The sequence below is a fragment of the Pezoporus wallicus genome, unplaced genomic scaffold (genome assembly GCF_028554395.1).
Source record: "Pezoporus wallicus isolate ANWC-B61680 ecotype Strahan unplaced genomic scaffold, APGP_CSIRO_Pwel_v1 contig_8372, whole genome shotgun sequence".
Taxonomy (NCBI): Eukaryota; Metazoa; Chordata; class Aves; order Psittaciformes; family Psittacidae; genus Pezoporus; species Pezoporus wallicus.
In genome coordinates this window covers 584,695-641,084 of record NW_026640907.1, presented here as the reverse complement: position 1 = coordinate 641,084, position 56,390 = coordinate 584,695, and the positions used below count along the sequence as shown (strand labels likewise).

Here is a 56,390-nt window from a genome sequence, read left to right as displayed (position 1 = left end):
CTTGTACCCCCTATACCCCCCCATATCCCCTGTACCCCCCCATGTCCCCTGTATCCTACATACCCTTCCCATATCCCCTGTACCCCCTATACCCCTCTATGTCCCCCGTACCCCCCCATGTCCCCTGTACCCCCCCAGTCCCCTGTACCCCCCCATGCCCCCTGTATCCCCCATGTACCCTGTACCCCCCCATGCCCCCTGTACCTCCCCATGTCCCCTGTACCCCCGGTACCCCCCCATGTCCCCTGTACCCCCCTCCCCATGTCCCCTATACCCCTCTATGTCCCCCGTACCCCCCCATGTCCCCCCGCTCCTCACCAGCCGCAGCCTCCGCTCCGCCGTGGCCGCTCCGCCCCGTCCCGCCCCTTCCTGCCCGGTGCCGGGGGGGTGGATGCTGGCTTTGGAGCCGCTTCACGGGGCTCCCCCCCCGGCTTGAGCCGCGGAACGCTCCGGGGATGCTCCGGGACACGTCCAGCGCCCCTGGGGCCGTTTATTGACTAAAAGCACCCAAACCCACCCCAAACCCGTGTCCTTCGGCAAGGGCCCGGTTACAGGAGGCGGGGATGCGGACGGGAGGCGGCGATGGGACAAACGGGCAGAGCAGCGGCCGCACTGGGGTTGTATGGGGAAGCTCCGGGGTCGAGCAGAGACAAGGAGCGGCTTCATCACCCCCCATCGCATAGAAGGGGTTTATACAAACCAAGCCTCTGTTCCCAGCTGGATACAGGAACCGTGTTTGGCCTCAATTCCTAATGGGAAAGGGAAGCGGGAACATTCCGCACACAGCGAGGTTAAAACGGGAGGGAGATGCCTCCTGGTGGAGAAGTCTTCACGCACTGCCCGCGGGAAGGGCGTTGAGGTTGAGGGGATGCTTTGATATCAGCATCCGAATAATCTGGGATTCAAGGCCAAAAATCCTGCACTCAAGATTGAAAACAGGGATTAAAAATCCAGGATTTGAGATGGATAAAGCTGGATTTGAGATTAAAAGCCCTGGGATTTGAGATCAAAACCCTTGGCATTCAGGAGTATGGGATTTGAGACTGATAATCTTGGATTAGAGATTAAAAATCTTGGAATTCTAGACTGAAAAAAAAAAGTCAAGAATATGAGATGAAAAATCTGAGATTTAAGATTACCCTGGATTTGAGATTAAACATGCTGAATTTGATATTAAAAAATCTGGGATTTGAGATTAATAACCCTGCACTTTAAGATGGAAAAATTCAGGCTTCAAGAAGAAAGATCCTGAGCTCAGGATTAAAAAATCTGGGATCTGATAATAAAAATACTGGATACAAGAATGAGATCTGATAATCCTGGATTCAAGGTTAAAAAAAATCTGGGATTCAGGGTGAAAAATCCAGGAGTCAAGACTGAAAAATCCTGGATTTGAGAATATAAATCCTGAATTCAGGATGAAAACCATCCAGGATTTGGTTTTAAAAAGCCTGGCTTTGAGATTATAATCACGGATTCCAATCCAAGAGAGATAACTCTGGCTATGATATAAAGGCTCCGAACTGATGCAGAACAGTTCAGGGGTTCAGGACAAACACGATTCCCTCTGGCCATGTTGCTTTATTGGTGTTCACTGAGCACATTCCCAGCAGCATCCCGGTCACTTGATTTTCCTCTCCATGGCCAGGCTGTCGTGCAGCTTGGATACCTCGGGCTCGTAGGCCTCCATCACCAACGTGCCATTGGTATCGAAGAATTTGGCAATGGATTTGGTGAACTCGGCTTCCCTCTGCTGCTTGGTTCTGCCGCTGATGAACGTCACCTTCAGGGTGTATTTGTCATCAAACCTGCAGCGCCAGGGAAAGCACAGCTTGAGCCTGGCTTCGCTGAGACAACAGCAAGAAGATGAGGTTTAGGTGGAGCTGAGGAACAATTCCTGCCCCAGAGGGTGCTCAGGCATTGGAACAGGCTGCCCAGGGCAGCGCTGCAGGCACCGGCCCTGCAAGGGTTCACACCCCGTGGAGATGAGGCCTCAGTGCCATGGGGCAGTGGTGGCCTTGGCAGTGCTGGGAATGGTTGGACTGGGTGAGCTGAAAGGGCTTTTCCAACCTCATTGATTCCATGATTCTGTGAGGAGAAATCCTCATCTTTACTAAGGGGGAAGCTCCCAGGGTGGAGGTTCCCACATGGGCACTAAGAGCTGCAGCATGTGGGTGTTAATGGTAACACAATTAAAGGTTAAATACTCCTCACAGTTATCTCCTCCACACGCACATTTGGTGCTTCCCTGTGATAATATCCTCTGGTGAATATTAATCACTAATCCAGCCTTGCGGTAACTGAAGGGGGCTACAAGGATGCTGGGGAGGGACTCTTCATCAGGGACTGCAGTGATAGGACAAGGGGTGATGGGTTCAAACTGAAACAGGGGAAGTTCAGGTTGGAGATAAGGCAGAAGCTCTTCCCTGTGACGGTGCTGAGGCGCTGGCACAGGGTGCCCAGAGAAGCTGTGGCTGCCCCATCCCTGGCAGTGTTCAAGGCCAGGTTGGACACAGGGGCTTGGAGCAAGCTGCTCCAGTGGAAGGGGTCCCTGCCTCTGGCAGGGGTTGGAGCTGGATGATCTTTAAGGTTCCTTGAACCCAAACCAGTCCAGGATCCTATGAAACTGCCTGGAAAGCCACCAAAGATCATGACTTGGTCACCATTCCTTTGTGGAAAGCCTACATCCCCACTCCACAAACACCAATATTTTCCCTTCATTTTCCCTTCATTCCCTTCCCAAAACACAGCTTTGCTGCCCATGGAAGCACAGGCAACCCCAAAGCCATGCTGGTACCTCATTCCCACTAATCCCAAGATACCGTTTGAGACTGGAGGAGAGCTGCCAAACGTCGTCAGGATCCATCCCCGCGGGGTCTTTCCTGTGAGCTACAAGGAAAATGCTCTTTTCTTTATATGAGGTATAGATGGTGAGGATTCCCATCATCACAAAGTATGTGCAAAGGTAACTTAAGGAAACTAAGGAGCTGCAATTGGAAGCAGAAATATGGCAGAGAAATTGGTTGGATCCCCTCAGACACCAGCATTTAACCACCTCCCATGATACCATCGCTCCAAACATGCCAGTTCCTCATGAACATGAGAAATTAAATACTCACTGGGAGATTTTCATCCATCTTTGCCATTGCCCCCAACACAAGAGGGACGTGGAGCTGTTGGAGCGAGGCCAGAGGAGGCCATGGAGCTGCTGCGAGGGCTGGAGCAGCTCTGCTCTGGAGCCAGGCTGAGAGAGCTGGGCTGGGGCAGCCTGGAGAAGAGAAGGCTCCTGAAGGGGAGACCTGAGAGCAGCTCCAGTGCCTGAAGGGGCTGCAGGAAAGCTGGAGAGGGGCTTGGGACAAGGGCCTGTAGGGCCAGGCCAAGGGGAATGGCTTGAACCTGCCCGAGGGGAGACCGAGACGAGCTCTTAGGCAGAAGCTCTTCCCTGTGAGGGTGCTGAGGCACTGGCACAGGGCACCCAGAGAAGCTTCACTTTGCACGCTCATACCTGATGTGTTGCATAGGTAAAGAGCAGATATCCCCCCTGTAACCAGACTACGGACAGAATAAATACAAAATCAACCCCAAAACGACCCCCTGAAGCTTTCAATAGCTGATCTTCATTTTGGGATTAACACATCAAAGTGGAGCAGTCTCCACACGGTCTGTGTCTGAGGTCCGGAGAGCCGATCAGCTGCCCAGGAGCTGTGACCTCTCTGATGTGAGCCATGCTGCAAGGCTGGACCCACATTATCTCCCAGATTTCACTGTGTCACACCCAGACAGGCAGGAATTTTGCCATCACATGGAAGCTATTTGATTATCAGCTGATCTCCACACCATGCAAAGTAAAATCCCCCCAGGCTTGAAACTGGGAATACAGAGAAAAAAGGTTTTTGTGCTTTGTGGGGAAAAGAAACCCTTTTTTGGTATAAATGCGAACATCTGTAAAGGATATGATACAACACAAAAGGCAAGAACAGGTTTGGATTCAGGAAAGGGGTGCAGGTAGTCCCAAATCAAAGCTACAATGGCAAAGAGACATGAGATTGTGCAGATGATGAGGCGGCCGTCGATCAGGCGGAAGTTTTCGACGTACTTGTACTTCTCGAGGAGAACCTGAGGGAGAAACACGGAGCTGAGATTGTTTTGTGCTTCTCAGAAATGGGATAAACTGCTTCTGGAATGGATTTAGGTAAACCAGACTCAATTACATGGATAAAATGAGCAGCAGCTTGATGCAAAATTAGTATCAGCATCAAGCGTGGTCAAAGGAGGTGATCCTGCCTCTCTGCTCTGCTCTGGTGAGACCCCACTTGCAGCACTGGGTGCAGTTCTGGGGTCCCCAACATCAGAAGGACATGGAGCTGTTGGAGCAAGTCCAGAGGAGGCCACGAGGATGAGCAGGGGCTGGAGCAGCTCCTGTATGGAGCCAGGCTGAGAACATTGAGGCTGTTGAGCCTGGAAAAGAGAAGCTGCGTGGAGACCTCAGAGCAGCTTCCAGTGTGTGAAGGGGGGCTATAGGGATGCTGGGGAGGGACTCTTCATTAGGGATTGGAGTGATAGGACAAGGGGTAACGGGTTCAGACTGAAACAGGGGAAGTTCAGGTTGGAGATAAGGCAGAAGCTCTTCCCTGTGAGGGTGCTGAGGCGCTGGCACAGGGTGCCCAGAGAAGCTGTGGCTGCCCCATCCCTGGCAGTGCTCAAGGCCAGGTTGGACACAGGGGCTTGGAGCAAGCTGCTCTAGTGGAAGAGGTCCCTGCCCGTGGTATAGGGCTGGAGCTGGATGATCTTATGGTCCTTTCCAACCCAACCCATTCCATGATTCAATGATCAGGGGTTACAGGCATTACCTTTTTGGCAGAATCATCCAAGGAATTTTTCACAGCTGAACCGTCCCATTTGTCAATTTTCACTGGCTTGTCATCTATCTTCCACTGCAACAGCAACAAAAGGAAGTTAAAAACAGAAGTGGCTTTTCATTTCAATCCTGTGTCATGAGCACAAAGATGGGAGACAACCCAGACAACAGCTGCCTGGTTGGGAAACCTGGACCAGAGATGGGAAGGATCCATTGGATCACACAGTCGCGGCGCAGCCACCACCACCTCAGCACCATCCTACCCATTACCTTTATGGATTTAAGCTTTTAAACCTTATCACAGATAACCCAAAAGTGACTTTTTACATCAGGTTTACTCTAGTTTGCTGCAGAAAGCATCTGTTAGGACTTAACTCTTGCCTTTGAATGCATTCCTGCTCTCCAGCCAAGCTGTGGCAAACACTCTTTGGGGGTTGATGACAGAAGGAAGACTTTCAAGGTTCCTTTAACAATCCAGTACAAGGGGAGAATCCAAATGCACCACAAGAAATGAAGTTTCAGTCCAACCATCCTCCAGAATGAAACCAAAAGTCTCTGCTGCTTTTCTATATCCAGGTTTTCCACAGAAACAGGTCCTTTCTCAGTCATGAAAGTCAGATGCAACAGCTCAGTTCCTCAAAAGGGCTCTTTTTCCCTGGAATGGTATTATTTTTGGTGGCATTACTCATTTTAGCCCCAGTTGGACACACAAGTTTGAGCCCTGTGTGTTATTTCTACCAGTTGAGTGACTGGAGCTCGAATTTTAGCTGCTGTTAGAAGCAATCCTCAACTCCACTCGTGGTATTTCCTGCTCCTGAAGCTCCCATGTTGGATTTATTAACTACCAAAAGAGTTCATTTCCCTTCCCTGGCAAGAGACAGACTGGGAAAGAGCTCTCAGGTCAGGAACTTACAAAGTATTTTATGTGGATCCAGAGCAGGAATTCTTGCTGGATTCTTGCTCCTTGCTCTCTGTCCCACACCACCTGACACTGGAATGGCTGGATAACATCGGTGGTATTTAACTGACCCAGATCTCTCACAGAGAACCAGCACTTTAAGGGTAGATGTAAAGCCCACATGACACATGTTTTGACATAAAGCTGTTACTGGGGGACAAAAAGGATCTAATCTTAGGCTATCTGAAACAACGAGCTGAACCAGCAGTTCTTCAGTTCTTATGCAGGCTCCTCGTAACTGAGGCTGTGCTGGTTCAAGACAGAAACAGCTCGACAATCCCAGGGGATTCATGTCAAAGGAACTTGTAACAGGGACACAGTCTGGGACTTCAGCCAGAAGCTTTAGCTCTCCCTTTGCCTTGGTTGAGATGTTCCCCTGAGATTACTTCTCCTTACATGCTGCAGCACTGCAGGGCGGCTGCTCCTGCTTCTCTGGTTCTTCCAGGCTGATCTGCAGGACCAAAGAGCCGGGAGAGGCTGGGATGCTGCACTGGCAGAGATTTGGCTGCTACCACCATGTGCTCACCCTCAGACAGAGGAATCAGAACCCCAGGTTGGAAGGGACCTCAAAGATCATCTGCTTCAACCTTTCCAGGCACAGCATGACCTACACTAGATGCCCAGCACCCTGTGCAGCCCAATCTTAACAGTGTTCATCGTTGGGGAGTCACCACTGCCCCAGGGAGATTATTCCAATGGCTTGTTTTTCTCAGTGGAAAATGTTCTCCTTTTTTGTCCAACTGGAATCTCCCCAGCAGTAACTTGTGCCCATCACCCCTGGGCTTTCCCATGGGACTCCTTGTCCAAAGGGAGCCTCCATCTTCCCTGCACCCCCCCTTTACCTCCTGGCACATGGATCAGGTCTCCCTGCGCCTTCTCTTCTCCAGCTGAGCAGTCCCAGCTCTCTCAGCCTTTCCTCACTGCTGCCCAGCCCTTGGACCATCTTTGTGGCCCTTCCTGGGACCCTCTCCAGCCTCCATCACCTCTTGGGGCTGCAGAACAGCCCTGCCTGGCTGTGGAGGGAAGGTGAAGCTGCACCCATGTCCCATGGAGCCTGGCAGATGCAAACACACCTGGCTCCTCTGGCTGGTGTTTTCCAACCAGCTGTTCATTCTGAGCACTTCCAAAGGCTTCAAAACAACACCTCAGGTTTTCATTCCAGCCTGATGGAGGGCAAACCCCCACAACCAGTTCTAAACAGCTTTTCAGTTTGGCTGTTTGGACTCCTTCGGTTTAAAAACCAAGTGGAAGGTTATTACACTTGTCCTGAGCATATCCTGTACTGGATGGGAAGCAGATATGAGGTTCTACAGCTAGAAAGCGGATTTAGCACCCATGTAAGAACAAGGCTTGAAAGGAAAAGCTGAAGTCCAGCCAGTGGTGACCTTACTTCAAACTAAAAAGTGAAATCAGAAATGCAATTTCAGAAAGCCACAAACCCAATCTGGCACCAGGAGTAACGGTGTGAGTACAGAAGCTGCCTGCAGCAGGCGAGATTCTCCTCTTATCTCCAAAAGCAGGGACAGCAGAACAGCTTTTGCAGCAGACCCTGCAGGCTTGGAGCCACCACCTTCATTTAAATCCCTTTCCAAAGCTCCCTCATAAGCAGGAGGAGGGAAAAATCCTACAGGAGAAATTCCAAGACGCTCACATCATAAAGACATAGCACAAACTTCACTTTATTTTCCCCTCCTACCGCTGCTGTCAGCCTCACTTATGTCAAGTGTAGCCTGCAACATCTTCTGGGGAGCTAGCTTGTCTCTTCAAATGTTGCTCTCAAGTTTATGGTGCACTTTGGGTATTACAATCATAAATAAATCATACAGTAAAAAAAAAGGTTTGCTGTTACTGCAAGAGGAACATCATTGCAGGCTACATAAACTCTTCGAGGGGAATAATGTTTCTGCCTCTGATCTGTGCTTTTTATTACAAGGATGGTGAAGAAGGAACCTCCCTTCCTAAAACTTAAGAGTCAGAAACGATTCTAAGCAGGACACACAACTCTGCGGCTGAGGGAGGATGAAAGAGCCTCAGCACATGATGCACACCACCTCCCTCGAGGCTCCCAGCTGAGTCCCAACCCACAGGTCTCCTATAAATTCCAAGCTAACAGTGACGTGGCACACCATGAGCCTGGCATAAATAAATGTGGAAGTGGCAGAGGCCAGTGACACCTCACTGCAGGTCCGTTCCCTCCTCGTCCTCCTGAAGGAAGAGCTGTAGCAGACTCCAGTGAGTCAGTGTGGCTGTTCTCAGCTCCAGGTGGCTCAGCCTCTGTCTTGGAGGAAGAAATTCTGGCCCTCACTCTTCCCAGGTTACCACTGCTGCCTGGCTGCACTCACACACAACATCCTCCAGCACTAGAGAGCAGCTCCTGCGGCACAGGAGCAGAGGGAAGTCACAGAGCTGGCAGTCAGCAAGTGGTTTTAGTCCTGGGGCTTGCAAAACCTTCCAAGGTTTTACTGTAGTAGCAGCAATGTGGTTGGTAACTCGGTGTGTGCCCCATGGGTGAAATCTCCAGCTGTTTGGGAGGACTGGGGTCACTGCTGCATTGGGTGGTCCTGGTTCCTAGAGGCTGGGAGGAGCTACCTGACTACCACAAAACACTTAAAGAACACGAGAAGGACAAAAATTAGGTTAGTTAAATCACAGAGCTCCCTCTGATTTAGCTTACTAGTGAAGTACAAGAAGATACCCTAAACAAGCAACCTGTCCATAGACTTCAAAGCCTTGCCAATAACCCATCATTTCTCTGTCTGAGAAAAGCGTGAACAAGTTATGGACCTAAGGCCACAGTTCTCCAGATAAAACCTCAGCAATATATACACCAGCTCACAGAAATGACTGGAGTTCATTGAAGTCATCCAGGGAGAGGAAATAAAGGCATATAGATCAGTGTGGCGACAGAGGGAAAAGAAGTCAGGACGTCACTGAGTGTGTGTACGTATTTCAGGGAGAAGCCCTGCAGAAACTATTCATGTTTCTCACTGAAGGCTTCAGCTCCTGCACCAAAACTGTGTTTCCTTTACCTACAACTCCTCCTCATCCTGAAATAACCTGAGAATCCATGGAACACGGCAGCAGAATGCCTCCACTGCACGATACTCCCCAGAGTTCTTCAAGTTGAACCACAAAGCGCTTGTCATTTCAAAACCCAACGCTGAGCACATTGCAGAAGAGAGAGCACTATTTCATAAGCACATCTTCCCCTAAAGCATCCTCTCAACAACTTCAACTGCTGCTTTAAAGAAAAACCACCAAGCGCTTAGGGACAGGAAGGATAACGTCACCTTAAACTGAGGCAAGAAAACTGTAGCCTTTAGAAATTACGGATATACACGTACTGACGAAAAGCAAAGTGTTTTCAATTGCAGGTTTGAAGTTCAATGAAAGATGGCAAATAAACTGCCCCGAATCCTAGACTGGTGTGGTCTGGAAGGGTCCTCAAAGCTCATCCAGTCCCAACTCCCTCCTATGGGCAGGGACCCCTTCCACTGGAGCAGCTTGCTCCAAGCCCTTGTGTCCAACCTGGCCTTGAACACTGCCAGGGATGGGGCAGCCACAGCTTCTCTGGGCACCCTGTGCCAGCACCTCAGCACCCTCCCAGGGAAGAGCTTCTGCCTTATCTCCAACCTGAACTTCCCCTGTTTCAGTTTGAACCCATCACCCCTTGTCCTATCACTGCAGTCCCTGATGCAGAGTCCTTCCCCAGCATCCTTGTGGCCCCCTTCAGACACTGGAAGCTGCTCTGAGCTTCTCCAGGCTCAACAGCCCCAATGTTCTCAGCCTACCGTAACAATACTAATAACAACAATAATAATACCAATAGCAGCCTCCAGGTCCTCAGTTTCAGCTATCAGACTGCCAACCATCACAAAGAACCACAACCAACACCTGACCACTTCAAACCGAGCCGCGCTCAAACCCCCCCCCCCCCGACAATCACGCTCCTTTAAAGCCCTGATCGCACACCGGGCTTACCAGCAGGCTCTGCTCTGCCCTGCCTGCCGCGATCAGCACGGCAAGCACCCGGAGCACAGCACGGCAAGCACCCGGAGCACAGCACGGCAAGCACCCGGAGCACAGCACGGCAAGCACCCGGAGCACAGCACGGCAAGCACCCGGAGCACAGCACGGCTCTCCCTGGAGCCGGCCGCTTGTCAGGCCTCAACCCAGCCACGCTGCCAGGGCAAAGGCAGACCCAAGCCCCCCCCGCCCCTTCCCCAAGGGGCTGCCCGGACGTGCTCGCCCGCAGACCGCTTCCTCCCTCCCTATTTCCCCTCTTCTGCCCTTCACTGCCCGGCTCCTACGAGGAGGCGGCGGCGGCGGCGGAGCTCCCCCCTCACAGCCCCGCGGCTGAGGCCGGGGATGCCCCTCAGCACTGAGGGGTGGCCCCATTGAGGCCCGAGAGGGGAGGCGGCACCGCCGGGTGGGCTCCGAGCGCACAGCAGGGAGCGGGGGGTGTCAGGGCCGGCTGCCGGTGGGAGCGGGAGGGAAGGAGCGGGGCCGGGGCCGCCGCGCGGTACCTTGTCGAGCAGCCCGGTCCTGCCGCCTTTGGCCGCCATCTTGTCTCCGCCCTGACGTGCGCGCTCCTGAGTGGCTGCGCGCGGGGGGCGACGGGAGCGCGCGGGAGGAGCCGTCCCGGGGGCGCGGAAGGGCTTGGGGGGCGGTGTGGGGCCTGGTGCTGAGCGCCATGGGGACCTGCCCGGTCCGGTGCGTGTGGGGCAGGAACTGCGCCTCAGCTCCATCTAAACCTGCCCTGGGGCAGCTTGAGGCCGGTTCCTCTTGTCCCATCCCTTGTTCCTTGGGAGCAGAGCCCAGCCCCTCCTGGCTCCATCCTCCTCTCAGGCACTTGTAGGCAGCCATCAGGTCCCCCCTGAGCCTTCTCCACACTGAACCCCCCAGGTCCCTCAGCCCTTCCCCATCACACTTGGGCTCCAGGCCCTGCACCAGCTCCACTGCCCTTCTCTGCCCCCCTCCAGCACCTCAAGGTCTCTCTGGTTGTGAGTGGCCCAGAACTGAGCACAGGATCCGAGGTGCAGCCTCACCAGTGCCCAGTGCAGGGGCACAATCCCTGCCCTGGCCCTGCTGCCGCCCTGGTGCTGATCCAGGCCAGGATGCTGGGGGCTCCCTGGGCACAAGCTGCTCACGTTCAGCTCCATCCATCAGCACCCCCAGCTCCTTTTCCATCCCCAATTCCCCAAGCCTGGAGCGCTCCATGGGGCTGTTGTGCCCCAAGTGCAGGACCCTTCACTTTGCCTTGTTGAACCTCATCCCATTGGCCGCAGCCCATGGATCCATCCTGTTCAGGTCCTTCAATGGTCCCACCCAACACGGGGTCATCTGCAGACTCACTGAGGGCACACTCGATCCCCTCATCCAGATCACAGAATCATGGAAGGGTTTGGGTTGGAACGGACATTAAAGCTCCAACAGCTCCACGTCCCTCTTGTGCTGCTGCCCCAGAGCTGGATCAGGGCTGCAGGGGGGTCTCCCCTTCACACAGCAGAGGGGCAGGATCCCCTCCCTGAGCTGCTGCTCACGCTCTGGGGGTGCAGCCCAGCACACGGGGGGGTTCTGGGCTCAAGCGCTCACTGAAGCCGGGTCATGGGGAGCTCCTCCTCACCCAACACCCCAAGTCCATAACCGGTCACCGCCTCCGTGTGCCACCATTCACCAGCGCTCTCTGGGCCTGGCCATCCGGCCTGGTCTCACACACGAGGAAGCCCCTGTCAGGCCGTGAGCAGCCCGAACAGACCGTGCCCCCTTCCCCGCCCCACGCCGCCATCGCTCCGCTGCGCCTCGGTACCCACTGGGAGCTGCGGTCCCCGCATCCCGCATCCACTGTTGCTATGGCGACCGCGCGGCGTGCGGGGCGGTGTGGGGCCCGCTCCGGGAGCGGGGAGAGGCGAGCGGCTGCGGGACCGAGAGAGGGTGCGGGGATGGGGCCGGGCAGTGAAGGTGTGGGCAGGAGGGGGAATGGTGCTGATGGATGGAGCGGAACGGGAGCAGGGAGCCCAGGGAGCCCCCAGCATCCTGGCCTGGATCAGCACCAGGGCGGCAGCAGGGCCAGGGCAGGGATTGTGCCCCTGCACTGGGCACTGGTGAGGCTGCACCTCGGATCCTGTGTTCAGCTCTGGGCCCCTCACTGCAAGAGAGACATTGAGGTGCTGGAGGGGGTTTTAGGAGGTGATGCTCCTCATGTGTGACTGATGTGTGCTCTCATTTGAGCAACCGTATCCTGGGCTGCATCCAAAGGAGCGTGACCAGCAGGGCGAAGGAGTTAATTTGGTATTGAAGACACAATCCAGATGTTTGTGGGATGAATCAGAGAATCATAGAATGGTTTGGGTTGGAAAGCACCTTAAAGTCATCCAGTTCCAACCCCCTGCCATGGGCAGGGACACCTCACACTGAACCATGGCACCCAAGGTTCTGTCCAACCTGGCCTTGAACACTGCCAGGGATGGAGCATTCACAACCTCCCTGGGCAACCCATTCCAGTGCCTCAGCACCCTCACAGTAAAGAACTTCTTCCTTATCTCCAACCTGAACTTCCCCTGTTTCAGTTTGAACCCATCACCCCTTGTCCTATCACTGCAGTCCCTGATGAAGAGTCCCTCCCCAGCATCCCTGTAGGCCCCCTTCACACACTGGAAGCTGCTCTGAGGTCTTCACACAGTTTCTCTTCTCCAGGCTCAACAGCCCCAATGTTCTCAGCCTGGCTCCATACAGGAGCTGCTCCAGCCCCTGCTCATCCTCGTGGCCTCCTCTGGACTTGCTCCAACAGCTCCATGTCCTTCTTGTGTTGAGGACCCCAGAACTGCACCCAGTGCTGCAAGTGGGGCCTCACGAGAGCAGAGCAGAGGGGCAGCATCACCTCCTTCACCCTGCTGGTCACGCTCCTTTTCATTGTCAGAGCAAAGGTCTAGAGCTTCACAAAGAGGTTTCAGATGCCCACTTCTTCACAGAATTGCTTCTTTCCAGCTACTGAGCTGAAATCCTTGTGCCAGTTCCCTTTATTGTAAGGATAATTGTGCCACTGGGGTGTCCTTTAGAAAACAAAGCTCTTTACAAAGAGAATCTCCATTTAATATAACGAAATGGCTTGTCCCACAGGCTCAGAAGGTTAATGGTAGAGCTGGGAGGTGGATCCAAAGCCAGTGTCACGGGCTCAGTTAATATGAGGAAGAAAAAAGGAAATCTGTTTATAACTGGCAAAGCCTAGAAGCTAAATGTGGCCTCAGTGGCTTCAAGCAATAATTCTGGGGTGGGAGCAAATCATAGAGCCACAGCCTGCTTTGGGTTGAAGGGAACTTAAAGCTCCTCCAGCTCCAACCCCTGCCACGGGCAGGGACCCCTTCCATAGAGCAGCTTGCTCCAAGCCCCTGTGTCCAACCTGGCCTTGAACACTGCCAGGGATGGGGCAGCCACAGCTTCTCTGGGCACCCTGTGCCAGCGCCTCAGCACCCTCCCAGGGAAGAGCTTCTGCCTAAGAGCTCAGCTCAGCCTCCCCTCGAGCAGGTTGAAGCCATTCCCCTTGGCCTGGCCCTACAGGCCCTTGTCCCAAGCCCCTCTCCAGCTTTCCTGCAGCCCCTTCAGGCACTGGAGCTGCTCTCAGGTCTCCCCTTCAGGAGCCTTCTCTTCTCCAGGCTGCCCCAGCCCAGCTCTCTCAGCCTGGCTCCAGAGCAGAGCTGCTCCAGCCCTCGCAGCAGCTCCATGGCCTCCTCTGGCCTCGCTCCAACGGCAGCAGAAGCAGCAGAGGTTTCTGTTATCCCGTTTTCCCTCTGGTTCACAGGGATCCAGAGGAACGCGCAGGCTCTGCACCAGGTCCTGAACCACCCCCTGGGTTACCGGGATGCCGGAGCACAGCTGGATTGTGTGCAGAAGCCCTGCGTGCCTCGGAAGAAGGTGAAGAGCTGGAGCTCCAAAGGGAGGCCGGTTCTGTGTGGGTCTGGATCAACCCACGTGTGTGGACGGATGCTGAGAGCCTGAGCACGGGCTTGGCCCCACTTCCCAATTCCATCTCCTTGCTGTTCCCTCTCCCTCGTGTGTGGGGAGCCAGCCCTGTCCCAAGGGATGTGGAGGAAACAGCCTCCAAGATGGGTCTGTGGGCAGCCCCTGCATCCGCTGTGGGGAGCTGATCCCGTGCTCCTCCATCAGCTGAAGTTGGTGTCTAACCCACACCGCCCCGGTCCAAAAGAGCCCCCCAGAGACCCTCTCACCCCCCATGCAGCAGCACGGGCCCACGTTGGTTTGGAGATGGGGCAGAAGGGAGACGCTGCAGCCTCCTGGTCTTCCTGGCAGCACGGGGGGATGCTCGGCCCTCCGGCCTGGAAAACAAAAGCCGAGATCCTGGAAGGAATCCTGCTGGCCATGAGGAACACCGGGACCTTCACTGAGGTGCCCTTGGGTATGCTCCTGCTGTCCCAGTATCTCCTGTTGGTGGCACCACAGAGGCAGGAGAAGGACGGGAACGCAACCGTGTCCTTGAGCCCTGGAGTATGGCTGATGGGCATGGAAGGTTCCCCGTTGTAGCATCCTTTCAGCCCACCACAAGCAGGGACCCCAATGCTCCAGCTACTGCGTAACGGGGTAAACACAACACAAGACACTGCTGGGGTCCCTTAGATCCAGATCTGGATGAACCCCATCCCAAACCCAGCTGGCGGGAGAGCAGCCTTGGGGCTAAAGTGGGTTTGCCCCGGAGACGAAGCAGGACCTGGATGCCCAAGCACTGCCCATGTCTTATCCCCATCCTCTTTGCGGTGGTGCAATCCTGAACTGCTGCTGCGAGCAGGACCTGGCTGCTCCCTAGTGCTGTCCCTTTGCCCTGCAATGGAAGAGAAGAGGAAAGAGGCAAAGAAACCACGGCAGTGCCCAGGCTCGAGCTCAGCATTTGGGTGGCTCAAGACCTCCAGGGCCTTTGCTTTTGGGGGTCCTGCATTTCCCATGGGCACCAGGATAGAGCAGGATCCCAGCAGCCACCTCCGTATCCCTGCCATGGTGACATTGCCCACGCCTGGGGACGGGAGGGAGCTGGGGTGCAGGAGGGGAGATGAGATCCTGCAGCCAAGGGGTTGTCCCATTGCCCTGCTCGCAGCCCTGGCCTCTTCCAGCCACCGATTTGCAGGGGAGGAAATCCAAGGCCAGGGAATACCGGGAGGTGCTGAGGCTGATGGAGGAATTCCAGGAGGTGTTTGGGATCCCTCTCCTTGTCCAGGAGGTGCCCAAGCCATCGGATCAGGCACAGATGCCAAAAGCCCTTCCCGCACAGGCTGCATCCAACCAGCTACAGCCAGCAAGGAGGGTGCCCAAGGTTCAGTGGAGCCAGTGCAGGCAGGGCTTGAATAAAGCTTCCCACACCTTGGGCCTCTGGGGTAAATCCCTTCTTTTCCATCGTATTTGGAGCCAGTTTTCCCTTCCTGAGGCTGGAAAACCCAACGTGGTGCCAAGATTCACCCCAGCTTTTCACCTCGGAAAACACGGATACAGCCCCAACAATGCTAATACAGCACATGGAAACCACATCTGCTCAGGGCTGTGCTCTGCAGTACCTGGAAAACCAGGTGGGTGCTCACCCCATCCCTCATGGTGTGGAAGGAAAGCTCCAGCTCCCTCTGAGTGTTCCATGGAGTTCTGACCAGCAGCGATGGTCCACGCCGAGCACAGCTCCTGGTGGGGCTCTGCCTGTGCTGGTTAATGGGTTGTACAAGGACCTGGGAGCCCCACCACTGCCGTGAACGGAGCCAATACGAGCTCCCTGGTTCTCCCACCTCTTTCCCACTGTCCCAGCATCCATCTGTCCCATGGGGAAACCCCATTCCGCCCTGGGGCAGTGGATGGCACCTGAGAGCACGGAGCCCCAGTGCCCCAGGGATCTGAGCTGGGCACAAACCCCTTCTTAACCCCCAGTGTCAGACCCCATAACCAGCAGCACCAGAGGGGCTGGGACAAGCCATGGAGGATGCTCCCTGCCCGCTCACCTACATGAAACCCACATCATTCTCCTCTCCAACCTCATCCAGCCAGAGGCAAGCATCAACCCAGCGGGGGCAGGCAGCAGGCTCCTGCCTGTTGCCAAGAGCAGCGACGTGATCAGAAACAGGTCAGAGGCACTGTCAGAACCTGGGTTTATTCTGTTTTACCCTCGGCCTTTGCCCTGCACTTCAACACCCTCGCTGCTCTGAGGATGCGCCCGGTACCCGCACGCAGTTGGCACGGTTCTGGTTTGTGACAAGCTCTGTATTCCACGAGCAGGCTTTACTCCCCTGCAGCACTGCGCCGGGCGCCCGCATGTCACCGTCACCCACACATGTAACACATGCAAGTCCACAAGTCCCTTCAGGAACCTCCCTCTGGAAAACGCTCCCAGGAAGCTGAAACCCAAAAGGAGCACTGAAAAGTCTTGGTGCTGAGGAGGACCCGAAAGCACGACGATTGAAAGCAGCACTGGGGGGAAAAGGGAGGAGAAACATCCAGATTTGAGCAGTTTTACAGGAAATACCAAGGAAACGAAGCAAACACCCCCCCCCATCACCAGCTGAAGGCTTTCCTGTTGCATAGTGAAGAGCTAATTCTGGAGCTGATGCTCTGGGGGGGGGTTAGACACAAGGAAGGTTTGTGTTGGATGCGGCGCGTTGGGAGCATCCCAGCTTCGCACCGGTGGCAGGGCCCAGTTCCAGCCACGGGGACATCCCCCAGGGCTCCACGGTGGTGCCACACAGGAGCACGCATCCAACGGCGGTTGGGTGTCATCTTCGGTCCCCTCAATGGGTTGAGAGGGACCAGGTTTTCATGCATGGCTTCCAGGACGAGCTCCTCGTCAACCTTTCCCTGGATCCCGGGAGACAGCAGGGGGGCTGTCGGAGGGTCCAGGCAGAGCATTGCTAAAGGCTTGGGTTTAAATCAGGGATAGTCTTTAAGGCTTCGACCCTTTGCTTTCATTGAGGACACAGAAAGAAGCGCTTGGTCAAGCTCCACATCGTGACGACTGCACGTTACAACAGCAGCTGAGTAAATACTGACACTAGAGAACACCACGATACAATCAGCTGGTACAATCCCCCCTTTTTTTTGGCACTTTTCCTTCATTCCTCTCCCCTCACTGACTCCAAACATGGACCTTTCCCTATGGCTCTTCCCAGGCAAAGAGCTCCAGAAGAAACCTTCCAGAGTCGGTGGCATCTTTGGCAGACCCGCTCCTCCTGTCACCAAACCAACCCCAGTTCCTCCGGTGCTTCCAGCAGGGCAAGCTCTTGACCTGCTTCTTACTTCCCACGAGAGAAGAGAGCTTCACATTCCAGGAGGATGCTCCCCCTGTCCCACTGCCCTCATCCCAGAGAGAAGGTGGCTGCAGAAAGGAGAAGGGTTAGAAATGACTTCCATAGCATCATGGAATGGTTTGGGTTGGAAAGGACCTTAAAGCTCCTCCAGTTCCAACCCCTGCCACGGGCAGGGACCCCTTCCACTAGAGCAGCTTGCTCCAAGCCCCTGTGTCCAACCTGGCCTTGAACACATGTGGTTTCATCTTAGAACCTTTGCAGCTCTTATGCTGCATCCACCGTTCAGGAAGAGGTGTTTTCCTTCTCAGCTGGCATCACCTGTGGCAAAGGCAGAGTCATACCTGACCTTTACAGGAGAGAAGAAGGAATTCCTGCTCTTTCAAGTGGAATTACACACAATTAACTTGGTTTTGTGCAAGCTTAAACAGAACATTAAATTGATAACACATTCATCCTAACTTCAAACCACCGCAGGTGTGATCCCAACACTGCCTTGGGTGGATTTCAGCCAAGGGCAGTCGTGCTCCTGATACAGCTCAGAAGAAGGGGAGAGGGTTTAGGTGATCCACATGGGAACATCCCATGTTCTCCCCACTCCTTCAGCAACCAGATGGAGAAATGGATGTAGAAACGCAGCCAGCAGCTTCATCAGGCTAAAAACCTCACGAGATCCTGCTCTGATGCTTTCCTGAAAGCTTCCATGATGGGATTGTGATACCACATCCAAAGGTCTTCAACGTGGATGCAATGTATGATGCTTGGGGAGCCAAGGAGCGCTCTCTTGCTCTGGAGCCCAGTGAAGATGAGGTTAAACCAGAGGCACGAGGGGTTCCATGAAGCTTTTCTTGGTTCCAAGCTCAGGCATCACCTCCTGCCCTTCCACCAGCTTGGATTTAGAAAGAGGGAATGAAGACACAAACCCCCATAATACTGATGTCATCTGAAGAAGGGATCTAAGACAATTGGACTGTGAAATCCACGTGGAGAGGGGCAAGAAAGGACACATTCCATGTGAAAAGCTGGGCTTTGTGCTGTGGGCTTGCTCAGAGCAGCCCAAGCCTGGATGAATCCCTCAAGCACGGCGAGACCGGAGGAAGCTGTTTCGGGAAGTCTGCTTTGGGCTCAAGGGATCAGCCATGGGGAAGGGACCTGTAAAAGTACTTACAACTCAAAACACACTTGGGAAGTGCAGGGTTTAGCTCAAAATGTTGGGAAAAATCAGCATGAATCCTGAGGAACAATCTGTGGGCTCCCTCGGAGCTTATTTCACTGCGAAGGGCAGATCCAGGCCGATGCTACGTGGAATCACGGAATGGGTTGGGTTGGAAGGGACCTTCAAAGCTCATCCAGTTCCAACCCCTGCAATGAGCAGGGACATCTTCAACTAGAGCAGATTGCCCAGAACCACAGCCACCGGCCCTGGATCAGGGATGGGGCAGCCGCAGCTTCACTGGGCATCCCGTGCCAGTGTTTTCCACCCTCTTCTCTCTGTGCTGCTCTTCTAGAGGAGGTCCAAGGCTCCAATCACTTAAATTCCTTCCAGTTCACAGCTGGATACAGGAGCAGGATTCGGTTTGGGTCTCAAGTGCCTGCTTCAACCAGCACCTACGGAAGCTGTGGCATGTTAGAGGGCATGGAAAGCCATCACCCATGAGCTGCAGCAGGTCAGGCATAGCCAAGCCAGGCCTAGCAAGCCCTAGGTGTGACTTAAACCATCCAGTAGTTGGTGTGTTAAGGAGATACAGAGATAGATATAGAGAGAGATATATATTACGGAATCATTGCTATAAGATTTCTCAAAACCAAAGTGTCAATCTGTTGAAATATAGTATTTAAAATATATAAATTTTATCCATTAAAATATAAGATTTCTTTTTTTAAAATAAAAAAAGGAATCCAGTTCAATTTGGGGAGGAAAAAAGGAGCCAGGGTCCTCACAGGAGAGAAAATCATGGAATGGGTTGGGTTGGAAAGGACCTTAAAGCTCATTCAGCTCCAAGCCCTGCCACGGGCAGGGACCCCTTCCACTGGAGCAGCTTGCTCCAAGCCCCTGTGTCCAACCTGGCCTTGAGCACTGCCAGGGATGGGACATGCACTTCCTTGAGCATCCTGTCCCAGTGCCAACCAGTTCCTGTTTGCTCTCTTTAACCATTTAAGGTGGAAGGAGATATTAAACCATTATTTTTAGCTAAAGAAAACTGGGCAATGACCATTCTCTTGGATCAGATCCATCTGCTGGAACACACTTGGGTCTCCTCCCTTCACACCATGGGATCATGGTGAGTTTTCCCCAGCACTGTGCTTCAGCTCCATCCCCCAAACACCCCTTGTCATCCAGCCCATGGGTCAGCAAGATGGTGAACACTGCAACCTCTGCCCTGCACAAGGTCCCTGTGGGCACTGAGGGTCCCCAGTGAATACTCTGCAAGTACTGAGTTGAGCTGATGGTTGTTAAGCCTAATTATCAAATCATTTCCATTGATTAGGAAATAATCAATGGAATTATAATGGGTGATGGGAAAGAGTGATGGAAATATGAAGAGCCCAAGGATGGACCAGTACATGCTCCATCAATTCCAAGCTCTGAGCTACCTCCAGTCCAGGCTGCCCAGCTTCGTGCCTTGAAGCGGAAATCTTTAGTGCATTGCTCACCTGAGCCCTCTTAGTGGTTTGAACCTGAAGACAGGTAGCTGGGAGCAGGGGCAGGGCAGGCTCCCATCACCCTGAGCACCCACATCCACGTGCCTGTGGGCTGGGAGGGCTGGGATCCCATCCCTGCTCTCTCATCCCAGTTCAGCCGGTGCTGGGAGAGGAGGGTGATGCGTCACAGACCTCGGGATGCATCCTTGGGCGGCTTTTGGACGTGTAAGGACAGGTCTGAGGTGTGCTGAGGGATCTCTGAACTGAGCAAGGTACATGTCAGCAGGGAGGAATCCTTCCTGGAATCACTCAGCCAGCGTTTCCCTTTCTAGGTATCAATTTGAATGGGAAGAACAGGAAAATCTTCTTGCCTTGGAAGAGGCAGGGATGGGAGAGAAGCTGCATTTGCTCCCTGTGTCACAGTGCCCACAGCATGGCCCCAACTGCTCTACCTGAGCTCTCTGCTGTGTCACTAACATGAATGTGCAAGTTCATAGAATCCCAGACTGGGTTGGGTTGGAAGGGACCTTAAAGCTCACCCAGTTCCAACCCCCTGTGTCCAGCCTGGCCTTGAACACTGCCAGGGATGGGGCAGCCACAACAAGCTCTAAGGCTTTCCAGTAAAATCCTTATTTGAAGTCTTTCTTCACTACTTTCTACTTGCAGAAAGTAACCTGTGAGCTGTGCTGCTGGTGCCCAGGGAGATACATTCACTTGTAAGTACTACGGGTGGATCTGTTTGGTACTTCCTAGAAGAAATACAGATCAACCTCCCTGCTAACAGCCCTCAAGTTGGGTCATTCAACACAGTGACATCCACAACATAAGGAAGACCAGAGGACAGGCAGAAGAGAAGACTTTCTAGGATGGGAAAACCCTACTTTCTGTGAGTAGTGCTCTGACTTCCCTTGGCCTATTGAAGCAGCAAGGCAAGGAGTGGATGAGCTCCTCACGCCTTGCTGCTCACACAACCCAAATGTCACCACCTGCATGCAGAGGTATTCATTGCATATACATTGCAGTGTATTCATGGGGACAACGCACACATCTTTCAGACCAATGGACCAGGAAAACTTGAGGAACTTTTCCCTCACCCCCTCTTGGTTTCGTTCAGCTGAAAGGACTCTGGCTTCGGTCTGAACTGGACCTACAACATCTCACCACCAACAATGAGAAAAGCAACTGTGCGGGTGGAAGTATGACCAAAAATAGGTTTCCTATAGGATAATCTGATAAACCTCATCGTCCTCTAGCAAGGCAACAGCGTCCACCAGTGCTACTTGGCACCCAGCGTGCTCTTGGAGCGCAGCAGGTACCGCTCCACTCTGACTTTCCGCCTCTCCACTGTCCTGTTCTCGCTGTCGAAAAGCCTCTGGAGGTGCAGGGCCAACCTCCTGTCCTCCTCCTCTTGCTGGAGCTTCTGCTCCATGTCCCGCACCTCGGGCACCAAGCCCACCTCTCCCGCCGGGTGCCGCAGTCTCTTGACGGAGCCGTTGTGCTCCAAGTGCTTCGTTTTGCAGCGTCTCTTGCGGCCCCGTCGCAGCGCCGGGGGCTGCTCCCCGAGGAGGTTCTCCACCGAGCTGCAGGTGCTGTTCTGGACGTTGATCAATTCGCTGTTGTTCAGGTATTTCAGCTGCTTCTTCCCCGGTGCTTTCAGCACGGTGCTGTCGGGAAGCGATGCGCTGACACCCAGCAGTCTCCTGCCCAGCACTTTTGAGCCGAGGCTCAGACAGGATTTGTCCATGAAGGCGTTCACCTTTAGGTCAGGGACCTCGGACACTCGTGGGTTGAGGGAGGTGATGTTGGATCTCACGTCTGGATCAGCAGCGCTGTCATCTGTGGTTAAGGCCTGGGCATCTCTGCTCTTCTCATTCCCTCTTCCCAGCTTCGTTTCGCTGATGGAAGGGAGGAAATCCAGCTCGGGGTGAGGGTCTCCGGTGGTGTCGGGTGGAAGGTGATCATCCTGAGCCTGTGGCTGCTCCTTATTGCAACTGCTGGAGCTGGTGATGTCAGGAGCTGTAGCATCTTCCCCGTGCTCTGAAGCCAAGGACGTGAGGGTCGCTTTGGAAAGAGTCTTTTTGATTTGGCGCTCCTGAAAGATCTGCTCCCACTTCTTTAGGATTCTTGGACTGGCCTCGTAGGTCGTTGGCTTCTGCAGGCTCCTGTTCAGGTTCCTCGGGGTGGATTTGATGATGAGGGGGCTCAGGACGCGGCCATCAGGAAGCCTCTTTGGTGGAGTACACGGAGAGCAGACGATGGGCTTGAAGTGGTTGAGCTCCTCTGAGATGCTGTCGTTGCTCTCGGGGCTGATGGATCTCTCTGGCTTGTGCAGGGCTGAGAGGGATGAAACGGGGTTGAGGACCAGGCGCTTCTCTGCTGTCAGGTCTGGGGCTGAGAGGCAGCGGTTGTTCTGGGTGGATGACAGGACCCCAACCAGCGGCGTGGACGTGCTGCTGACCTGCAAAGCAAAGCACCACAGCTCAGACATTTGTCACTGAGGACAAGATGGACAACGTGGGGAGTGGCTGATACACCTGAGAGGTGGCCAATGCCAACTTCATGGAGCCCAACACGGCCAAGTGCAAGGTCCTGCCTCTGGGCTGGGGCAATCTCAGGTACAGCTATAGGTTGGGTGGAGCCTGAGGAGAAGGACTTGGGGTGTTGGGTGAAAAGAAGCTCCTCATGACCCAACTTCAGTGTGTGCTGGGCTGCACCCCCAGAGCGTGAGCACTGTGTGCAGTTCTGGTGTCCCCAGCATAAGAAGGCCATGGAGCTGCTGGAACAAGCCCAGAGGAGGCCATGAGGATGCTCAGGGGCTGGAGCAGCTCCTGTATGGAGCCAGGCTGAGAACACTGGGGCTGTTGAGCCTGGAGAAGAGAAGCTGCGTGGGGACCTCAGAGCAGCTTCCAGTGTCTAAAGGGGGCTACAAGGATGCTGGAGAGGGACTCTTCATCAGGGACTGCAGTGATAGGACAAGGGGTGATGGATTCAAACTGAAACAGGGGAGATTTAGGTTGGAGATAAGGCAGAAGCTCTTCCCTGTGAGGGTGCTGAGGCGCTGGCACAGGGTGCCCAGAGAAGCTGTGGCTGCCCCATCCGTGGCAGTGTTCAAGGCCAGGCTGGACACAGGGGCTTGGAGCAAGCTGCTCTATGGAAGGGGTCCCTGCCCGTGGCAGGGGTTGGAACTGGATGAGCTTTAAGGTTCCTTCAACCCAAACCAGTCTGGGATTCTCTGACTCTATGATACACTTGAAGCGGTGCTGCCATTCAGCAGGACCTTGGCAGGCTGGAGAACTGGGTGGAGAGAAGCCTAATGAGGTTCAACAAGGGCAAGTGGAACTGGATGAACTTTAAGGTCCCTTCCAACCCAACCCAGTCTGTGATTCCATGGTTCTACCACATCCCAGCAAGCAGCCCTGGCAGAGTAGCACTGAAGCTGTTCCAGGCTGAGAACTCACAGCTCCCACGATTGAAGCTGCTGCTGGCTTCCACCAGGACCCCATGGGCCAGAGGCACATTGGAAAGGAGGCAGAGAACAGCTCCAGAGACAGAGATTAGTGCAAGAGCAAGTGCAACTGCATGAGATTAGTGCAAGGATTTACTTCTCCTGTCAGGGCAGAGGGGCCAGTGGTGCTGCCAGGCATGGCACAAGGAAAGGTGGTTGCAAAGGGCATCTCCAAGGAGCGGAAGGCACCCAGTGACTACTGCTGGAAGAGCCTCAAAACCCCCAGTTCAGATTTGCAGTGCTGCTTTGTGATCACTGCTCACTGTGAAGCACTGGGTGCACTGCAAAACATCTCTCACCCTGCACAGGGGAACAGATAGGGTTAATTCATTTGGGCTGCTGGATGCAAGGGGAAACAAGACCAGGCCAGCTCTTTGCATAGTGTGGAAGTACAAAAGGAAGTATTCTAACACGAGAAAAGAAACGAGTTTTGCTCTGTTTCATAGCATCCCACACTGGTTTGGGATGAAGGGACCTTAAAGCTCATCCAGTCCCAACCCCCTGCCACAGGCAGGGACGCCTTCCACTAGAGCAGATTGCTCCAAGCCCCTGTGTCCAACCTGGCCTTGAACACTGCCAGGGATGGAAGTTTAAACCTTTAAACACCGTTGGAAAGAACAGGAGAGGAAGGGGAAGAAAAGGGGATTTTACTCCTAAACTTCTAAAAGATTTCTCTTTAATCAGCCAGGATTCAGCCTTGGAAAGAAACTGAATGACAAAACAAAAGCATCGTGAGGACCCTTCCAACTTCCACATCCTCCAGTGCTGACAAACGACTCCATAAGCTCAGTGATTTCTAACCTGGCAGGGTTTTATTGGCAGCTGCAAGGAGGTGATTTGCTCCCCAGTGATAACACAGCACCGGCACCACCACCAACACTGTGTTTCATATCTCCAGCTTCCTGGTGCTGTGTAACCTCAGATAAGAACATTGACACTTTACAAAGCTTTTGCTTGCAGACGCAGCCCCTACCTTTGTTTTGTTGGCTGGGGCTGATCTCTGCCTGCTCTTTGATCTCTCCTGAATGGTGTCGTTGCAGCTCCGACTCCTTTCCACCTTGGCAGTGAGGTTCCTAAAAAGCAGATGGGGGAAAAACAGGAGATTGTTCATGACCTGAGGAAGAACCAGCCCGACAGCCCTGGCACAGCTGCCTGTGGGGGAGGCATCAGCCTTGGCAGCCAGAGGTGCCTCCTACACCCTCAGGGAAAAGGGATGCAGGAATCTTGGATCAGCCTCAGAATCCTGGGCTGTGCTGAAGGGCTCCTCACTAAACACGCTGACACCTCCACCTACTTGTAGCTAATTGAGGTCGGAGCTAATGAGGATGCTATGGAAACCCTTGTGCTTCTCATGTGGAAACAGGGAGTTACTCAGCTGCTGCCACTGCACCGTGCAGCAGCTTTCACTGGTAAGGGGTTTGGGGCTGCTGTTATCTTTTAACCTCTGTTGCTGGTGAAGGACCCAGAGTTCATCACAAGAACTGTGTACTTTAATGATTTTTTAATGTAATTGCTTAATATCTGAAGATTTTTTACTTTAGTGATTTAATGATGCCAGAGGGAGACTGAGCTGAGCTCTTAGGCAGAAGCTCTTCCCCGTGAGGGTGCTGAGGTGCTGGCACAGGGTGTCCAGAGAAGCTGTGGCTGCCCCATCCCTGGCAGTGTTCAAGGGCAGGTTGGACACAGGGGCTTGCAGCAAGCTGCTCTAGTGGAAGGGGTCCCTGCCTGTGGCAGGGGTTGGGACTGGATGAGCTTTAAGGTCCCTTCCAACCCAACCCATTCCATGATTTCTGTCATTTAAATCTACAAGGATTTTTCTCCTCCATGGGATGAACACAAACTTCTTTAACCCCCAGGATTTTATAGCAGGTAGGAGGCAATCAGACTCACTCCATATTCTAACAGTTAGTCTGTTCTACAGTTCCAGAGACAGCATTACTTCCTTGGGATTGGAATACCCATTCTAATTAAAGCATCTCAGGTATCTTTAGAACAACAGTCACAAAACATCTGTAATTCATCATTAATCAACTTGAATTAAGTCTCAGCCTCTTACCCTGAAAGGAAAGCAAAGGAGTAGGCACTGGTCTTGGAAACAAAAGCCGATCGATGTGTCTGCCTGCCCTGGAATGGTTCTTCATTCTCTGAATCCGAGAGACGTTCAGGAAACTGGAGTCAACCAAGGAAGAGTTAACTGATATGTACAACAGAAAGAATCACTTGGAAAATAAAGCTCTTGCAAAGATACCCAAGATGCCAAAAGCCTGATTACACCAACAGGAGGTAAACCGAGTGCAGCGTGTCAGCACGTACGTGTGCTCATGCTGCTCTGGAGATAAACAGCTCAAAGGTTGGCCCCAAAAGCATAATGCACACAGCACCTACGTACAGCTGTTACTGAAGGAAGTTCATTTATTGATCAAGGAACCATGAGATAATCCTACAACAAAGGTACTACAGGACGTTATCCAGTACCCACATCTCAGCCCATCAGTCTTTAAGTGTTAAGAGCATTTCCTGCTGAGTCTCACAACTGAAATGGGAAATAGGCAACCCTCAGCATGAAGCATCTGCTGGACTACACTACTGTACACCTACACGTAGAAGAGTCATGGAGGAATGTTTGTGGCAATATGTGTATGCCTGAAGACTGAGGATACACAATGCACAGTGGTTTCCTCTAGGTTTCTCTGCTGTGTTTGTAAGAGCTGCTCCTCCAGCCACAGTACAGTGGGTAAAAGGGGGTATAAAGCTCTAGAAGAACATCTAGAGTCATAAGAAACCTAAGACAGTTCTCAGTAATGTGTCTATAATCTATTAGCTCATAGTCTTCAGGGGCTATAAAGGTGTCAATCCTGGAAAGCTCCCAGTTTCAAACGGCAGAACAGGAGAAACTCAGTTACTCCAGGTCTTTAAAAAACCCTAGTTCTCGTTCCAGGACTAAGCCTTAGCAGCATTTCACCTACCAGCCAGGGTTTAATGTGAGTAGAAAGAGAAGCCCAAGCTTACTTACACACTCCTGGTTTGCTTTAAGCACTAAAGATTCCTCTTTCTTCTGCTGCTCTTCCATTTTTCTTTTTCCTACATCCCCATCGTCCAGAACGAACTTGTGGATCAGCTCCTCAGAAGCTTTCTCCTCTTGTTGCTTTTCTTCTCTCAGCTGGAAAGAACAACAAAAAAGATGGAGAATTTCAAAGGTTGGAAGTCTTACACCTGGCTGCCAACAAGTGCTCTTCCAAGAGCTTGGTCACATCATTCACTTTTGTGTTGCTACTCCTCTGCTCTAGAGTCCAGTCAATGCCTCTCTCACAATATGAGAACGGGAGTTCTCCCAACGTGAAGATGAGTTTCTTTCTACACCACCTTCATGTTCATGCACTCAACACAAGTACCACGGATATTATCTTCTTTGCAAAAGAGCAAAGGCACTGTCAGGTTGAGGGTCTGACCAAGACTGCTCTGCCATGGTATGTTCTGAAACGGAGACAAAAGCTTTTATCTCCTCGTAGACAATCAGACAACCTGTGTGCAACAGGAGTTTCATGCAAGTTGTGACAGTTCAGTTTGAGTCTTCAAACGGCCTGTAATACAAGACACAATTTGGCAGACATAGAGGCAGCATCACCTACATTAAACTTGCATAGATACAGCAATTCGTAGAATCCCAGACTGGTTTGCATCAAAGGGACCTTAAAGCTCATCCAAGTTCCAACCCCTGCCACGAGCAGGGACAAACTCCCCAGTTGCCAGGATTTAAAACCAGCAAGAACCCCCTTTTCCTCCTTCCCACCACCTTTTCCTGATGAACAGGCTCTGTGGTACATCCTTCAGCCAGCACCAGCCCATCATCCCTGGATAACATCACCCAGCTCCCTCCTCACTCATTACCCAGCCATTCACCCAGCTTGTCTCTCATCTCTTCCTCAACTTCAGACTCACAGGGGCCATGAATGGTCTATAACAGATGTGTATCTACACCAGGTCCTTCCTCCTTCCTCCACCCAGTGTGGTGTGTAAGTGTGAGACAACAAGCCTGACCTCTGATTGACTGATCTCCATCACGCTGATGAATCACAGTGATGGGGAAGAACACGGGAATCAAATACTTCTCTTTATTCCTCACATTTGAGCGTGGGCACCTCAGATGCTCTGTTATGTTCCCTACCTTTTCACACTGCCATAGTTTCCCTCTTGCCTCGCAGGAGAGCAGTGCTGCAGGATCTGGTGCTCTCCAGTAAAGCTCATGGCATCCACACTGATCCCACAAATCCTCATTCTCCCCAAAATATTCAGTACTTTAATTCCCCGATGAAGAAGGGGGAAAACCCCAAGCATGGGCATGAGGCTGACAAAGAAAACAGAGTCCATGATGCATTACATGGTAAGCACATTGTGATCATCAGACTGAGAAGGCCCCAAATCCTACTGACTCCAAACCCCCAGAGACAAGGAAGAGAGAGGTGGGAGGAGAGAAGGCAGAAACCAGGAACAAAGCCACTCTTTGGCTGATGCTGGGTGTTTGAAGATGTTTCCAAAGACTGGTTTGACTTCTCCTTTCCAGCTGGTTTAAGATGTATCTTTAAATTCCTGATCTATTAATAAGCTCGAGCAATAACTACAACCTGGTGTCTGACTAATATGGATTAGAGCCACATGATGCAGGTATGATGAATACTCTGCTATATGTCTCATGAACAGCATTTCTGCACCTTAAGGAGCCTTTTTTACATACCTGAAAGCCAAGTTCTTTAAGGAGCCTTTTTTAAGCTGAAAAGCAAGTTCACATTAAGATTTATCACCAAGAAAATACCTCCCAGCACCTACGGCCCTTCCATACTTCCCACCTGGAAGAAAACTGTATGGAAATCTTTCCATTTTATCTATCTTCTAGCAATAATACTTAATTCCCAAATCTAAAGCCACAAGCAAAAGTAACAACATGCAGGAATAGTTAAGGACTGGGGGCAATGGCACAGTTGATGTGAGGCTCGAGCACAAGCTGCGCCAAAGGTGAACAAAGCAACACCAGGATCTCAATCCTACTTAACAGGATACAAGAGAGGAATTTAGGTGCAGAATTCAGGTTCCAAACAAAAGCAAAATCTAAGGATAAGATGTGCACTATTTAAAACAAAGTCATTTGAAGCAGAGAATTTACTTACTCCCAGAGAATTTACTTACAAACAAGGGGACATGAGGACTAGAAGCTGGAACAGACTCCTGGGAAATATCTACCCTGGGAGAAGTTATCCAAGGAGCATCTTTGGAATACTGGATGCAGGACCCTCAGCTGCTATCAGCAGTACAGTGATCAGAAAATGCATTTTAAGCTGTCCGTAGCCTTTCTGGCTACTGGAGCTGCAGGAAAAAAGCTGTACAAGCAATGAATCCTTTTCCACCTTGAGAATTGCTCAAGAAATGCCCATTTCAGGGAACAGCCCTCTTGAACCTAACATTAATTCCCAAAAACTTGGCAAACTCACGTTTGGTATCTTCTCTCTGCTCCATGAACTGTCTGGGTTTGCTTCCTCACTCCCTCAGCCTGCTCCGTCTACCCATGCTGCTGGCAGCTGCATGTCAGCACATGCCTCAGGTAGGAGTTTCCCTCCTGATTACGTGTGATAACAGGCAATAAACAAGCTGCTTGTGGTAGAAAGACAGTTTAAGGGGTGAGTTTGGGGTTTTAGGACACAGGAAGGAGATCCTCCTTTGGGAAAATGCGAAACACAAGGGCACCAAGTGTGATGTATAGAAGAGGGGAACAGAAAATCTCACTGTCCTGCACAGACAGCAAACATTTCATGTCATGCTGAAAGCCAGAGGAGAAAATGACACTAGGAGATGATCCACTTCAAATAAGAAAGTCTCCAGTGCATCCTTATGGGAACTGCTTTGTTTTCAGCTGCAAAAGGCTGGGAAGCAGGTCAAGAGTGAGGCTTTAGAAAGCAACTCACATCTGGGAGACGTAAAAGCTTTGAATGCTCCTCTCCCCTCCTCAGGAGGAGAGCCAGTGTGGGTTATCCCTGTGGAACAGGCAGGAAAGCTGAGATGAAACCTCTTGCCTTGACACACAGAGGTTATAGACAAGCTTTGATTCCCAAACCTGAGTTCTCTCCTCCTTCCTAATTCAGGAGTTCAGAGACACCAAGAAACTCTCACTAAGTGGCAGCAGGCACAATTCCACCTGGAATAAGGCAAAAGTTGCCACTGAGTCAGCAAAATTACCTCGTCCTTTCCTCTTAGGTGATGATTCAAAGCTCCTTCAGATGAGGTTCAGCAAAAAGGAGTTGAAATTGCAAGGGAAAGAAACCTACATCCCATCTGCAGTGAGCAAAAGGGGAAGGCATCAGGATGAACAGGAAGGAGACAAAACCAGGCCCAAGATGTCAGAAACATGTTAAAAATGTTTCCTTTTGCCTGGTGGAGAAGCGAAAGGTGTTGGCACACGGTAGCTTTTAGCTGAAATCAAATGATGGCTGCAGAAACCTCTTCAGCTGGATCCTCATCATGCTCCAAATGTGCTCATTGAACCTTACAGGTAGTACTGAAGTCAGTAATGGAGTGACCAGGATTACCAGGAGGTGACAATGCACCCACTTTTCCTGCATGGATGCAATGTTTTGTGGACCATTGGAGAGAAGATGGTTTCATACATCTTGGACCACTGGAGAGAAGATCCAGGAATGTGTCAGTCTGGAAGCACCTGGAAGAGCTGCAGAGGTAAGATCCTGCACTCATGGACTCAGGAGGTTCTGGCTCTTCAGGACACTCAGAAGATTCTGGCTTTGCAGCAGGATTAAAGACATCAAGCAACAAGTCTGGGAGGATCAATGATGAGTGAGCTCCAATAGCATCACGGAAGATCTCCCACTCACTATTATGGAGGGATTTATGAAACCCCAACAAGGTTTACAGTTAATACCTGTGCAAAAAACTTATTTTCTTCTTTAAGCCAAAGGTGCCCTGAGTCTCTTCATCCTAAAGGTTACAGTGAAAGAAAATAGTGAATTACCCCCCTGAAGTCCTGGTCCAGTTCTGGGGCAGCAGCACAAGAGGGACGTGGAGCTGTTGGAGTGAGGCCAGAGGAGGCCATGGAGCTGCTGCGAGGGCTGGAGCAGCTCTGCTCTGGAGCCAGGCTGAGAGAGCTGGGCTGGGTGAGCCTGGAGAAGAGAAGGCTCCTGAAGGGGAGACCTGAGAGCAGCTCCAGTGCCTGAAGGGGCTGCAGGAAACCTGGAGAGGGGCTTGGGACAAAGGGTAATGGCTTGGAAGGGGCTTGGAGCAACCTGCTCTAGTGGAAGGTGTCCCCACCCATGGTAGGGGGGGTGGAACAGGATGAGCTTTAAGCTTTAACCATTCTGTGATCTGATTCTATGAAATACAGTGATGGATGTTTATTAATAAACTTGATTTTTATATGAATAAGATTTCTGTGCCCTTAAGCTTTACACTGCTGCCTAAACCAACTGTTTCTCAAAAAGCACCTCCCCACAGCTAAAGACACCACAGGTCACCAGACTTCATGCACAGAATGTGCTGCCTACCTAGTGAATGTCACCTGGACCACAGAGGAGTTTGCATTGCTTAAGATCAGTTAATGGAAGGTCATAATCTGCCCAAGTTCTCCCAACACCCTGAAGTGACATTGCCCATCAGCATCACTGATTCCACACAAGAAGCAGGAGTGAAGAAAATTCCACATCTTTTAATTGTCTTCCTACATGTCACAGACTGGTTTGGAAGGGACCTTAAAGCTCATCCAGTCCCAACCCCTGCCACGGGCAGGGACCCCTTCCACTAGAGCAGCTTGCTCCAAGCCCCTGGCCTTAAACACTGCCAGGGATGGGGCAGCCACAGCTTCTCTGGGCACCCTGTGCCAGCGCCTCAGCACCCTCACAAGGAAGAGCTTCTCCCTTATACCTAGCCTGAACTTCCCCTGTTCAGTCTGAACCCATCACCCCTCGTCTTATCGATACAGTCCCTGATGAAGAGTCCCTCTCTAAAATCTGCATTTCCTAGACTAGTCATTTACATTACATATCATCTAAGCATCATTTTCCTCCTCAGTGGACAAGGCTATTTTCTAACTCCTTATCAGCTTCCCAGCCCTTTCTATGGTTGAGATCTTCAAGTGAAACCCCAAAGAAAACCCTCTGATGATGAACAACTCCTTTTCCCCACCAGGTACAATGATCAGCGAGTGGCTGAACCCCTCTTACAGCAACACCCTCACAGAGATCAAGGACCTGACACAGTGATCTACTGACAGAGACACCAGCATCAGGCCAGAGTCCACATTACTTTGGCAGGATGCTGCACAGGTTCCTGGCAGAGGAAGGGGTGACAGAAGCAGGAGCTACAAGTGGAAACGGGAATGCTGGAGGGAGTTATAGGTGCCTCTCACAAGAGAGATTGCACTGGAATGCATTATCTGCTTGGCTGCAGCAGCAATTGCTTTCACAATGATGTTTCTCACGTAAAGAGAAGCCAGTTTCCATCAATGACAAGTTACTGGAGATGGTTTCAATGATTTAGGCTTAAAAAAGAATAATAAAAATCCCTTTTTAAAGACAGTAAATATTTCCCCAGATTTTAACTCCAAAACAGCTGAAATTCTTTTCTTCCCTTCCCAGTTTTCTGCCTTGAAATGCCATTTCTTCCCTTGCAGACAGAAAGTTCTAGCTTAGAATAGAGAGTTTCTGAGAAGGATGTTACTGCAGGAGATGCCTCATGCTGCAAAAGCCTTTGTGGAACTGCATCCACAAACACAGATGCTGTATAAACCCTGCACAACCAAACAGCCTCTTGAGGTCCACCACGGAAGGGACATTTCCATAGTTTGGAAGGCAGCCTAAGACAGCAAATCTGGCTTCTCCATGCTGGACAACAGCCAGTATGCTCCTGAACTGGCTGAACAGCATAAAGGGAATAAATGACCTTTGTACTGAGCAGGAATAGAATCACAGAATAGTTTGGGTTGGAAAAGAACTTAATCTCATCCAGTTCCAACCCCTGCCATGGGCAGGGACCCCTTCCACTGGAGCAGCTTGCTCCAAGCCCCTGTGTCCAACCTGGCCTTGAACACTGCCAGGGATGGGGCAGCCACAGCTTCTCTGGGGACCCTGGGCCAGCGCCTCAGCATCCTCATAATGGAGAACTTCTTCCTTACATCCAGCCTAAATGTTCCCTGTTTAAGTTTGAACCAATTCACCTTTGTGTTATCACTACAGTCCTTAATGAAGAGTCGCTCTCTGGCGTTCCTCTAAGTCCATAAAAAGCCCTTCAAGTTTCCTTGCAGGTAGGATGCTATTCCTGCAGGAAATCCCAAGTTATTCTGGAAGAAACCCCACAATTACCCAGCATACTGTACCTTCCTTAGCTGGCTTTCATATTCTTCTCGGAGTTCCCCTGGTTTGCTTAATTTAATGGGTGCTCTGAATATAAAGTCTGGAAAGAGAAAGGGAGACAAAAAGGAATCAGGTTTTCGTGCACAGTGACTGGGAGAGTCCATCATTCCCAAAGGACAAGCTCTCCATGGCCTGCACAACCACGTATCTTTATATATCTGTATCTTTACATTATGACCATGCTATCAGAGCTCAGTTTAACATAGGAACATCAGGAGGAGGATGGCAAAGTAACACCATTTTGCACTGTCCTTTGGGATTCTCAAGAGGTCCTGACAAGCAACCAGGGGAGTATATTAGGAAGGTGTAAACACAGAGGTTAAGTAACAGCCCTAAGAGGTCACAGGGAATCCGAGGCCCAGAAATGAAACCAGGCTTAAAGCACCTCCTCCAGCCAGACACCCATGGAACACAGGCTGACAGCAGCAGCACAACACCCTGAATTCACACCCATGTTCTTCTCCCATTTAAATTAACTCATTGAAAACGTTCTATAGAATCACAGAATCATGGAATGGTTTGGGTTGGAAAGGAGCTTAAGATCATCCAGTTCCAACCCCCTGCTATGGGCAGGGACACAGTGTTTTCACTCCCCCTTCACAGCCATTTGGGTGCTGTCCCAGAGCAAGCACAGCTTTTATTCTGCTTTCATTTGTTCCGAGGTCAGTGATATGAAGGCAATAGGCTGCTCCATCCGGCAGGAATTCCCCATCCTGCTCCTGCTTCCTCCCTTCCCCCTCGGGAACTGAGAAAGCAAAAGCATCCTGGCACAGGGTTATAGTTTAACCTCCATCCCTGGAGTCTGTTACTCCCCAAATGACTCCCTTATGTCAGGCTCAAAGCTGCTGTGCAGTACAAGTCTGGGCAAGTTGCACTGCAGTCAGAGGAACTTGGAGGGAAAAGGGAACAACTCAAACAGAATCACAGGATCCCAGCCCTGTTTGGGCTGAAGGGTCCTTAAAGCTCCTCCAGCTCCAACCCCTGCCACGGGCAGGGACCCCTTCCATAGAGCAGCTTGCTCCAAGCCCCTGTGTCCAACCTGGCCTTGAACACTGCCGGGGATGGGGCAGCCACAGCTTCTCTGGGCACCCTGTGCCAGTGCCTCAGCACCCTCCCAGGGAAGAGCTTCTGCCTAAGAGCTCAGCTCAGTCTCCCCTCGGGCAGGTTAAAGCCATTCCCCTTGGCCTGTCCCTACATCCCTTGTCCCAAGCCCCTCTCCAGCTTTCCTGCAGCCCCTTCAGGCACTGGAGCTGCTCTCAGGTCTCCCCTTCAGGAGCCTTCTCTTCTCCAGGCTGCCCCAGCCCAGCTCTCTCAGCCTGGCTCTATAGACAACCACAGAACAACCATCCCGACTCAGCCCATATCAGTACTCCAGACAGGGTGCATCATCCCAACGTACTATGAGTGCAAGCAAGGAGGAAACACCAGTGGTATTTCCTTTCCCCAGCTCTATAAATTACAGGATATAAACCAGCAGCTCTGCCCCACGTTTTATTTAGGAAGTGTTTTATTCCTCAATAACACTGGTCCAGAATGAAAGGTTGATGGTAGGATAAGTAAATCAAACCCCCAAGGGCTGGTGGCTGTCCCATGGGCATCCTCTGGCTCCTGGCCACATTTATAGTCTGTTCCAACCTAGCTGATTCTGTGATCTGCCTCCTCCTTGGGACAGTCCCAACCCTGCTGCTAAACATGCCCAAACATGCCCTTTAAAGATTGACTAAACCCTCCTTGCACCTCCTGCTTTCCACAGGTTTGGTTTTAAGGTTCCTAGAGGAAAGCCCCCCAACTTCAGTCCCTCCTCACCAGTGTGAATGCACACTCTGGAGCTTCCTGCTCAAGGAATTATGGAGAGAGAATGCTGCCAAGGCCAGAGCTGAACAAATCACAGCGTATTTCTTTCATACTTGCTTTAAAAGGGGAAAACCCACTCTTGTAATCAAATATGAGCCATACAGATGTAAGGCTTTGTTCTAAAGAGCTGCCAGTCCCTCTCCCTCACACGCCTGCATGAGCTAAGCTTGTCTTTGAAGGAAAACATCCCAAATATCCTCACATGTGCAATATAAATCCCGAGCGGTGGCGATGCTGGGGAGGCCAGGCTGCATTCCTCCCTCCTGCTTCTGCAACTGCTCCTGCTGGAAACCTTCCACCAGCTTCTCACAGCGTGTTTGCCTTGTGTCCTTGAGCAGTTCCCAGCTCTTGGTGGATTTTATCAAGCTGAATGTCCAGGGAGGCAGTCCCAAGGGCAGCAGCAATGTGTAACATGCCTGCAGCCAACTTCAGTTACTCCTGAACATTTAAGGCTTGTCTCAGACCTTATCTCCATGCCTAAAAAGGTGTATTTCTTCCCTCCAGGGTAATAAAAGCATTTTTGACTAACCCTAGGGAAACATGCTGTGGTAAAGACAAGCCACATCAACTGTTTCATTGCTTACACAGGTTCAGCAAGCCAGAAGAGATGTTAACTAATGGAACCATGAAGCTGGGCTGGTTTAGCTGATGTGGTCCAACACCAGACACATACAATGGTTACTTATAGCATCATCATGCACCAAATTGTATTTTACAGAGGGGTCAATGGAGATGAGACCTCAAATGCTGCGTTGAATGAATGGTCCAAGAATGAGACCTGGGCTGTATCCCAGAGCGCGAGCAGCTGGGCCAGGGAGGGGATCCTGCCCCTCTGCTGCACTCTGGGGAGACACCCCCCCCCCCCGCAGCCCTGATCCAGCTCTGGGGCAGCAGCACAAGAGGGACGTGGAGCTGTTGGAGTGAGGCCAGAGGAGACCATGGAGCTGCTGCAAGGGCTGGAGCAGCTCTGCTCTGGAGCCAGGCTGAGAGAGCTGGGCTGGGGCAGCCTGGAGAAGAGAAGGCTCCTGAAGGGGAGACCTGAGAGCAGCTCCAGTGCCTAAAGGGGCTGCAGGAAAGCTGGAGAGGGGCTTGGGACAAGGACCTGTAGGGCCAGGCCAAGGGGAATGGCTTTAACCTGCCCGAGGGGAGACTGAGCTGAGCTCTTAGGCAGAAGCTCTTCCCTGGGAGGGTGCTGAGGCGCTGGCACAGGGTGCCCAGAGAAGCTGTGGCTGCCCCATCCCTGGCAGTGTTCAAGGCCAGGTTGGACACAGGGCTTGGAGCAAGCTGCTCTAGTGGAAGGGGTCCCTGCCTGTGGAAGGGGTCCCTGCCCATGGCAGGGGGCTGGAACTGGAGGAGCTTTAAGGTCCCTCCAATCCAAACCAGTCTGTGACTCTGTAACTGTAGATCTACGTTTACAACACCCCATTATGGTTTCTGGGGTAGGGCGATGCTGCACAGTGGCTGCCCCCAGCCAAGGATGCTTCTATCAGCACAGAAGCACCACAAATGGAACCAGACTGGGTGGTTCCAGAGCATCTGATGCATTCCAGAGCATCCAGATGCTCTCATGATCAGAGCATCACACACATTCTTCCCTGCTCTAATTCTGGATGTTCAGGTCCAGGACAGGACAGCTCAGCTGTTTCAATGTGTGCTACAGCTGAGAACAACAACAAAATGGGTAAGATGATGGAACAAAAAGCCTTTTACTTGATTTTGACCAAAACTCCAGCTTATTCTTCCTCTTGAGTGATCTGGGGGTCAACAGGAATGGTTTCTGAATGACGCTGACTTTGAAGGGCTGTTGGGAAGCCTGGCACTGAGATGCTCCTTCTGAGCACGGTGATAACACCGAAACAGTCACAGCAGCAGGATCAAACCCAGCATCCTGCTCCTTTGTGCTGGCAGGCAAGAGTCTCATCCCATTGTGTTCAATCTTGGAAAAAACAACTGATTTCTGCACTATTTGAGAAGACAAAAGGGTTTCTGATTACTTAACACTGGTTCTCTTTACAAGAGGCATTTGACTCGAGCTTCAAGCCCCTCGAATGACTCCATCTTTTCAACATTACACAGAAATGTGTTACACTCTGTGCGTACATTACACACTGTCACCATTAATCCTCACTCCTGACCAGCAGATTTTATACTGGCAAAAGCTTCAGGAACATCCATCTGCTGAATTCAACAACACAGGATGAATAACTAAATTGAACTCGATTCAGAAACCCTTTGGTTCCCTGTCTGTTGCTCAGAGGCTCCTGGGCTTTGCCAAACCAATGCCATGGGGCAAGTCGAAGCTCTGCCACGCACAGCAGTGAATCCTCATCCACGATCCACGGAATCTTGCAGCAAACTTTGCAGCTTCCTTGTCCCTTTTATTCCTGACAGGGATAATCAAAACCTTGAGGTTTTCGCTGTCTTTCCTTTTAACTTCCAGCAGTTGCTGTTTATACTTGAAGATGAGATCTTGAGGCTTGCAAAGCACAAAAGAAGGAGTCGGAAGTTTTCTGTCTACGGAGAGGGTTGGAAACAGTTTTCCAACCAGTTTCTCTAGCTGCTTTGAAAGAACATTAAATTAACATGAAGATGTGGCAACGGTGCACTGGGGCATGTTTGGAAACAAGGATAATTCAGCCATAAATCATAAGTGGAAGAATCAATAACGTAGAAGCTGCAGGAAAACTCTGAGCTGTCACACCCTGCTAGGAGAACACACAGTGTATGCCAGGACCCCTTCCCCTGCCCTGCTGTGGGCATCTGTGGTGCAGCAAACAGGAGATGAGACCTAAGCCAAGCTAGGACTCATCTACTGAAAACATAAATGCAACCCTCCAAAAAGTTTTGGTTTTTCATCCCAAACCAGCTCCCATAATGTAACAGGCTCCAGACCACTTCTCATGCAGAGACAAATGGGACAAAAATAGACTGAATCCAGTTTTGAGCCTGGAGTTCCAGCTGAAGCAGAAGATGACACTAAAAAAATGTTAATGTGGTAGATAGCTATCAACATGCTGTCATTTCTCCCCCACGTGCTTCACCCTAAATAGACTAGTACCAATGATTGCAATGATCTCCCCAAGACAAGTCTGCCCAACAGATTTTCACAGAATCACGGAATGGGTTGGGTTGGAATGGACCTCAAAGCTCCTCCAGCTCCAACCCCTGCCACGGGCAGGGACCCCTTCCACTGGAGCAGCTTGCTCCAAGCCCCTGTGTCCAACCTGGCCTTGAACACTCACAGGGATGGGGCAGCCACAGCTTCTCTGGGCACCCTGTGCCAGCGCCTCAGCACCCTCACAGGGAAGAGCTTCTGCCTAAGAGCTCAGCTCAGTCTCCCCTCGGGCAGGTTCAAGCCATTCCCCTTGGCCTGGCCCTACAGGCCCTTGTCCCAAGCCCCTCTCCAGCTTTCCTGCAGCCCCTTCAGGCACTGGAGCTGCTCTCAGGTCTCCCCTTCAGGAGCCTTCTCTTCTCCAGGCTGCCCCAGCCCAGCTCTCTCAGCCTGGCTCCAGAGCAGAGCTGCTCCAGCCCTCGCAGCAGCTCCATGGCCTCCTCTGGCCTCTCTCCAGCAGCTCCACATCCCTCTTGTGCTGCTGCCCCAGAGCTGGATCAGGGCTGCGGGGGGGGGGGGGCTCCCCAGAGCACAGCAGAGGGGGAGAATTACCTCATTTTGCTTGATTTATGTTCCAAATGGAGCAACCCAGCTCCCCAGCACTGATGCTGGGCACAGAAATCATCGCTTTCCCTGCAACTCTTGCTCCATCTCTTCATTTTCAAAAGTTTGCCTTGGAGAGCTGATAAAAGGCAGAAAAAGCCACCAGAAAGTGGCTGCATTAAAAGCAAGACAGAGAACAAAGAAATCCATCAGTTAATGGGAAGGGGCAGAGAAATAATTGCACAGCAAAAGCCTGAGTGTTCACAAGAGCAATGTTTCAGTGTTTACCAAAAATTACCTGTGATCAGGTACTTTGAGAACAGGAAGAAATAAAGATGCTCAAAAACAGAAAAGGGAAGGTGTTTTGGAAGAACCCTCTTGAATCCTGCTTCTCATCCATTGGACTCATCTGTCCTGCCTGGTTTCTATGGACAGCTAACAGTGAACACCAGCCTGTGGGTTCCACAAGATGCACATACATTAATAGGTGTTATGATAGAACTTATATAATCTGTAAGTCCTACAGTGGTATAAATAGATAAAAGGCCATTAAAGCCAGCAGGAATGTACCAAGTTCATGAATACAATAGATTGTAAATGGAAAGACCTCTCCAGGAATGCGTCCAAGAACTGGTTGATGCCTCTGCCCGGTGTCTGAGCACCAGTCACAGCAAAGATGAGGGCTGTTTGAGCTATATTGGGTCTAAATCCACAAGATGCATGTTCCTATGGGTAGTAACTCCTGGGAAGAGGCTTTGAACAAAGGAATATGGAAGATGGAGATGCTGTCTGGGGGTGGAAGAGGCAGACACAGAAGAGGTGGCTTCAGAAAGCTGGTGAAATCTCCCCTTGGTAAGTTGTGAACTGTTCGTGGTCATCTTCGAAGCTTCCTGGAGCAAAGGAGTTTTCCCTAAGGTCATGGAGAAGTAGGGGAATGAGAGGGAAGCAGCGCCTTGAAACAGCAGGCTTAGTTTCAATATGTGCATGGGTACTACAACCAGGGTTAGTCCATTAGCAAGCATCTAGAAGGTAACAGGCAAAGCACAAACACCAACTCTGTAAGAACAACTCGAATGAATTCAATCCAATCTCTCTGATGGGGAAATCAGGGGATGGGGGAGAAACAAGTAATGATGTGAGTTCACCTCTTGGGGGCTTGAAGGTGTTTTACCTGCTGTAGAGACCAAGATATCCATATTAGAGAAAGTTAATGCCCAGCAGGATGTGCTGTGTTAGGGGTCACCCACGTACCTGGGAGCAACCCATGCAGAAACTGCTCTGCACTGCCTAAAACCTGCTCTGGAGAGAAATGAGTAAGGAAATAAAGCAAGAAAATATGAGAGTAGAAAGAGTAGGAACCACTATAAAGGAATCACTGCCAAGGCCAGGCTGGATGGGGTCCAAGGCCAGGCTGGACAGGGCTTGGAGCAAGCTGCTCTAGTGGAAGGTGTCCCTGCCTGTGGCAGGGGGTTGGAACTGGATGAAGCTTTAAGGTCCCTTCATCCCGAACCAGTGTGGGATTCTATGAACTCAAAATCCTGCCTTTTTGCCTGTGTGGAGAAGGAGAAGAGCTGGCTGGGGAGGCAGAGTGTGGTATGAAGGCACTGGAGGGAAGAAGCTCAAAGTCCCAGATAGAGAGGCTGTAAGGAGCAACAGCTCTTAACCCCATGAGGACAAGTGACGAGATTCTGCTCGATATGGTTTAGTGCCAACACCTTTGGGCCCATGGAGCCCATTCGAGCTCAGGCACAGCACTGCACAACCACAGAAGCTGGAATGTTCTCCTGGCGCTGTCAGAGCCACGCATGCAGCCCTGCAGAACTGCCAGCCTGGGACAGCAGGACTGGTCCTAGATGGAGCTCAAAGTCCGGCAGATGCAGGCTCATTCCATGAGGTTTCCTTGCATGCTGATTCCCAGCTCACACTGTAGCTCCCATATCATAGATATCATAGTGTTGGAAAGGACAGGATGTATCCCTGTTTTCCAGGATAACCCCCTCCTCAGCATCCTGAACAACAGTAGGCAAAAAATACTGCGTCTTTTCCATTTGGAAACACATCAAAGAACCCATTCTTGGAAGCAGTGAGAAACAAATTGCTAGTTTAGGTATAACCACCGCTCAAATGGATGCACAACTAGCTGGAGAATGACCTTCCAAGAGTTTATAGCCCAGTGCCATGCCAGGACAGCCTCTCAAGAGTGGCCACTGGGGCTAGTTCTGGGTCTGGGCCTAATCTCTCTCTTCATTAAGGGCTTGAATGGCAGAGGAGAAATACTTTAAGTACTGTGGATGAGTGGAGAGAGGATGGAGAGGGAGAAGATGGAGGTGAAAGGACTCTGATAGTCTTATGGCATGATTCTTACTGCTCCTGAAGAAGCATCCCTACCTTATTTCCTTCCCATCAAACAGCTCTATACCACCAATGCTGCAGCAAGGAGCTAAAATAGTGGCAGTGATGGCTTTAATCAGACTGATGTAGGAAATAAATTCCTGCTTTTCACACAGCAGGGAAAGGCTTCCTTGGGATTGCCACTTCTAACCTCATAGCACTGTGGTCCGGAGGCAAAAAGAATGGGTGACGGGGCAACAGGAATGAGAGGAAATGAAGGAATCCCCAGGAAATGCTCAGTAACTGGGACTGGTTTGGGCCAGTGGGGAAAGAGGGAAACCACAGCCAAAAAAAGCCTCGGAGGAAGGAGGGGGAAGTTGTGTTAGACCCCATCTCTCTCCCAAGAGCATCAGTTATTAACTGTGCATCATGACCAGGCAGCAGAGAGACAAAAGGAATCAACTGCCTTTTGACAGAGAAGATTCTGATTAGATATTAAGCAAAATTTTCCAAGGATTCAGAGGCTGGAACAAAGGCGAATGTGGGGTCCCTTTCTGCTGTCTGTATGAATGGATTTGGATGCCTATGAGGAATGGCTGAGCTCCACTTGATCCTAACTCAGTGTAAGGGAGCCCTGATCCTTTCCAAAACACGTGCGGGTCTATTCCATAAACCGGTTTTATGCCTTTCCTCCCAGAGCACTTTCCTGTTGGGAGTTTAAACTTCTTGATCAACTTAACAAGCCTTTTCCTTGGAAAACTGGATTTGTTTCCCAGTTTGTAGGGGAAATGTTTGTTCTTCAGGAATCTTCCAGCCTCCCTGAAGTCATCTATAATCTGGGATGGCAATGGCAGGATTGACAGGCAGAAATCTATCAGTGTGGGGAGGATCTGATACTGAAGGTAGGCCTTGTGCCTGCTGAGAAGATACAGACCTCATCTGCTTGTCCTTTTGCTCAAGGTGCTCTTCTATAGCCCTGATTCGCAAGGAATTCCATCTGCCTTGGGAGAAATGTGCACGTATTCATTTCCTTCCAAATCAGGCTGAGCACCTCGCTGTGAACATATTCTGTTCCTTCTTCTTGGCTAGCTGGTCTCCACGCCTCCATCTGCTGCACTTATCTGCCTTCCAAGACTTCCACCAGGCAACTTTTTGAATATCAGAAACCTTCCTTAGCAAAGCATTACATCTTGAACTCAAGATCTGGTTTTATACCAGCACGTAAGGTGCCTTTCCACGTGCTATATGGTACAGAGATGCCCATGGAGCAAGCAGAGAGGACGTGGGACCTATGGGCCACCTACTCCCTTACAGAGCAGCAGTGGTGCCCAGTGACAGGACAAGAAGAAATAGGCACAAACTGAAACACAAGGAGCTCCATTTAGCAGCAGAAACCACTTTTTAACTGCCAGGGTGGTCAAACCCCAGTACAGGTTGCCCAAGGAGGAGATAAGAGTCTCCAGCCTTGATTGGAGACAATCAAAACCCAGCTGGACATAGTCCTGGGTAACCTGCTCCTGATGACCCTGCTTTGAGCAGAGGTTGGGTCAACAGAGGTCCCTGCCAACCTCAGCCATGGGGAGGTTCAGTAACATCAAGATCTGATAACATCAATCCCCGACATCAAGTCAAACCACATACACTGCTCACTCTCTACATGTAGTAGGTCCTACCATTTGTAACACATCAACTACCTTTGATTTCCACACTATTGGCCCAACTTACATCATAAGTGGCCAGTTACCTTTACAGCTTTTAGCCCGACGCAGACACCTGGTGCCACTTAAGGACAAGGTTGAGCCTAGGCTAGAAATGCATCAGAACTGCTGTTTGAGCTCCTTTTATCTCACTTCATCAGCTATGAACTCAATGGCCCTGCAGCTTGAAGTGTAATTTTATGGTGGCAAGGTCTATGGCATGAGACGTGGAGTACAGCATGAGTAGGGGTTACTCCAGCCCAATTCAGAGCCCATGACACTCAAGGTGCAGAAGGTGACACAAGGGGTAATGGGTTAAAACTTAAACAGGGGAAGTTTAGATTGGACATAAGGAAGAAATTGTTTACTGTGAGGGTGCTGAGGCACTGGAATGGGTTGCCCAAGGAAGCTGTGAATGCTCCATCCCTGGCAGTGTTCAAGGCCAGGCTGGATAGAGCCTTGGATGACATGGTTTAGTGTGAGGTGTCCCTGCCTATGGCACGGGGGTTGGAACTGGATGATCTTAAGGTCCTTTCCAACCCTAGCTGTTCTATGACTCTATGATTCTCAGCACTAAGACCCTCCACGATGCTCTCCAAGACATCCCATAGCGTTAGGAAGTCCAGGCAGGCAGAAAATGACAATCAACACAACGACCATGTGCCTTCCTGCACAGAATCCCAGCCTGGTTTGGGTTGGAAGGGACCTTCAAGCTCCTCCAGTCCCAACCCCGGCCACGGGCAGGGACCCCTTCCACTAGAGCAGCTTGCTCCAAGCCCCTGTGTCCAACCTGGCCTTGAACACTGCCACGGATGGGGCAGCCACAGCTTCTCTGGGCACCCTGTGCCAGCGCCTCAGCACCCTAAGATGTGCAAAACATTCCCATGTCAGACAATCCATTCAAGCAGAGAATTAAAACTATTCCCTCCTAACAACCAAAGCACTGCACAAGGCTCCCTGTGGCACAGCTGGATATCCCCCCCTGCCAGGTCAGACCAAGCTGGGAATACTTAAGCATGACCAACACCACTGCTCCGGAGCAGAGATGGACCCAGGGAGTTCCTGTGGTCCCTCCTCTGGCTGGGCCAGGAAGGAGGAAGCGCTCCCAAGGAGGAACTAAATACTCCCAAAGAGGAGCTGCTCCCAGGCTCCTGGCTCAGCTCCCTCCGCACAGCCCCATCCATTCCTTGATTCAGCAAACCCTCCTCCATGTAAAGCTTCCCAGTTCCCTTCCAGGTGAACGGGCTTAGCCCAAACGCCCACTTGAAGCCCTTGAGGCTCATCCTGCTCATTTTGCCCGCAGGAAATTAGAGGGTGCAGACACAAGCATGACCAAGGAGACCGGTAGCACGCTGGAAACCGCCCGGTTAGGGCATGGCAAAAGGATGTTTATCCATAGCTGAAAGCCTCGGCTGCTCCATAGGGCTCCCACCAGTGCTGCTACCGTGAAGCACTCGTGCAGGCACCTCTCCAAGCAACACGCACGGGCAGCAGATCCCGGCGTGCCGGGAGTTTGGACAGCAGCAAGGTGGGAATCTTCCGCAGCGCCATGGGGAAAGAGCAACGCCTCGGGCTGAAAAGAGGCAGTTATTCCCAAGGAAACACACGGAGCAGAGGAGGGCCGAAGGCTCTTGAGGCGCGTGCCAGAAAGCCCTGAACTCAGAAACGATGGGATCGCTATGTCAACAAGGAACCGGGACTTCCCACGGCGCAGGAGCCTTCCTCCAACACAAACCCACCCCAACGCCAGCCCTCCCAATGGGCAGCACCCTCGCAAGCCCTCACTTTTCGGTCCGTGTTGTTACACAAATAACCACCGCTTTGCCATTTCTGGGTTCAAGCAACCGCTTGGAGAGCCCAAACCATCCCCACGGATGAGCACGGGGCGAGACGCTGCCAGCACCCTGCTCCCACCCACTCTTCACACCTCCCATCCCACCGTGCCCACGGCGCTCCATGAGGGGGTCACCATCCTGCTCCCCATCACTGCCGGGGTGCAGAGAGATGTTGATTTTGGGGGAACACGACCCCCTCCTCCCCTCAGGGCCCATCTCCCACCATGGCACAGGAGGGCGGGCTCAGACCCGCTGTTCCCCCCCCCCCCCCCATAATCACCACCGCAGGACGGGGCTGAGCCCCACAAACTCCCTGCACCCCGTCGGGGCTGAACCCGCACCTTGCTCCTGCCGCTGCTCCCCTCCTCCTCCTCCTCCTCCGGCAGCCGTGGTGGCGGCGGGCTCGGCGCGGGCCCATGTGGAGAGGCGGCTGCGGCAGAGCGGGCAGCACAGGCCCGGGCCCTGCAGGCAGCGCTGGAAGCAAGCGGGGCACAACGAGTGGCGGCAGGGCGGCGTCACCGCCTCCACCAGCGCCTGCCGGCAGCCCGGGCACTCCGACACCGCCAGCAGCGCCTCCTCCTTCTCCTTCGCCTCCTCCTCCTCCTCCGACACCACCCCGGGCCGGGCCCCCCGCCGCCGCCGGCCCCGTCGCGCCGCTACCGCGGCCCGTCCGCCGGGCGCCGCCGCCGCCGCCATCTTCTCACTCCTGGAAGGGACAGAGCGCTGAGGGGCGAGGCCCCGCCTACTGCACATAATTCATGAGGGGGCCACGCCCCCTGGTTCATAGTAATGAGAGCCCGGCGCACAGCACGGCGTCCGCCTCGCGTTAACCACGCCCGCCTAGTTAATATTCATGAGGTACCATATATAACGAGGAGCCGCCGACTCGCTGCCGTAGCAGCGGGTGGCGCTGGGCGCTGGAAGAGGTTGGTGTTCATTGCAGAGCGCTGCTCACGGTTTGGGGTGAAGGGACCTTAAAGCTCCTCCAGCTCCAACCCCCTGCCATGGGCAGGGACCCCTTCCACTGGAGCAGCTTGCTCCAAGCCCCTGTGTCCAACCTGGCCTTGAACACTGCCAGGGATGGGGCAGCCACAGCTTCTCTGGGCACCCTGTGCCAGCGCCTCAGCACCCTCCCAGGGAAGAGCTTCTGCCTAAGAGCTCAGCTCAGTCTCCCCTCGGGCAGGTCCAAGCCATTCCCCTTGCAGGGCTTTGGGCCAGAGGATGAACTGGAGCCACAGGAACCAAGTTCTGTCCGGGGGGGCTGCATGCTCGGGAGCTGTTTGGGACAACATCTGCCAGAGATCCCTTCCTAACCCCCCTGTGGCAAGAACCCTGCAGAGAGCTGAAGCTCTGCACCGTGCCTTGTCCCATGGGTGCTTTTGGTGGGCAACTGTCCCCTGTTCCCATGTTCTCTGTCCCAGCCTGAGGGCTCTCCAGGCCCCACCTCCCAGGTCAGGCTGATCCAGGGGAGCAGGCAGTTTTGGGGTGCCAGGGTGTCCATAGGGACTGCGGTGACAGGACAAGGGGTGATGGGTTCAGACAAACAGGGGAAGCTTAGGTTGGAGATAAGGCAGAAGTTCTCCCTTGTGAGGGTGCTGAGGCACTGGAATGGGTTGCCCAGGGATGTTCCTCCCACCTTGTCTCTGCTGCTCCTTCCTCCTCAGGTGAGGATCCCCGCACTCTTCCTCTGCTCCATCATGGGGTTCCCCCCATGGGCTTCTCCAACTTGGGTCTTTCCCATGGGCTGCAGCTCTTTGTGAGCAGCTCCAGTGCCGGTCCCTTCCATCGGCTGCATCCCTCAGGAGCCGTGGCTTCACCATGGGCTCAGCGGACCTGCAAGTCCTGCAGCAAACTCGCTCCAGTGCCTGCTCCTCTGTCCAAGGGACCACAGGAGCCTGCTCCAGCACAGGCTTCCCATGGGATCACAGCCTCCTTTGACCACCCCCCTGCTCCAGGGTCCATTGGGGACCCCATTCCCTGGGTGGGGGGGAAGGAAAACCCCCTTTTTCCCCAGGAAAACACGTGCCTTTGGATGCCGCAGCCCCTCTCCTCATCCCTTCCCTCCTGGAAGAGTGTCCCTCTGCAAACCCTGCCTGGAGGAGGAAGGGGAAAAGGGCAGCCAGCACAAAACAGACCCCAGGGATGTGCTCCTGAGCCTGCCGATGGCTCCATGGGGATGAAGCTGGGGTTCACTGTGCGCTGAGCTCACCACAGCCAGCATCCCATGCCCATGCTTCACTGTCTGGCTCATCTCCGAAGCCTGGCTCTTTGCTGCCTCCTTTTCCCTGCTCTGGATGCTCAGCCCCTCTACACCAGCTCTGTTTTGCAACCTCTTTCCAAACCCTCCCTTTTGTACCCCAAAAAGGGGGTGCTTAAAGGGGATTTTGCACCTCTTCCTCCGAGGCTACCTCCATAGGAAGCGGCACCTCCCAGGAGGGAAGGAATTCAAAGCCTTTCCCTATCAATAGAAGCTGTTCCTTAAACCCTCGGTGTGTTCTGCAAGCCCTGCTCCTTGTTTGCCGATTGCTCAATGCTGCAGGCCAAGGAGGCTTCCTTCAGGAATGACTGTGCCTTGTGGGAAGCCTCGGGGGGGTGCTGGGTTCAATGCGGTTAATGAGAAATAACCAACTTTGCATCTCTAAAGCTCCAAACGCTGAACAGCAGTGAGGTCCCTGCAGCTGCAAGGGCTCGCACAGCTCCAGAGGTGGAAGTGCAGCTCCTGAAGATACTTAGCCTGCGTTCTTAGCATGGGCTAAGGAGGACTTGTGGGTCCAATGGCTTCTTAACAGGGCTGATGGACAGAAACAGCTCTGGGGCAGCAGCACAAGAGGGACGTGGAGCTGTTGGAGTGAGGCCAGAGGAGTCCATGGAGCTGCTGCGAGGGCTGGAGCAGCTCTGCTCTGGAGCCAGGCTGAGAGAGCTGGGCTGGGGCAGCCTGGAGAAGAGAAGGCTCCTGAAGGGGAGACCTGAGAGCAGCTCCAGTGCCTGAAGGGGCTGCAGGAAAGCTGGAGAGGGGCTTGGGACAAGGGATGTAGGGACAGGCCAAGGGGAATGGCTTCAACCTGCCCGAGGGGAGACTGAGCTGAGCTCTTAGGCAGAAGCTCTTCCCTGGGAGGGTGCTGAGGCGCTGGCACAGGGTGCCCAGAGAAGCTGTGGCTGCCCCATCCCTGGCAGTGTTCAAGGGCAGGTTGGACACAGGGGCTTGGAGCAAGCTGCTCTATGGAAGGGGTCCCTGCCCGTGGCAGGGGCTGGAACTGGAGGAGCTTTAAGATCCCTTCAGCCCAAACCATTCCATGATTCCATGTTGCCATTACAAACCTCTACAGCAAGCAGAGGAAGAAACCTCCAATGCTCAGAGGACAGGTTTCTCCTCATGGTGCTGCCCCAGCCACGGTCATGCTTTGACACCTCCCATTGCCCCTCTGCTTCCCTGTGCTCCCCATCAGCAACTCCCCCAGGACACTGTCTTCTACAGGTTCATGGCATGCAAGAACTTCTTCCTTAGCCCTCAGCTTGGCCAGGGTGACTTCGTGTTTCATTCATTTCCCCTGGGAGCACCAGAGGTGCATCAAGGCTGTGGCTGGCTTCACCTAAAGTCAAGCACTGCTCTTCTGTTCTGTGCATTGCCTGGCACACGGGTTTTAGTAGTGCTTGGGCTGGATGCCACCCTGATGGCCCTTGTACCCGGGCTTTGGCATTGCAGGTTTCTACATTCGAGAGCTTGAATCACCTCAAAGAACCGATTGGGGGGCATTTTAAAGGCAGCCTCAGGTTCAGAATCTGCCTCCAGAGGAACCCGGTGCTTTCTGTGGCCGTGCAGGGCATTCCTGACTGCTCGGCTCCATCACGCACTCACCAAACCTCCTCTAAAGTGGGGTCCGTGGCCGCAGCGGCAGCCCTGGATTAGCTGTGTGCAGGGAGGGGAACCAGAGAACACCAGAGGAGGCAGAGCCTCTGCACTGGTTGCTATGGAAATCTCTTCTGCTTCCCGTCTCTTTACTGGGGCACTAAACCCATCTGTCTTTGCACCGCATTTCAGTGCCCGGCCCCTCTCTGATGAAGGATCTCAGCCACCCTCACATCAGGGTGGCTGCAGAGACAGAGGCTTCACCTCTTTCACTGTATCCAGAGGGTAGGTTTAGGCTGGATATAAGGAGAGCTGTGGGCCTCCTTGCAAGAGCTGTGGATGGAGAGAGGAAGGGGAGGTCCATGCCCAAAAACCAGCCTCTAAATGGGTGCCAGGGGCTTGCTAGGGGTTATCATCTCCTTGCTGTCTCACCCACACTTCTGTCTTTAGTTCAGCTGTTGAATGGATAGGAGGATGTCAGTGCATTGATCCTCACCATTGTGGCCCCACAAAGGGCCAGTTGATGGAAAAGCTGTTTTCCAGGGAACAAATAGTTGTAGTGACTTTTAAATGTCTTGCAGTGACTATTGAGATGAATGAGGCAGTGATTTGGTGCTGGGGCTGCATTTGGTCCATCAGCTCAGGTGTGTGTCCTGTAGATGCTGCTGCTAAACAGTCAGATGGGGGCACATCGCAGAATAGTTTGGGTTGGAAAGGACCTTAAGATCATCCAGTTCCAAGCCCCTGCCATGGGCAAGGACACCTCACACTAAACCATATCACCCAAGGCTCTGTCCAACCTGGCCTTGAACACTGCCAGGGATGGAGCATTCACAACTTCCTTGGGCAACCCATTCCAGTGCCTCAGCACCCTCACAAGGGAGAACTTCTTCCTTATCTCCAGCCTGAACTTCCCCTGTTTGTCTGAACCCATCACCCCTTGTCCTGTCACCGCAGTCCCTATGGACACCCTGGCACCCCAAAACTGCCTGCTCCCCCGGTTCAGCCTGACCTGGGAGGTGGGGCCTGGAGAGCCCTCAGGCTGGGACAGAGCACATGGGAACAGGGGACAGTTGCCCACCAGAAGCACCCATGGGACGAGGCACGGTGCAGAGCTTCAGCTCTCTGCAGGGTTCTTGCCACAGGGGGGTTAGGAAGGGATCTCTGGCAGATGTTGTCCCAAACAGCTCCCGAGCATGCAGCCCCCCCGGACAGAACTTGGTTCCTGTGGCTCCAGTTCATCCTCTGGCCCAAAGCCCTGCAAGGGGAATGGCTTGAGCCTGCCCGAGGGGAGACTGAGCTGAGCTCTTAGGCAGAAGCTCTTCCCTGTGAGGGTGCTGAGGCGCTGGCACAGGGTGCCCAGAGAAGCTGTGGCTGCCCCATCCCTGGCAGTGCTCAAGGCCAGGTTGGACACAGGGGCTTGGAGCAAGCTGCTCCAGTGGAAGGGGTCCCTGCCCGTGGCAGGGGTTGGAACTGGAGGAGCTTTAAGGTCCCTTCATCCCAACCCGTTCCATGATTCCGCAGTTCAGGACGTGCGGAGCCCAGCGCCCGCCTGCAGAGGGTATCCTAAGCCTGCGCAAGGCTCCAGCCTCGCATCCCTGCCCCAGGCCGGATGCTCTGCCTTGCGCAGCCTGCAGGGATCGTGTCCCTGCTCCTCGCCTCTCCCGAGGAGCCGGCAGGGTTCTGCCACCCCCGTTTCCCTCTGTGGTCCTGCCCGCGGTGGTACCAGCTCTGGCCAGACACTTGCCGTGGATGCGGGTGGGGATGTGTTGCAGAGGAGACAGGAGACACGGGCAGGCAATGGTGCTGTGCTCCCCCGTTCTCCTCTCTGGCCTTCCCCCTTCCTTTGCCCAGCCTCTCTTCACCCCTCTCTCTTATTTGGTTGCTGATCTCCATCCCTGGAGGGGGATCTCTTCCTCACTATCCTGTTGCTGGCTTGCCCTGATTAAAGGCTATAGATTACATACATTAACCATGTTGTCGATCTTAGAATCACAGAACCAGGCAGGTTGGGAAAGCCCTTTAAGCCCATCCAGTCCAACCTTTACCCCAGAACTGCCAAGGCCACCACTGCCCCATGGCACTGAGGCCTCGTCTCCATGGGGTGTGAACCCTTGCAGGGCCGGTGCCTGCAGCCCTGCCCTGGGCAGCCTGTTCCAATGCCTGAGCACCCTTTGGGGCAGGAATTGTTCCTCAGCCCCATCTAAACCTGCCCTGGTGCAGCTCTTGTGCTTGGCATCACCCTCAGACGTTAAAAGCACCGTTTGCCCACCCCAGGCTGGGCGGTGTGGTTCCACTGGTAAATTATCTTTTTAAGCTTCATCAGTCATTGTCTGCCTTCAATCCCCAAAGATGCAGCTTTAGAGCACTTGAAAGTCCTCCAGCACCCACATTCATGCAAACCCAACCACTGCGTGCACAGGTTAGGGCCGGATGGGGATCAGACCTTCTCAGATGCTGACACTTGCTCCCACAGGGATCCTATTGTAACTCCACAAAGCCCTTCGGAGCACCCTTTGCGTTCAAGGTGCTGTAGTCAATTGTGTTGCTCCCAGCACAGGTCCTACTGTAGGGTGATGGGTATAAAGGCTGCTCCTCCTTTTCCTGGAGCAGGAGTCAGCAGAGGTTGCTCCTCTCCAAAGGAGAGGTTTCCTGGAGCAGGAGTCAGCAGAGGTTGGGTGATGTCCTCAGGAGAGGTTGGGTGATGTCCAAAGGAGAGGTTGGGTGATGTCTTCAGGAAGGTTGGGTGATGTCCAAAGGAGAGGTTGGGTGATGTCCCCAGGAGAGGTTGGGTGATGTCCTAAGGAGAGGTTGGGTGATGTCCCCAGGAGAGGTTGGGTGATGTCCTCAGGAGAGGTTGGGTGATGTCCAGGAGAGGATGTCCCCAGGAGAGGTTGGGTGATGTCCCCAGGTGTGGTTGGGTGATGTCCTGAGGTGATGTTGGGTGATGTCCAAAGGAGAGGTTGGGTGAGGGAGAGGTTGGGTGATGTCCCCAGGAGAGGTTGGGTGATGTCCCCAGGAGAGGTTGGGTGATGTCCATAGGAGAGGTTGGGTGATGTCCCCAGGAGAGGTTGGGTGATGTCCCCAGGAGAGGTTGGGTGATGTCCCCAGGAGACGTTGGGTGATGTCCAAAGGAGAGGTTGTGTGATGTCCCCAGGAGAGGTTGGGTGATGTCCAAAGGAGAGGTTGGGTGATGACCCCAGGAGAGGTTGGGTGATGTCCCCAGGAGAGGTTGGGTGATGTCCAAAGGAGAGGTTGGGTGATGTCCAAAGGAGAGGTTGGGTGATGTCCTCAGGAGAGGTTGGGTGATGTCCAAAGGAGAGGTTGGGTGATGTCTCCAGGAGAGGTTGGGTGATGTCCAAAGGAGAGGTTGGGTGATGTCCCCAGGAGAGGTTGGGTGATGTCCCCAGGAGAGGTTGGGTGATGTCCTCAGGAGAGGTTGGGTGATGTCCTCAGGAGAGGTTGGGTGATGTCCCCAGGAGAGGTTGGGTGATGTCCTCAGGAGAGGTTGGGTGATGTCCAAAGGAGAGGTTGGGTGATGTCCAAAGGAGAGGTTGGGTGATGACCCCAGGAGAGGTTGGGTGATGTCCAAAGGAGAGGTTGGGTGATGTCCTCAGGAGAGGTTGGGTGATGTCCTCAGGAGAGGTTGGGTGATGTCCTCAGGAGAGGTTGGGTGATGTCCCCAGGAGAGGTTGGGTGATGTCCTCAGGAGAGGTTGGGTGATGTCCAAAGGAGAGGTTGGGTGATGTCCTCAGGAGAGGTTGGGTGATGTCCTCAGGAGAGGTTGGGTGATGTCCCCAGGAGAGGTTGGGTGATGTCCTCAGGAGAGGTTGGGTGATGTCCAAAGGAGAGGTTGGGTGATGTCCCCAGGAGAGGTTGGGTGATGTCCTCAGGAGAGGTTGGGTGATGTCCCCAGGAGAGGTTGGGTGATGTCCTCAGGAGAGGTTGGGTGATGTCCCAAGGAGATGTTGGGTGATGTCCCCAGGAGAGGTTGGGTGATGTCCAAAGGAGAGGTTGGGTGATGTCCCCAGGAGAGGTTGGGTGATGACCCCAGGAGAGGTTGGGTGATGTCCAAAGGAGAGGTTGGGTGATGTCCCCAGGAGAGGTTGGGTGATGTCTTCAGAAGAGGTTGGGTGATGTCTCCAGGAGAGGTTGGGTGATGTCCCCAGGAGAGGTTGGGTGATGTCCTCAGGAGAGGTTGGGTGATGTCCCCAGGAGAGGTTGGGTGATGTCTTCAGAAGAGGTTGGGTGATGTCTCCAGGAGAGGTTGGGTGATGTCCAAAGGAGAGGTTGGGTGATGTCTTCAGGAGAGGTTGGGTGATGTCCTCAGGAGAGGTTGGGTGATGTCTTCAGGAGAGGTTGGGTGATGTCCTCAGGAGAGGTTGGGTGATGTAGCCAGGAGAGGTTGGGTGATGTCCTCAGGAGAGGTTGGGTGATGTCCTCAGGAGAGGTTGGGTGATGTCCAAAGGAGAGGTTGGGTGATGTCCTCAGGAGAGGTTGGGTGATGTCCAAAGGAGAGGTTGGGTGATGTCCTCAGGAGAGGTTGGGTGATGTCCTCAGGAGAGGTTGGGTGATGTCCTCAGGAGAGGCTGGGTGATGTAGCCAGGAGAGGTTGGGTGATGTCCCCAGGAGAGGTTGGGTGATGTCCCCAGGAGAGGTTGGGTGATGTAGCCAGGAGAGGTTGGGTGATGTCCCCAGGAGAGGTTGGGTGATGTCCCCAGGAGAGGGTGGGTGATGTCCAAAGGAGAGGTTGGGTGATGACCCCAGGAGAGGTTGGGTGATGTCCAAAGGAGAGGTTGGGTGATGTCCTCAGGAGAGGTTGGGTGATGTCCCCAGGAGACGTTGGGTGATGTCCAAAGGAGAGGTTGGGTGATGTCCCCAGGAGAGGTTGGGTGATGTCCCCAGGAGAGGTTGGGTGATGTCCAAAGGAGAGGTTTGGGTGATGCCCTCTGCAGACAGCCTCCATAGCTCAAGCTGTGAAGATGCTATAAAACTCCGGAGTGAGGCTGAATTTTATGTGCTCCATTGGGCAGAGCAACCTCCGGGCCTGCTCCATGGTGAATTCTCTGCTTGGATGTCCCCCAAACACAAGTGCCTTCAGGAGGAGCTCTCCTTGGCTTGAATCACCCATCAGAATGGGAGCAGGGATGCTGGGTACAGTGGTGTCTGTGCTAGAACTGCAGGCAGAGGCAGCTCCCTGAGCCGCTGCATCACGAGGAGGTGCTGATGCTTGCAGGTAAGCTGTCTCCCTGCAGCTCCAGGAGACGTTCAGTGCTCCCTTCTAGCTTGGAGACGCATCTCCTGCCATGGCTGAACTGAAGCCAGGCCCTGGGTCAGGGTGGGACGGGAGTCTGGGTGCAGAAGCGGCTCCAATGTGCCCAGTGAGGAGCTCAAGGTTACACCATCGGTCGTGGGAGGGAGGCAGCCCCTCTCCCATGGTTCTGCTGCTGTGAATTATAGTTACTCCAGTGCTGGTTTAATGCAGGACAAGGAACAGCATAAAACCAGGCCAGTGCTCAGCCTGAAGGATCCTTGCTATCTGTCCTCTTCCACCTTGAGCAGAGCTGATAGAGCCAGCGGTGAGAGGAGCTCAGGGGCATCATGCAAGGAGACAGGACTGAATCTGCATCTCAGAGGGGTGTTCTGCTTCCCCATCCAGCTCTCATCTCTGCATGGTGTCCTGCGGGAGCAGCAGGGACCAGAGCCACCCAGGACATCAGCCCTGATGGGCCAAATGTCCCTCTGAACCTCCCGGTGGCTTCTGTGCCTGCGGGGAGGAGGGATGTTGAGAGGGACGGGCTGCGAGCAGGAGTCTTAGGCTCCTGCCCAATGCTTGTGCCCAAAGCTGCTCTATGGAAGGGGTCCCTGCCCGTGGCAGGGGTTGGAGCTGGAGGAGCTTTAAGCTCCCTTCAACCCAACCCAGGCTGGGTCCCAGCTTCTCCCCATCTAACCCAGCCTCCCTCGCCTCCCGGCTCCGCTCATTCCCAGCTCCCTGCCCATCTGCCAGCCGTGCTCTCGGTTTTCTCCTCCTGCCTCGGTAAGGCTGTGGAAGGGGTTTGAGTAAACAGCTCCCACCGGGAGCAGCCGGCACCTCCTCTCCCAGCTCCTCCCTGCCTTGAAAAGCCCATTTGTAGCGTGGCTCTGGGGGCAGGTTATGAAAGTGCTGAGAAAACCGGGGCCACGCAGCCCAGTCAATGGAGGTATTTTGTGTCCCTGCTCTAACAGCATCAGCTGAAGTCAGGCCTGTAGCTCCTGGCCCCGCATCAGGGCTGAAACTGATGGGAAAGGCCAGCCATGGCCTAAGTGCAGACCCGGGAGTTAAAGACCAGCCTTGTCAGGAGCAAGGTGCTGTGTTACATCTCTGGTGGCTCTCATAAAGAATACATTCACCCCTTGGCAAAACCAGGGCTCTTTATCTTCATCTGCGAAGGAATCCGTCTGACAGTTCCACACTGCCAACATCAATCCATCTGCCACCCTGCATCAGGCTCCAGCAAACCATGGGATTGGCGTGGAAAGAAGGAAACTTGGGTGCTTTTTATTTGCCTTCTGGTTGCTGAGCCTTTGGGTCAACCCCCTTCGTGTTTGCCGGGCAATAGAGAGCACAAGATGATGCCTTTTGGGTGGGGTTTTTTTCAGGTGAAAACTGAGATTCCCAAACAAACTCCTGAATAAATAACGTGAGCTCCAAAAACATCCCTCCCCGTGAGGGCCCGGTGGCAGGATCGTGACCTGGCCACGGTGCAGGCTGGAGGAGCTGCTTTCCATTCCTTTCCCTGGAAGGCTGCAGCTGAGCATCCCTGATGTTTGATCACAGAAGCATGGAATGGGTTGGGTTGAAGGCAGCTTAGAGCTGATCCAGTCCCAACCCCTGCCACGGGCAGGGACCCCTTCCATAGAGCAGCTTGCTCCAAGCCCCTGTGTCCAACCTGGCCTTGAACACTGCCAGGGATGGGGCAGCCACAGCTTCTCTGGGCACCCTGTGCCAGCGCCTCAGCACCCTCCCAGGGAAGAGCTTCTGCCTAAGAGCTCAGCTCAGTCTCCCCTCGGGCAGGTTCAAGCCATTCCCCTTGGCCTGGCCCTACAGGCCCTTGTCCCAAGCCCCTCTCCAGCTTTCCTGCAGCCCCGTCAGGCACTGGAGCTGCTCTCAGGTCTCCCTTTCCCACAGCAGAGGGGCAGGATCCCCTTTCCCCGAGCTGCTGCTCACGCTCTGGGGGTGCACCCAGCACACGGGGCGCGTGTGTATGTGTGTGTTTGGGCGTGTGTTTGGTGCTGTCTTCTCTTCACACCCCTCTCCGGAGTGTTTTGAAGCTCTGTGGTCGCGTCAGGACTGCTCTGGTCAGCCCCGAAATGCAGCAGCGAGGGCACCGCTTGTGCTCGCTGTAGGCAGGTCTCCTTCGCCCCCCTGTCCTGCAGCAGAGCCATGCTCCCAGTCTGCATTGGAGGCACCAAGTGGCACAGGTATTTTAGAGCTTAGAAACAGCAGCGCTGTGATGAGCCCAGCTCCATCTCCTGCTCTGCACGGAGGGATGTGCTCTTTGAGGACCACAGAGCTGCCCCTTGGAAGAGCCGAGGTGGGATGAGGTCTCGTCTCCATTTGCTGGCTGTGGTTTGCTGGTGGGCACCTTGCTCCTGAAAGATGAGTGCAGAAACGCATCTTGGCTTCTCGTGCTCGGCAGCTTCAAGAGGAAACAACAGAGCTGATGATTTAAAGTGTTATTCAGGCAGGTTTCAGGGAACCAAAGAGATTTCCATCATATCCAGCTCCAGGAATGGGTACTCGCAGACGTGCTTTGGTAGAGGGGGATGCGTTTGGCTCCTGGGGCAGGGCTTGAGGCAGGCAGAAAGAAGGGATGGATGGAAGAGGTTCTGCTGCAGAAATTCCCCTTGGATGCTTTCCTCTCTGAGCCAAATGGGGCGCGTGGCTGCTGTGGCCAGGAGTAGGAGCTTGGGGACTGGTGGCTTGGTGCTGCTCCAAGTGGGTTGGCATCAGGCATAAAGATCTCAAACCCCGGAAAACCCAATCCCAAGCTTGATTTGATGGAGGAAAAGAAATAACTTGGCTGACGGAGGAGATCTTGGTCACCTAGTGCCAAAGGGATTGCAGTGATGATGGCTTCTCCACGGCCAGTGGTGGGAGGAAGCTGAAGATGAGGAGAAGAGAGAGACCCAGTGGTGTAGAGATTAAGCCATTGGCAAAGGAGAAGCCTGCAAGGTCTGGAACCTCCATCCAAGCCTGTTTGATGCAGGAACATGGGCATGAAGGTGTTTAACACCGCGTTAAAGCCTGTATGCCTTCTGCTGATAGAGTGTCTTGCTCTTTGTACCCCTGGAAGTGTGAGTTGTGAAGGTGGAGCAGGAGGAACGGGTGAAAACCACCCTAAAACTGGCTTTGGGGGTCTAAGGAAGCTGCAGGAACCCATCTCCATGATGAGCTGGTGACTCTGGCTTATCCTGGCCATGGGAAGCAGCGCTGTGGAGTGGGCACAGCAGCTCAGGGAGGATCCAATGCTGCCCAGCA

At 53.0% G+C, this 56,390-nt stretch overlaps 2 protein-coding genes across 2 annotated transcripts; both read right to left on the bottom strand.

Annotated features, from left to right (window-relative positions):
* Nucleotides 1-1,561: 1,561 nt before the first annotated feature.
* Nucleotides 1,562-10,450, bottom strand: SPCS2 (signal peptidase complex subunit 2). Its single transcript, XM_057421175.1, has 5 exons — nucleotides 10,343-10,450; nucleotides 4,851-4,934; nucleotides 3,957-4,116; nucleotides 2,823-2,958; nucleotides 1,562-1,808 (listed from the first exon to the last, which is right to left on the bottom strand). The coding sequence occupies exons 1-5, from the start codon at nucleotides 10,379-10,381 to the stop codon at nucleotides 1,622-1,624; spliced, it is 606 nt and encodes a 201-aa protein (XP_057277158.1). The 5' UTR covers nucleotides 10,382-10,450; the 3' UTR covers nucleotides 1,562-1,621.
* Nucleotides 10,451-20,716: 10,266 nt separating this feature from the next.
* RNF169 (ring finger protein 169) lies at nucleotides 20,717-44,718 on the bottom strand. The gene is made up of 6 exons (XM_057421172.1): nucleotides 44,364-44,718; nucleotides 32,614-32,690; nucleotides 26,260-26,406; nucleotides 25,303-25,415; nucleotides 24,211-24,319; nucleotides 20,717-22,199 (listed from the first exon to the last, which is right to left on the bottom strand). The coding sequence occupies exons 1-6, from the start codon at nucleotides 44,716-44,718 to the stop codon at nucleotides 21,018-21,020; spliced, it is 1,983 nt and encodes a 660-aa protein (XP_057277155.1). The 3' UTR covers nucleotides 20,717-21,017.
* Nucleotides 44,719-56,390: the final 11,672 nt, after the last annotated feature.

Excerpts from the sequence above, each read along its gene's own strand:
- RNF169 (XM_057421172.1), bottom strand. The coding sequence starts at position 44,718 with ATGGCGGCGGCGGCGGCGCCCGGCGGACGGGCCGCGGTAGCGGCGCGA. Across the intron at positions 32,691-44,363 it reads GGAGCAGCGGCAGGAGCAAG|ACTTTATATTCAGAGCACCC; the intron begins GTGCGGGTTCAG and ends TTCTCTTTCCAG. Across the intron at positions 26,407-32,613 it reads ATGAAAGCCAGCTAAGGAAG|CTGAGAGAAGAAAAGCAACA; the intron begins GTACAGTATGCT and ends TGTTCTTTCCAG.
- SPCS2 (XM_057421175.1), bottom strand. The coding sequence starts at position 10,381 with ATGGCGGCCAAAGGCGGCAGGACCGGGCTGCTCGACAAG. Across the intron at positions 4,935-10,342 it reads GGACCGGGCTGCTCGACAAG|TGGAAGATAGATGACAAGCC; the intron begins GTACCGCGCGGC and ends TTGCTGTTGCAG. Across the intron at positions 2,959-3,956 it reads TCTTGCCTTTTGTGTTGTAT|CATACTTTGTGATGATGGGA; the intron begins CATATCCTTTAC and ends GTTACCTTTGCA.